At 34.7% G+C, this 55,205-nt stretch overlaps 8 protein-coding genes across 13 annotated transcripts; 6 read left to right on the plus strand and 2 right to left on the minus strand.

The window, feature by feature from the left end:
* The first annotated feature begins 4,020 nt into the window (after positions 1 to 4,020).
* On the plus strand, positions 4,021 to 10,243 carry LOC132189772 (probable nucleoredoxin 2). Of its 2 annotated transcripts, none has more exons than XM_059604558.1 (3): positions 4,021 to 4,509; positions 6,956 to 7,450; positions 9,407 to 10,243. In XM_059604558.1, exons 1-3 carry the CDS (start codon positions 4,318 to 4,320, stop codon positions 10,061 to 10,063), a joined length of 1,344 nt encoding a protein of 447 aa, XP_059460541.1. In that variant the 5' UTR covers positions 4,021 to 4,317; the 3' UTR covers positions 10,064 to 10,243. The 2 variants fall into 2 exon arrangements, with proteins under 2 accessions (XP_059460541.1, XP_059460542.1); XM_059604559.1 differs by having other exon boundaries at positions 4,025 to 4,509; positions 9,422 to 10,243.
* Positions 10,244 to 11,496: 1,253 nt separating this feature from the next.
* LOC132189774 (V-type proton ATPase subunit B 1-like) lies at positions 11,497 to 17,470 on the plus strand. The gene is made up of 14 exons (XM_059604562.1): positions 11,497 to 11,561; positions 11,850 to 11,905; positions 12,001 to 12,098; positions 12,895 to 12,955; positions 13,895 to 14,006; positions 14,092 to 14,300; positions 14,570 to 14,698; positions 14,782 to 14,919; positions 15,280 to 15,430; positions 15,534 to 15,616; positions 16,289 to 16,336; positions 16,467 to 16,520; positions 16,617 to 16,700; positions 17,010 to 17,470. Exons 1-14 carry the CDS (start codon positions 11,504 to 11,506, stop codon positions 17,187 to 17,189), a joined length of 1,461 nt encoding a protein of 486 aa, XP_059460545.1. The 5' UTR covers positions 11,497 to 11,503; the 3' UTR covers positions 17,190 to 17,470.
* Positions 17,471 to 20,123: 2,653 nt separating this feature from the next.
* Positions 20,124 to 25,054, plus strand: LOC132189771 (calcium-dependent protein kinase 29). Its single transcript, XM_059604557.1, has 8 exons — positions 20,124 to 21,062; positions 22,235 to 22,378; positions 22,623 to 22,775; positions 23,169 to 23,284; positions 24,014 to 24,181; positions 24,345 to 24,472; positions 24,569 to 24,668; positions 24,786 to 25,054. The coding sequence occupies exons 1-8, from the start codon at positions 20,369 to 20,371 to the stop codon at positions 24,843 to 24,845; spliced, it is 1,563 nt and encodes a 520-aa protein (XP_059460540.1). The 5' UTR covers positions 20,124 to 20,368; the 3' UTR covers positions 24,846 to 25,054.
* Positions 25,055 to 25,537: 483 nt separating this feature from the next.
* LOC132189773 (RNA pseudouridine synthase 2, chloroplastic-like) lies at positions 25,538 to 32,188 on the plus strand. Of its 3 annotated transcripts, XR_009441061.1 has the most exons (9): positions 25,538 to 25,941; positions 26,762 to 26,905; positions 27,513 to 27,773; positions 27,883 to 28,085; positions 28,773 to 28,851; positions 29,960 to 30,135; positions 30,214 to 30,316; positions 30,613 to 30,892; positions 32,111 to 32,188. XR_009441061.1 is itself a non-coding variant. In XM_059604560.1 (8 exons), exons 1-8 carry the CDS (start codon positions 25,594 to 25,596, stop codon positions 30,628 to 30,630), a joined length of 1,332 nt encoding a protein of 443 aa, XP_059460543.1. In that variant the 5' UTR covers positions 25,538 to 25,593; the 3' UTR covers positions 30,631 to 30,946. The 3 variants fall into 3 exon arrangements, 2 of the variants coding, with proteins under 2 accessions (XP_059460543.1, XP_059460544.1); XM_059604560.1 differs by lacking the exon at positions 32,111 to 32,188 and having other exon boundaries at positions 30,613 to 30,946; XM_059604561.1 differs by lacking the exons at positions 30,613 to 30,892; positions 32,111 to 32,188 and having other exon boundaries at positions 29,960 to 30,300.
* LOC132189775 (probable prolyl 4-hydroxylase 3) lies at positions 31,581 to 35,406 on the minus strand. 3 transcript variants are annotated; one of them, XM_059604563.1, is made up of 8 exons: positions 34,809 to 35,401; positions 34,631 to 34,715; positions 34,197 to 34,294; positions 33,919 to 34,016; positions 32,803 to 32,932; positions 32,497 to 32,684; positions 32,211 to 32,300; positions 31,581 to 31,882 (listed from the first exon to the last, which is right to left on the minus strand). In XM_059604563.1, exons 1-7 carry the CDS (start codon positions 35,114 to 35,116, stop codon positions 32,227 to 32,229), a joined length of 981 nt encoding a protein of 326 aa, XP_059460546.1. In that variant the 5' UTR covers positions 35,117 to 35,401; the 3' UTR covers positions 31,581 to 31,882; positions 32,211 to 32,226. The 3 variants fall into 3 exon arrangements, 2 of the variants coding, with proteins under 2 accessions (XP_059460546.1, XP_059460547.1); XR_009441062.1 differs by lacking the exon at positions 31,581 to 31,882 and having other exon boundaries at positions 33,923 to 34,016; positions 34,809 to 35,406; XM_059604564.1 differs by lacking the exon at positions 31,581 to 31,882 and having other exon boundaries at positions 32,211 to 32,296; positions 34,809 to 35,406.
* A 976-nt stretch (positions 35,407 to 36,382) lies between these two features.
* Positions 36,383 to 37,053, minus strand: LOC132189778 (uncharacterized). The gene has a single exon (XM_059604566.1). It carries the CDS (start codon positions 37,016 to 37,018, stop codon positions 36,548 to 36,550), a length of 471 nt encoding a protein of 156 aa, XP_059460549.1. The 5' UTR covers positions 37,019 to 37,053; the 3' UTR covers positions 36,383 to 36,547.
* Positions 37,054 to 40,545: 3,492 nt separating this feature from the next.
* Positions 40,546 to 42,418, plus strand: LOC132189770 (pentatricopeptide repeat-containing protein At1g20300, mitochondrial). The gene has a single exon (XM_059604556.1). The coding sequence runs from the start codon at positions 40,660 to 40,662 to the stop codon at positions 42,256 to 42,258; it is 1,599 nt and encodes a 532-aa protein (XP_059460539.1). The 5' UTR covers positions 40,546 to 40,659; the 3' UTR covers positions 42,259 to 42,418.
* A 6,491-nt stretch (positions 42,419 to 48,909) lies between these two features.
* Positions 48,910 to 49,944, plus strand: LOC132189777 (uncharacterized protein At1g76070). Its single transcript, XM_059604565.1, has one exon. The coding sequence runs from the start codon at positions 48,951 to 48,953 to the stop codon at positions 49,752 to 49,754; it is 804 nt and encodes a 267-aa protein (XP_059460548.1). The 5' UTR covers positions 48,910 to 48,950; the 3' UTR covers positions 49,755 to 49,944.
* Positions 49,945 to 55,205: the final 5,261 nt, after the last annotated feature.

Genomic DNA, 55,205 nt, shown 5'->3' on the forward strand with positions numbered 1-55,205 from the left:
TTTTTTTTTTTTTTTTTTTTTATTGTTTAGCATCAATTGAATATTACTCCTAACTTATTAATAAAGAAAAGTTTGGTTGCTTTTTCTTATACATCATTAAATTGATGAGAATGCCTACGGTTTGAGAAAAGCGTGGTTGACAAAAAGAGAGATAAACTTTAAACAAATGGCTTACGACTTTTATGAGAAGATTTCTAAAAGAATAATTAAATCTTAAATAATAGTTAAATTTGATTATTTATGGGTATTTTTTTTGTCACGAGTATAATAGTCGATATAACTTTTTTTCATCTAGTCTAAATAAATAGGTTAATTAGCATATTTACTATTTATACTATAAACTTTGTTTATTATTTGTACTCTTATGTATTATTTGTATTATTATTTGTATTATTTTTTATTTTTTCATGTTAAAGATACTACATAACATTATCGCGACACCAACAAGAGTTTCATGCTAGAAATCTAACCTAATTACCTTCCATTAGGTAAAAGAAAATCTAACCTTCATATTGCTTAATTTGGTTTTCTAAAGATCTATCATCTATATTATTTTTACTTTTATACCCTGTTATATGCTTCTTGATGATACAACACTAGAATGTCTTTATCTTCTATTTAATTCTAAATCTTTGTTAGTTGCAAAATAATAACTTCAAAAGATTGTTACTGAAAAAGTAATTCTATAAACCATACTTTTATAATTTATTTCATTATTCATACTAAAATAAAACCAACTTGATTAGAAATAAAAGAGAGAGGATCAGAGGAGGTTTTGGTTGAGCATTGACTATCCATAAATTTGAATGGCACATTGCAACACCAGGATAGGGCACTCCTTGTAAGCATGCAACCTACTTTTTTGTTTCTTTGAAGTGGAATTCCAAGCTTTCGTTTTAAAAAATCAAATCATACAACTCTCAATGATTATAGTATCATGAAGCAACGTATGACAATCTCATATAAATTTTCTCCGCAAATTGCTAGAGTTTTTTTTCACCAATAGATGGGCCTCCATGCATGCAACCTATTTAGCTCCACAAGAAAAAAAAAAAAATAAATAATAATAATAATAATATAGCTTGATATTGACACTAAAATTAATAGGTTAAATGGGAGTTTAATTTGTTACCGTTAATAGAAAATTCCATCATTTTAATGTATTAATATCTGCGGTGGATATGGGCAAAAAAAAAAAAAAAAAATCTACTATGGATGAAACCTTATGCTTCATTATTGAATTAAAAAAAAAACATTAGATTACAAGATTATTAGTAGATAACAGGATAGTTTAGAATTTTTTTTTCTTTTTTCAAATTGTTAACCACCCTCAATAAAAATAAAAATAAAAATTAATGTACTTTTCTTTTGAGTTTTGTCAGAATTTTTTTTTTTTTTTAATATACAAACTCACACTAATTTAAATATATTTTAAAGAGAGTTTAGAACAGAGGGAAATTTGGTCTATGTTATAATTATGTTGTATTATAATCTAGCTAGTTTATTAAACTGATCTAAATATATATATAAGAATTGCAAATATCCGGCCTTAATTCATGTGTTGTTGGTTTTTATAATAAACTTGGGTTAGGTAACGCAAAAATAAAAAATAAAAAAGTTGAAAAATTCATTTTACATAGAAACAAAACGCAACCTAAATACATACTGATTACTGAGATATTAGATAGGTTTTCTGTTTTCACGAAAACGACTTGGGAAAACAAACATAATTGCAACGGCCAGATGATGTGTAACACGTGTTAAAAGCCATAGACACCGATGGTATGACACATACAGATTGACATCACCATGCCCCACACTCAACTCTCAAATGGTTGTTGATATAATAAGTTTCATCATCATTAAATTTTAGCTAGTCTGCCTGTCCCTCATGAATTATTTTGATTTCTAACAATATAATGATGATGCTAATTGAGTAAATCATGAGTTATAAGATAATACAAATACATGGTAAATTACTTATTTGTTGAATGTTTGATGTAGAAAATTGTTTTTATGTTTTGACAGACATAAATTTGTAATATTATGATGGGACATAAAAATAAGGAGAAAATACATTTTACTCTCGTGAGTTATCTACCAACCTGCACTTTTAACCTAATGTTTAAAAAGTGACATTTTACATTCTTCCAAACTTTCAAATTGTTATAATTCGACGATTCTGATTTTTTTTCCCCCCCAAAATCCCTCAATCCTAAGTTAAAAAAATTTTTAAAAAAATAAAGTTGGGAGCCACCCCAGACCGGCCATCTCTTAATTTAATTTAATTTTTTAATTTTTAATTTTTAACTTGGGATGGGGGCATCTGGAAAAAAAAAAAAAAATCAGAATGGTCGAATTGCAACACTTTGAAAGTTTGGGAGGTAAAGTGTCACCTTTTAAACATTGGGGTTAAAAGTACATATGAGTAGATAGTTCATAAGGTAAAGTGTATTTTTCCCAAAAAAATAAAAATAAAAAATGATTTTTTACTGTTTTGTGTTTTCAGTTGCTGATTAATGTTAATGTTTTGAATACAAAAAACAAACTAACGAAAGAAGGGAACTTTAACAGATGAAGTCTTGTACTTTGAGTTATTTGTTAATATGTTTGGGTTGAGAACAAAGAAAAAAAATATATATATATAGAAAACAAAACTTTAACACGTTAAAATATTTATTTTCAGAAGAATAAAAAATATTACTCCGTCTATGTATTTAAACAATATTACTCAATGACATGCATGAAAATGTATAGGAAGCAAAACAAAAACCATTGGCTATATTTATTATGCACATACAACCTCCTCCTCATATTGGATATTTGCATCAATCATCATTGGGGATATTTTTTAGAAACTCTGCAATTTTACAACTTGGACCGCTTGAAAGATCTCCTGTAATCCTAACTTTAAAACACAGGAAGAAAACCAAAAACCATTGGCTATATTTATTATGCACAAACTCCTCCTTATATTGGATATTTGCATCAATCATCATTGGAGATATTTTTTAGAAACTCTACAATTTTACAACTTGGACCGCTTGAAAGATCTCCTATAATCTTAACTTTAAAACATATCAGCTTGTAAAATGAGCTGCTTTTTATTATATTTTTAGAAACATTCCCATCAAATGTCATTTTCTCCCATTCGTTCCCTTGTTCTCCCGATTGAATAGGAAAAGAAAAAAGGACAATCAAAATTGAAGCCGGTGGTCACAATGGAGTTTTTTTTTTAGCCCTTTATGGAGGTAGTAATGCTACTATTCATCTCATTTATTTTACTTATGTTCTATTGGTTGACATGATATGTTTTAAATGATTTATTTTATCAGTTACTTAAAAAAAAAAATTATTAAATTATTATTTTATGTAACAGCTTAAGTTTATGGGGCGAGTAATGATTTAACATAGTGTCAGAGCAAATGTCACAAATTCGAATTCTTTATTTCTTATAGCATTTTGCTTATTGGGCCCTTATTTATTAAAGAATAATTTTTTCCTTTTTTTTTTTATATGTCCCTACAAGAGAAGGAGAAGAGATTCGAATTAATGACCTCCGCTTTATGAGGCATAATTCTTAACTGATTGAATTACTCTTTTAAGACTATTAAAGAATAATTTGAGCTCATACATGATAAGAGTATTAAAATATTAATTAAATAATTAAATCAATAAATTATCATATTTTAAACTTTTGAGGTAAATAATAAATTATTGTTGTATTAGACTTAAAGTCGTTGAAAAAAGTATAATTAATCTTAATGATGCAGTTAGATTTTTTTTCTTTTTGTTTTTTGTTTTTGAGATATGCGCCTCGTACCCAAACGCCTCACATTTTCCGGGAAAAAGGAATGATAGAAAACAAAAGAGAGGGAGCCAAGGACAGGTGTCCTCTACTTGTTAGCCTTTCCCTACATCAATTCAAAGTCTTTTATGACAACACGGAGCCTTGCCATTTAATCCCAGACATAGCAATTTTGGTGGGTTCATTTCCCACGTCCAACTAAACATGGCACACTGCATCACCTACCATCCACGTGGTGGCTTTTTGGCTTATTGGGGGCTGACCTAGGAAAATGGGTCAACCGTGTTTGATCTGCAGGGGAAAATTAGCGGTGGCGATTAGCGCAGCATTATCTCCCCCACATACACTAACAAACAGCTAATAATTATTACCTTGTCTTAGAGGGAGGGTGAATGCTACGTGTTGTGGGCGTTGATGTATCAAGAGGGAGTGCATATTAGGATTTAATGATGTGGAAAGACTAGGGGAGGGCGGTTCCTGCGAATATAAGGATTGAGTAGGAAGAAAGAATGATAGAGGCCGGTACTGTTTTCGTTTTGAAAGAGAGGGAGAGGAGAGAGAAAGAGAGTGATGAAGAGATGAAGGATGATTTTCAAGCCCTAGTACTCAACGGTGACTCTCAGCAGCTCTCTAGCTCCAGATTCTCATCTCTTTTGGCGTCAAAAGATCGCGACTATCTCCTTTCTCCAACCGGAGCTCAGGTTCTCTCTCTCTCTCTCTCTCCATAGTTTTACCCGGCCGGGATGTTTTATATGGGCTCAAAGTATAGATTCTTGTTTATTCTACAAATTCTGTGTAACATAATGGGTGATCAGATGAAGCATATGCTCACTTTTGGCCTACCTAGCTCACTAATTAATCTTTCATTGATCACCCAAAAAGATTAAATGGAGAGAGAGAGAGAGAGAATCAAATCTTTGATAACTTTTATATATGCTTTGCTTTCTTTTTTTCAGTTTTAGGATCTTTTAGGCTGAAAGTTACTTCATAAATAATCCTATTCAAGTTGTTGTTTGCTTAATTCTTTTTTATTTTTTATTTTTAAATTTGAGTTCAAGTTAAAGAAACAATATATAGTGAATAGACTTGTTTTAAAATTGTTGGTAGTGTTCTATATTTCCATAAGGAACTTCCAGAACCTCTGAATCTTTCAGAAATTTATTTATTTGTTTATTTTTCTCAGATGTTACTGGCCGGTTGTCTTTTTTCGCATTTTTTGTGTTTGTAAATCCTGATAATGTTTCGAGAGATTTTTAGACGGTTTGTCGGTCGGGTAGAGAGAGAGAGAGAGAAACAGGCATTTATCTGGGTAGCTAGATTATGTAGTGGGTGTTTCATACATATAGGTGAGTAAAACTTGAAAGAGCCGTACATATTAAATCGTGTGTACCCTACCCTCGTCTAGTTAATCTATGGTGTCTTCCTGATTTTTTTTTTTCTGGGTTTAAAAATGTCGATAACTAGGTGAGATCTGCGAGTGGTACATTAATCGTCGATGTTTTTGTTCCATTTTTTCGGATCTAAATCTTATATTTTCTAAACCGTGATATGATATGTGTAATGCACCGATTTGGAGAAATAGCCAGTCATATTTGTGTTATAATTAGTTAAGCTGTAACTTTAGTTTCTTAAAATTGCTTAAAGTATAATATGAAATCTTTTATAATCCACCTATTATACTACTCGTAATTATTCTTCTTTTTAGTATAGAACTGGAATGTTACATGAACTCAGAATTTCACAAAGGTCTAGTGTATACTTTTTCGATTCAGCAGCTTTATGGATATTTTATGTACTATGGTTAATTACTTGTATTATCATAGAATGAAACAAAGCTGCCAAACTTGCAACAAACTTTACTATGTCATCTATAAATGTAGGCACATTTTGCCTTTGTTTGACTGGATCAAAGTTCTCTACTTGTTATTTCTTTGTCTTCCATTTATTAGATCTATAATATCTTTATGATGTAATATATGGTGAATTTGAAAATAAATATAAATAAAGATGAATAAGAGATCAATGAAAAATGAAAAACAAAAAAAAAAAAAAATTCTATTTATTTTTCTGGTGACTGCAGTCTGCAGTCTCAATGTTTGTGCAAAACAAAGTTACTGAAAAGGTATTAATTGAGTTGTACGTTATTTCTACATAAGAATCATAAGGGATCTTCTAGATTACGAGCATTATTTGGTTACAAAAACTTGTGGGATACTGATTGTGCAGGAATCAAAATCTTTTACCAAACAGTAAAAAACTCACTTTCATGTTTCTTTGTATTTTTGTTTTATGTGTTTTGCTTTCTTTTTAAAGATAATCATATTAACAAGTAATTCAAAATACATATGCAATGTTTGTTAATGTGTCTTAGAATGTTTTTTTATTTTTTTTTAATTAAATTTTTTTTGATGTGATGAAAAAGTGAAAACAATTTTTATACTTTTATTAATATTTTTATTTTTGTATATTAATATTTTATATTTTTGTTAATATTTTTGTATATATATGTTACATTATTATTATTATTATTTATTTTTTTTGAAGATGTTACATTATCTTTTGAGCATGTGAAAATGCATAATTTTGTTATAGTTTTATTGAAAAATTATGTATTTATGACATATTAATTTTAAAAAAAATTCGTGCTTTTAAGTGGGAAGACAACAAATCTATAGACCGAAATATGAGAAATTTTCTTCTTTCTGTCCAAAAAGAAAAATGATAAGAGTTTCCAAAAGAGATGTATATTGTCACGAGGTAAGTATGCCAAATTTGGTGTCCTAATCAATGATGGCTCCCCACGATGTTGTTGAGCCGTGGACAGCCAAACAGAAAGCACGTGTCACCTATTTATCCACTCTAGCCTCACACTAACGCTACTAGTACAGTACGCGTGGCCCTTTGAAACCTATACACGTGTTATTTGGTAGGGGATCGTTTTCAAAAATTTTGGTCTTCTAGACATGCCTTTACCTTTATTGAGTAGTGGATTCTGTGCTGTCTATTGTAGAACTATTCATTCCAATACTTTTTTCCTGGTGGGTAATGGGTATCATTATTATATAATATAAATGTTAATTTTAAAATATTAATTAAATAATTAAATATTTAACGTCCCTTCAAGTGATACTGATTTTGTATGTGCAGGTGAAAATATGTGATCTTGATGGGAAGATCATAGGCCTCTATTTCGGGGCCAATTGGTATCCGCCATGCCAGAACTTCACTCAAGCTCTGATTGGTATCTACGAGCAACTTAAGAGCTGTGGGTGTAATTTCGAAATTGTGTACGTGTCCTCCGATGAAGACGCGGATGCTTTTAACAACTACCACGCATGCATGCGATGGCTGGCGATTCCATTTTCCGATTTGGAGACGAAGAAAGCACTGAACCGGAAATTCGACGTGGAGGGTATACCTTGCTTGGTTATTCTCCAACCAAACGATAACAAAGACGATGAAACATTGCGTGACGGGGTGGAACTCATTCATCGCTACGGGGTCCGAGCCTTCCCGTTTACGAAAGAGAGGTTGCAGAGATTGCATGAAGAGGAGAGGGAGAAGCATGAGAAGCAGACACTAACCAGTTTACTAACAAACCACGATAAAGACTATCTTTTGGGTCATCCCAGGCCTAAACAGGTCAGTCACTACTACATCACCTAACTCTAATTACACACTCGATTCTCATTTTTGGCCGCTCAATCTCGGCGCTGCCTGCTCAGATAATTAAAGAACAAACATAGATTATTAGTATGCTATATAACTAGCAACCAATTTATAATGTCTCTAGCTTCTTTTAATTTGTGCAATATCTCCTTAAGGGGTTATAATATCTCATTTTACGTTAAAAAAAAAAAAAAATTCCTGATAAAAAAATTTAGAAAAAATGACAACAAAATTTTTTAAAAAGAAATTGGGGAAAATGTTTTTTTTTTCCTCTTCCTTGTTTTCTATTTCTTTGGACATTGCAATTTGAATGGTAATTATTTGAAAGAACATTGTACGAATTAAAAGTTCAAAGAGACATTACAAATTACTTGGTAACTAGATTGAGAATACTTTTACCTCATCTTCGTGACGACAACTTATTCCAAGTATGTGATTTGAATGACATGGTATGTGTGAACACATGTCAAATGAGAAATGGTACTCGGCATTTTCAAGTGTAAGTCTCTCTCCCAAGCATTCACTTTGTTCTTAGTTGATTATGTGAATGTGGCACGTAAACAAGAATGTTTGTGAGATGAACACTTAAAAATGTGGAATAATATTTCTCAAATGAAATATTATGTTAATCTTATAAAGAATACATACGAGAATCACATACCTTAAAAGGCAGTATTAGTTTAATAGGTTGAATTAGAAAAAGCTAGAATGAAAAATTTGTGAGCTTATAAGCTCTTAATACGAGAAAATTAGCCCTAGAAAGTTTAGTTAATTAACATAGAAATAATTACCACACTTATGGCTACACTTACATTAAAATCTAAATTATTAGATTTAAGTAGATCTGATTATGAGTTTTACACGACCCAATCTATAATCTGTATAAATATAATATGCTATCACTGCATTCAATTACAAAAGAGGCTGTTAACGTCATGATACATTGCTTCTGCCAAGAAAGGATCGTATCTAACACGTGAGGCTGTCGTCGTTCCAGAGATGCCACCCAACATGTGTCGGCTTCATATACCTCGACATCTGTCCTCATGTTCCCCTCTTTGGCTGTTTCCTTGCCTTATCCATCCACGTTGCCCACTCAAAATGATGACACGCACCGATTCCTTTTGATATATCTCAAATGAAGGTAAGAGGATCTCCTCACAAGTCGACCATCTAACGATCATAAATATATGATGGGTTAGGGATAGCGAAAGGAACACTAATGCAATTAGAAGCAACATCTTCTGATTAAAGTCAAGAGAACATAACCTTTGTAAAAACTGAAATGTCAATTGATTCAAATGTGCCTGTATTTAATGTTGCCTTATATCACAAAGGTTTTCAGATCTAGAAAAGAAAATCAGAAATTAAACAAGAAAGATTGATAGTGCATGCATGGTAGGTAAAATGTAAATTTGGAAGATAAATATTGTTAGGAAAATGATTTTGGTTGATGCCCTTTGTGGTTGATTCGGACTGGAGTCCAATTTGGTGGTTATGTCAAGACTCCCAAACCTGTTGGCAGTTGGGATCCATTTAGACAGGAGTCTAACATAATGGTTCTATGTTGTCTCATGCTCGGAAAGAACTCGTCCTCGAATTGTGATCTGTTGATGCATTCGCCAGCTAATGGTACTCGAAGATATCAGCAAGATTGAACGTCGGGACTCGGGAAAATTGCCATATCATAAGTGCTTCTTATTCTTTAGCTTATTTTTAGTCGCCGTTGGCGTCCGCCCTTTTAGCAGGTAAACCATCACCAAATCTCCTTGTTGAAAGGATTTTGCTCGCCGCATTTATACATGTTTGCATTACTAGAGTCACCAATATGGCATGTTGGAGATGCTTCTATATATATATATATATGCTTGCATTATTAAAGATTCAAATATATATATGAGCATGTCAGCAGCTCATGGATGTTGCTAGATCTCTCTCGTGCAGGTACCCGTTGCTTCATTGATAGGTAAAACAGTTGGACTCTATTTCTCAGCTCAATGGTGCCATCCATGTGCTACATTTGCTCCCAAGTTAATGTCCATCTACCAAAAGATCAACCAAATGCTGGTAGAAAAAGGAGACGAGGGCTTCGAAGTAGTGTTCGTGTCAAGCGATCGTGACCAAGATTCATTTGACTCCTACTTTGATACAATGCCTTGGCTGGCTCTGCCCTTTGGGGACCCAACTGTGAAGGACCTTGCCAAGCATTTTGACGTGAATGCAATTCCTTGTTTGGTGATTTTAGGCCCCGATGGTAAAACTGTCACCAGACAAGGCAGAAACCTGATAAACTTGTACAAAGAAAATGCCTACCCTTTCACCGACGCCAAAGTGGAGATGCTAGAGAAACAGATGGACGAAGAGGCTAAGAGCCTTCCAAGACAAGTGTGCCATTCAAGGCATCGCCACGAGCTCACTTTGGTCTCCGAAGGAAATGGAGGAGGGCCTTTTATATGCTGCGATTGTGACGAGCAAGGGTCTGGTTGGGCTTACCAGTGCCTGGAATGTGGGTACGAGGTGCACCCCAAGTGTGTCGCTGTCGGAGCTGCTGCTGCTGCAGATCGTGCCTCTTCGGACAACAGTTGATTGGCATGGCTGCTGGTTGTGTTAATGCTAATTACTTCTATGCTATGTTACGTGTGTTTGGGCCTTTGAAATTTGGAATATGTGCTTCTGTTTGCTGATTTAGATTTCGGATTGGGTTTTCTTTTGATCATCATCTGTATCTAATATGAGTTCCAACATCAACATGGGTCCTTTATTGGATGTTTTTGTCTATTAACTTACTGTAAAATTATTTAACTACCGGAAGAAATGTGCTTGAAGCAGCAGGTAAAAGTTCTTCCAAATTAATTACCCAATATCTAGGATTACCATATTTTCTTTGGTGGCAGTTTGTAACTATTATAAAACACACGTTGTTGATTTAAAACTAGGATCACAATCCTCTCGGATTTTGCTTCGTTGTATTTGACAATTGAATTAATAGTGTTATGACATTCAAATTTTTTTTAAGAAATGTGGTACAAGAGAATTCGGTAAATTCAAATTTTGAGAAATTTAATATAACATTATTTTGTAAAAGTTTTTTTTTTTGTCAAAATATTTTGTAAGCTTAACGTTTCTTACTAATGTGCCAGGAATTGATTGAGATACAGTGGGCCCTATTCTCCAGCTTAGCCCAGCCTGGGTGAAATGCTGTTCATTTACCTCCAAGTCCAAACCAAACAGGCCAAGTTTGGGCTACTCGACCCAGCATGACTTCTACCCACGATTCCACAAAGCCGAATTTATACTAACGTGTTCCAATTCCAAAAATGCACAATGTTCTTACGAAATCTGTTTCTAATGACCATATTACCCAAAAAAAAAAAAAAAAATTGCTGGCATTTTGTAACATCAATTATTTATTACATTTATCAACATAATATTTATCGTATTATTGTATATTTTTAAAATTATAAATATTGATAAGATAAATTTTATTTGTTTAATTTTAAAGCAATGATTTCGATTCGAGAAAATTTATATAATAAAATCCTCTCTCTCAAAAAAAAAAAAAAAAAACCCTTAATCTAACCTGGTTTAATTATTTTTTTTAAGAGAAAAAAAAGACAGCAGCTTGACGTAGATGAAGGAAATCGCTGGATGTATGGGCCAATTAGCAGGAAAAAAAAAGTACGGCTGTATGGGCCTTGACTTGAATCTTCATCAACGCATTTATCAGCTCTGGCGCGTGAATTCATAAATTATTATTTTTTTTTTATCGTTTTGTGAATAAATATTGAACCCCGAATCATACAACGTGTTTTCTTGATTGGCCGGCCTAATCAATTCAATTCGATCAACTTCTTGAAATTTTTTTTGTAAGCTCATTTTTCTTGCAAATTCTTGAACTCCGTTTCACTAACTTTCTGTTTGGCTACTGAGAAAACTGTGAAAAAGAAAAGGATCACATTTTCATTTTTTAAATCTTAGTTTGTAATAATGTTTAGTTTTCCTTCGATTATCAGAGACTCTGAAACGATGGGAGTGGCGCAGAATAGCTATGAGTTGGAGCAGGGGACTCTGGAGATCGGCATGGGTGAGTGCTTCCTGTGGTTTGAACTTGCAAAACTTCCAAAATCTAATCGACCTGTAAATGCGAGCATTTTGCTTGATTTGCTTATAGTGTTTACACTATTTGTAAAACACACCAAATGTGATAGTATTCTCGATTGTACATACATACATAAATACATACCTAATTGCATGAATGAGTGAAGGAATTTGTTATGATCATAAGACTGAAGTTTATTTTACATCATTTTGTAGTTTATTTAGTCATTGTGAATTTTGTTTTTGAAACTTACATAGAGGTTTCAATTTGAAGAGTACAGGACCGTCTCTGGTGTTGCGGGGCCACTGGTTATTCTTGACAAAGTCAAGGTGAATTTATTTGTTATTTTTATTGTTGATTTTTTTTTTCTTTGGCTATTCTCTGACACCCTTTCACTGAATCAAAACTTTCAAAATGTTTTCAGGGTCCAAAATATCAGGAGATTGTCAATATTCGTCTGGGAGAGGGAACAACCAGGCGTGGTCAAGTTTTAGAAGTTGATGGAGAGAAAGCTGTTGTGCAGGTTTACTGCTCAAACTGTGTGTGTGTAAATTTTTTTAAGACAAATGCGAATACTTTTGGTCTTCTTATGGTTCAATAGAGGTATCAATTGTGTAGTTCAATCGCGGAAAGTCATGGCACAGGGTATGAAGTTGCTGTGTGATGAAGCACTTATGAGAGGGGAATTTCACAACCTTAGATAAAAGAGTGTTATAAGCTTTAAATAAGTCTCTTTCTTGCACTTAATTTAGCTTGAGATTTATTTTTGGGTGAGATTAGCCTCTCAAGAACTCTGCATTCGGAAGCAATTGCATGTGCTTTCTGTTGCCGAATAATTTAATTTCCAGGCCACTGAGCCTGTTCAAATGCCCTTCTGATAAGGATGTTCCTGGCTTTAAAGTATTATTACGGGATGTTATATAATCGTGGTATCACTTTTGAATGGTGATATGGTGGTTTGCAAATTATGGATTACCTTTATCATCACAACTTAAGCATGTTATCTTATGTAATGCAAGCCTAGGTGTAGTTTTTTAATCCTTCAGCAGGCTCAAAATAGCACTGGTTTTCTCTAAGGAAATAGTTTTATCTCTGTCTACAGGGCCTTTACTCGATGCTTAAAACTCGTAGTCATCTTTGCTAAAATTTGTTCTGTATACGTATTGTATTGCTTTTTTTTTTTTTTTTTTTAATCTATTTTTTATTTTACTGAACAGTGACAAACAATTCTTAAGTTATAGACGGTTAAAATTTTATCAATATTTCCTAATTTTATGTTGTCAATCTGGTGTAATTTTTTTTTTCTTTCTTGTTTCCGGGTTTTTGAAGGAACATCTGGAATTGACAACAAATACACAACTGTGCAATTCACAGGAGAGGTAGAGAATCCCTTTTCTTTTAGTACTTTGGATATAGCGTTGACCTGCTTATTTCATTGGACTGGTTTGCAGTAGAAGATTGGTGAATCTTGTCGATAGTCACTTCTTAAGAATGTTGTCAATGTAAGAATAGTTGAACCCATGAATCTCCAAATGATTCATGAACTGATTATATAACGGGTTCATTGTCACAGGAAAGAACTTCTGCTCCTTCAGATTTAATTAGTTTATGGTGTTTTTAGCTTTTCCTGCTGGAAACAATAAATCAGCCTATTTGATCAAATTAAAAATGATAGATAAGATATTTATTTTCGTTTAAATCAGGTAATCTAGCTCTTTTAACTTAATGGTGGATAATGAGAGTTTCCAGGTGTTTTCTACATGTTCAATCCCTTACCAAATTGCTAGGATTTTTAGAATGGGAAAGAAGCGACATATGGATGTGAAGGGAAAAGAAAAAAAAAAACTCTCCTTTCCCCTAATTGTTTGAGTCCTTAAATATAATTGCAAAACACTTTTATTTAGGATATCCACATACTACCATGGGGTTTTCTCAACCTGAGATCACCCTTAGCTGTAGAGGTGATGAAAATAATACTGGCATTATCCCTTGTACAAGTAAAGGACCATGGCTCTTTTATTGTGAAATAACCTGTGAGGTTTTAATGATTTTTGTGTACATAAACACAAACAATTGGATCCATGGTATCATTTTTGCCCTTTGTGTCTATATGTATGTATCTTTATCAGTATGTAATTCATTGTTCAAAATATGGACAAAGCTAGGTTTGCTTGCATATTTGATGTCAACTTCTTTCCCTGTTAATGACCTCTAATTATTCCAGTCTTTTCTCTTTTAAATTGGATTATAAAAAAAAAAAGAAAAGCTTCTAACAATTTTATCCAACCATGGACTGCCTTAAAATGCTAATCATGCAGGTTTTGAAAACACCCGTGTCATTAGATATGCTTGGGCGCATATTTAATGGTTCGGGTAAGCCCATTGATAATGGACCTCCAATTTTGCCTGAGGCATATCTGGATATTTCAGGTGAGTCGTGATATGAGGTAGTGGTTTTGGAATCATCAATTGAATATCATTAACATATAGAATAAATGTTGATCGTCTTTCTCAGGAAGCTCTATCAACCCTAGTGAGAGAACCTATCCTGAAGAGATGATACAAACGGGAATTTCTACAATTGATGTGATGAACTCCATTGCTCGTGGACAGAAGATTCCTCTTTTTTCTGCTACCGGTCTTCCTCATAATGAAATAGCTGCTCAGATATGTCGTCAGGCTGGTCTTGTAAAGCGGTTGGAAAAGTCTGGAAATCTCATGGAGGTGTATATTTCCTAAACATATGATTGCTTTATATATATATACACATAACTTGTAATGTACAATTAAGTTTTTTTTTTTTTTTTTTTTTTTTTTTTAACCTCTTTTTACTCAACAATCCCAAAGTAAGTACCATGTTTTTATAGATTTCCTTTCAAGCTTTGTACTCTTTAGTTGTCTGCTCATTTCTCTCATATTTTCTTCCATATTTACTACATCTTGTTTAATTTGTGATTATACGATTGTCCTTTTAACCGTTACTTCATTTATAGGACAAAGAAGAGGACAATTTCGCCATTGTTTTTGCAGCTATGGGTGTAAACATGGAGACGGCCCAATTCTTTAAGCGTGATTTTGAGGAAAATGGGTCAATGGAAACAGTGACTCTTTTCCTAAACCTGGTAAACTTCAATGGAAAGAGTTACATTTTTTTTTTTAACTCAGACCTTTTTATACGATGACAGGGTGTTTGCACTGTGTGCAGGCTAATGACCCCACTATAGAACGGATAATCACCCCTCGGATTGCCCTCACAACTGCAGAGTATCTGGCTTACGAATGCGGAAAGCATGTTCTAGTTATATTGACAGATATGAGCTCTTATGCAGATGCTTTACGTGAGGTAATAAAGTTATATATTTTTGAGTTGGTAGGGGCAATAACATGCATTCCTTTATAATATTTTACCTATAAAATCCTAGTGTGATAGGTTTTTATATTTGCGATGCTCAGTGTTCTGAGATCATCGGAAAGTTGATATTGACTCTTCAGGACAATGGTCCTTGGACCAAATGGCATCTCTTCTCCCTTGTTGGAGGGTCAGGTCAATGGTTCAATCTTGTGTGGGCGCCTGTGTGTTACCATTAGAACAAAAAAAAAAAAAAAGATATTGATTCAATTTCCAGACAAGTTCTCTATCAGGTTACGATACACCTGTAAATACTTGACTGCTGTGAGTTGACAAATGTCATGTGATTTGCAGGTATCTGCTGCTCGAGAGGAAGTGCCTGGAAGGCGAGGATACCCTGGGTATATGTATACTGATCTGGCAACTATTTATGAGCGTGCTGGACGTATTGAAGGACGAAAGGGATCCATCACTCAAATTCCTATATTAACTATGCCAAATGATGGTAATGGTTTCATCTAAATGTCCATCCCACTTTCCTAGCATATCATTTCTTCTTGTTATTGTGATCAGACGTTACCTGTATTTCGTTTTGTTGTATCAACCAGATATCACACACCCTACTCCAGATCTCACCGGTTATATTACTGAGGGGCAGATATACATTGACAGGCAACTCCACAATCGACAGGTTGGTTGGAAAATTATAAATTCTGTGCAGCAATGTTCAATATCTTTTCTCTTTCACAAGTAATAAGTAAATCATCTACCATTTGGAATGAACTGTGCCCATACCTTTGTAAAATGTGTTGCTGTCCTTCGATATGTATTGCTCTTCCCTCTTTAACTTTTATATAACGATACTACCTGCCATATTATCTGGAAGATTACCTGTGATATTATCTAAAAAGACTGTCATCTATAACTTCTAATTTTCAGAACATCCCCAAATATCTGAAACTAAGTTTGTCACTTTTGATTATGTCACATATAAATGGTACACGGACCTGACACAAAATATATATTGTTGTTGTTGAGGGCATGATGCACTTTCTATACATCTTTTTAGTGATCATATGGGCTCACCTATAAATTATGGATTTGGTGTTGGACTTTCTACTAGTTTGAGTTTCAGTAGCTGTCTCTGGCGATATGCGGCTGGAGTGTTTCCAGCAAATAAATAGTTGAGCAAGTTGATAATGTGTTAATCTCTATCATGTTCAGTTTTTCAATATATAGTGGGTTTAATGAACAAAGAAAATCCTAAAAAAAAATGTGAATCCTTAGAAATGCTGGCTGAATAATTATGAGGGTATATTCAATCAATTATTGATTTTTTTTTTTTTTTTAATGTTTTGGACAGATATATCCACCTATTAATGTACTTCCATCGCTATCTCGACTAATGAAGGTATTACTGTTATAGTAGGGCTCTCCACCTGCACCTTGACAATGCCTACTCATGGATGCATAAATTTGGGGATTTATGTTGTACTTTTGTGTGGTTAGTACTCTTTTTTTTTTTTTTTCAAACTTTGCAGAGCGCTATTGGTGAGGGAATGACCCTTTGTGACCATGCCGATGTCTCCAATCAGGTTTAATTAGGAAATTTTGAAGTGGTGTAGTTTTATTTAAACTTTGCACTAGTGCCTCTCAACCAATTCTGTTCTTTTTTTTTTTTTTTTTTTCAGCTTTATGCAAATTATGCTATAGGAAAGGATGTCCAAGCAATGAAAGCTGTAGTTGGAGAAGAAGCACTTTCTTCTGAGGATCTGGTCTCTCTCTCGCTCTCTTTCTCTCTCTCTCTCGTGTATGGTTAATACATGCATGTGTATGATATCTTGATATGCTCCTCTAGCAATAGTATCTAAATTCAGCTTGTCCTAATCTCTCGTGTGTGTGGTTAATACATGCATGTGTATGATGTCTTGATATGCTCCTCTAGCAATAGTATATTAGTATCTAAATTCATCTTGTCCTAATCTTATGCACTTGTTTTTGAATCTTAATACTCGCCCAAAAAAAAAAAAATTGAAGCTCAATTTTAGCACAGATTTATCTTATTTCTTCCAATGAAATTTCAGCTTTATCTGGAGTTCTTAGACAAATTTGAGAGAAAATTTGTAGCTCAAGGGGCCTATGACACCCGCAACATATTCCAGTCACTTGATCTGGCGTGGACCCTGCTACGTATCTTCCCTCGGGAGCTTCTCCACCGTATACCTGCAAAAACACTGGATCAATACTACAGTCGTGAATCGTGATGCAACAAACTGATCCGTGAAGCATGCCCTTTGCTTGTCTTGCTCGCTCTGGGGTTGCACTACAACTGGGCTAATGTTGCTCTGTCAATTCATCTCAATCTTGTCTGGGCCACATGACTCACCAAAACGCGTATGTGACTGAGTGGTCAGTTTCTCTTCTCCCATATAATGCGGTGCGTTGCATGTGCTGTGTCTTGTGACGAGAAAATTATTTGATTTGAGAACTCATAGACTTTTGTATCAACTTCTATTCTTGTTCACTCGTTATTGTTAATGCCAAGTTCTACCATTAAACAAGATGTGGTTTCAAGATAGAAGAGATGGCTTTTGGTACTAGGAAAATGTTAAAAGTTCTGTCATATCTAGTTAACCATAAATTTTAGTTAAAGAATCCTTATTTTCTGTTTTAACTACTCATTTTTTTCAAAACATTTATCTCACTTTTTATTTTAACTATTCACTTTCACTACTCCATTGATATATTCTTTCTCTATTCTTGTTTTATTATTTATATATTTCCAACCATCATTATTTCTTTTCATTTAAATATTCTTTCTCAATTTGTTATTACTTTTTAGAGAGTGTTTTTTGTTTGAAAAAAAAATGTCTTGATATAAAAAAAGTGAAAATATTTTTTGTTCTTGTTTTGAAAAAAAAAAAAAAAATCATCAAATTCATTCGTTTGGCTAGCCAGATAATACAGGAATATGAGGCGGTGTAAATTATGTGTCTCATTTTCGCAAAGGACAAAAGCCATGCCTTATATAACCCACTTATCGATATAGGTGGATGAAAATGTGGTGAGAAGGTGGCAAGCTATGAACCATTCACTGTAGTTGAAAGTGTTTGTCAAACACCTTGGCACTATTCTCCACCACACTATTCACTTCATTTTTTTTAAAATAAAACATTCTCACTTTTATATCTAATCATTCACTTTTTATATCACATCATTTACTTTTTATTACTATTCTAATAAAATAATCACTACAAAACAAAATTTTTTACTTTCCAATACCACTTTTTCATTTTTCCATACCAATCATTATTATTATTATTATTATTATTATTTTATTCATGAACAGTATCCTGGAAAATGAACAGTGCTGGGGTGTTTAACAAACACCCCCCAATTATAAGAATGAACAGGTCAAGTTTTAAGCCACTGAGAATTTTCTTAGAGTTTTTGAACCTGGAAATCTTCTCGACAGATACCTTGATAACACCTTGGCACCACTATTAATTGGGACCTCCACAAAGGTTGAAAGCATCAACCGGATCAAATACATACTAATTTATGAAGGGAAGATTTAATTTTAGTTTTCAATAAGCAACTGAGAATTTTCTTAGAGATTCTGAACCTGGGAATCTTCTTGACAGATACCTTGATAACACCTTGGCACCACTACTACTTGGGACCTCCACAAAGGTTGAAAGCATCAACCGGATCAAATACATACTAATTTATGAAGGGAAGATTTAATTTTAGTTTTCAATAAGCTACTGAGAATATTTTTAGAGATTCTGAACTTGGGAATCTTCTTGACAGATACCTTGATAACACCTTGGCACCACTACTACTTGGGACCTCCATAAAGGTTGAAAACATCAACCAAATCAAATACATACTAATTTATGAAGGGAAGATTTTATTTTTTATTTTTTAAGGAAACTACATTTATTTTTTTCTTAGATTTTTTTTTTTTAAGGAAAACCTTAATGGAGGAAAACACTCTTCCGGGTGATGAATGCTATTTTTCTTTTCTTTCTAACTTCCAACTCTAAGTAGTGATTATTTATGGCTTTACTAAAAATGGTTAGTACAACAAGGGAAATGGATCATCTCCATTTCACTTGAAATTGAGAGGATTTATTTAGTGCAATTAGGAGGGTATATTTGTACAAAACATTTTGCCCAAAAAACAAATGAAAAAATATGCTCTTCTAAATGCACTAAATAGATCCGGAGGATCCTTTTCCACAATTCTAAACCTATGGACATTTAATTAACCACTAGGATGCAACCGTTGAGCAATAATCATTCGTCACATATCTGCACCCTTGTCTTCTTCTTTTATTTTATTTATTTATTTATTTATTTTTTTACTTTTTGGTTTTGAAATTTAATTTCATTCATAATGATAAAAGTATAGCTTGTTACTCTAACAAAACAATATCACATATACAATTAAGAATTTCTTCCATCCAAATCTCATTTATAACTTATTTAATTACTGCTTTTGCTAAACTATGCTCAGAAGAATTTATATCTCTCTAATGTTGCTAATTTGCTAGCTCTACATCAGATTAAGCACCCCTCTTATATCTTCTGTTAGTTGCCCATATCTACTCCAATTTTGTCACATGAATTTCACAATATTTACAGCTTAGAGCACATCACTTTTCATAATAATATCAAGTTTAGTTGAAAATCCTTTTTCTTTTTTTAACCTCATAGACATATCCAAAAATTATAAAATCACTTTCAAGATAATATTATTCCTCATTTTACACTAAATGCAAAGAATTCTCATACATTAAAACCATTTCATTTATTGTGTCTTATCAATTTATTTGCGGCCAAAATGGTGCAGTTTCATTCTCTTGACCGGCAATAACCTTGAATCTACCGAATAAACCAAATCATGATTTGAGGGTAGTCGCATACTCGCATCTCTCCTGAACATATGGTACATACGGCTAGCATTAGTGTCCATGATGGGGGCATGATAAGATGGTGTAATGCTTTCTCTTGGGTCCAATAAAGATCATGTAAACTCACTTTGGGCTTTGTAATAGATATATATTGTGGGCTTGCAAGAAATTCAATCTAGTGGCCAATAGGATCAAACTAAACCGTCACCCAAAACGCGTAATTTATTAAAAGCTTGCTTCTTGCTTAACACGAAACCGAACCAAATAGGCAATCAATTGAAAGTTCTCTCTCTACCAAAACGTACCAGAGCAAAAAGCGAAGAAGAATGATGCCCAGGACCGTCCAAGGGGCAAAAGCAAAGCACATATAGAAAGAAAGGAAGAATATGTAGCACCAAGCAAACAAACAAGTCCTGGAATTTTAAATATGCTCTTCCAACTAATACAAAGCCACCAGCCAAAAATCCTCAAAAGCACCACCTGAAGCTTTCTCTCTCTCTCTCTCTCTCTCTCTCTCTCTCTCAATGGGACTCTGCTTCACCAAATCCTGTGGACTCTGCTTCACCAAATCCCGTGAAGTCCCAATCTCCTCCTCCTCCGCCTCTGAGTCACCTACTGGTCAGTCCCGCCAAGTCTCGAAGACAACCCAAGAATGGTATGGCCCAAGCCCAAGCAAAGCAGCCTCATCTAAAGCTCCTCCGCCAGGGACAGGGGACATTCTCGGCAAACCGTACGTTGATATAAACTCTATATACGTTCTTGAAAAAGAACTGGGGAGGGGGCAGTTTGGGATTACCTATCTGTGTAAGGAAAAGGCAACGAACCTGAAATACGCGTGCAAGTCCATAGCCAGGCGGAAGCTTGTGAATCAGAAGGACATAGAGGACGTTAGGAGGGAGATTCTGATACTGCAGCACCTGACAGGGCAACCCAACATTGTTGAATTCAAGGGCGCTTATGAGGACAGGCAGAATCTGCATTTGGTGATGGAGTTGTGCTCCGGCGGCGAGCTATTCGACCGCATCATCGCCAAGGGGGGCTACTCGGAGCGCGAGGCTGCGTCGATTGGTAGGCAGATTGTGAATGTGGTTCACGCGTGCCATTTCATGGGGGTGATGCATAGGGACTTGAAGCCTGAGAATTTCTTGATGGTGAGCAAGGCTGACGACTCTCCAATCAAAGCCACGGATTTTGGACTCTCTGTCTTCATTGAGGAAGGTTGGTTCCAATCTGGGTACCCTTCAATTGCTGCATTTTTACTTGTTCCTGTCATTTTCTGTGTCTAATTCTGCAATTAGAGTGTTATGGTTTGCTAATTTTAGTGTTGCATTTTTTACTATTTTCAAACTTCTAGAATTCTAGTTTTTGTGATCTTTGCTTCTTTTTTTTTTTTTTTTTTTTACTTTTCCAAGTTTGGAATCCCGTTAGCTTTGAACAAATATGTTTCTTCCCATGGTTTATCTGTTAATTTGTTGGACTATTCCCATATGCTTTTTGTATTTTAAGCGAGAGAATTAGATCAGAAATTGCAGTAATAGAAATCTGAAAGCTTTGTTGTGTAAACGATTTCTGTGGATGCCATGATGGGTCAGGTTGACGAAGTCAAGGATGAAAGCGACTGGTCAACCAAGTAAACGGTTTTCAATAATTAAAACGCAAACAAAAAAAGGAAGCAAAGAAAACAAAAACGCGTCCTGTGCTTCATCACATCGTGACTAGACATCATCAAAATTCCACTGGAGTACGTAGTGTAAACCATGGTGGGAAAACTTCTAGCAGATATATATGAAATGTTGCTGCTTCCTATGTAATATGTAGCCCTAAAATACCTTCTGGATTTTATTTTTAAAAAAATTTCTAATCATACAGATAACACACAGTAATTGATCTGATGAGATATTCCACAAGCCCTCATTCTGATTAGTTGAACCATGAACATTCCTAGGCACTAGTTCACTACAAAGATTTTCTTGATATTGATATCATAGTCCATAGAAGACTAGAAGTTAAGTCAAGCTTCAAATTTTGTGAAGTCAAGGTTCGAATTCATAACTTTTACTCTTATACCATGTTACGGTATCCCAAAAGTTGAACCGAATAGGAAATGATAAATTTAATCACTTAATTAAAATTCTAACCTATTGAATTTTATGGTAAGAAAGATTACCATGATTTTAGGTAAGTGCACCTCATGAATGGGTAACCGATTCTTACCTTAACCTTACCTTTGTTAAAGTTTCTTACAAGAAAATGAGTGAACCGGGAAAAATGCTATTTGTGCTTTGCAAGTTTGTTATCTTGGGATTTATTAAGTTTATTTATGTGATGTTCGGCTATAATGTTCTTCAATCACTAATACCAATCAAATGAATTTATATGAGATTCTGCAGGGAAAGTGTACAAGGATATTGTTGGAAGTGCATACTATGTGGCACCAGAGGTGTTGCGGCGGAGCTATGGGAAGGAGATGGACGTCTGGAGTGCTGGAGTCATTTTGTACATCCTTCTAAGTGGGGTCCCTCCTTTTTGGGCTGGTAGGTAAAGTGCTTACAATTCAGTTGGCATTGCCAGTTTGCCTCCAAAGAAATTTGAGGCGGAAAATCATGCTGAACTTTACAGTATTATTTTGTAATTTCAGAGTCTTGTGCTATTCTTTTGATTTGTTTACTAAGAGATACATGTTAACTTGTCTTGAAACCAATATCTTGCTGTCAGAACATATTTTGTTTAAATTTTCCTTTGATAACTCATGGTGAAATCTATAAATTTTATTTTTAGAGACCGAGAAAGCAATATTTGAGGCAATTTTAGCTGGCAAACTTGACTTGAGCAGCTCACCATGGCCATCAATATCTCAAAGTGCAAAGGATCTCGTCAGCAAAATGTTAACGATTGAACCTAAGAAACGGATTACTGCTGCTGAGGCTCTTGGTGAGTATATAATTGTTTATTAACATTTCAATAGGCTTACTGATTTTGAATGAGTTCCGTCCATTGAAGCTTTCCCTCTTGGATAAGACCCACGTCAAATAAACTTCTTACAATTCCAGCCAGACCTAGCCAAAAAAGTAAAAAGGAAATCTAACAATAAACGTGACATTCAGCTGGGGAAAAAAACATTTCAGGCACCGACTTTTACTATCACACAATTCTATTGCTTATCTTGTGTTTGGAGATGCTTTGGTACAGTGAAAACAAATTTAATTAAGATTCATGCTCACTGTAAAACACTTATTTATTTATTTAATGGAACGTGTGGAACACTATTTCCACAGAAATAACTAGCTGATAATTAATGTCACTTGCATGATGCATATAAACCAGAACATCCATGGTTGAAGGAAGATGGTGAAGCATCTGACAGACCTATTGATAGTGCCGTTCTAATTAGGATGAAGCAATTCAGAGCAATGAACAAGCTGAAAAAACTCGCTCTAAAGGTATGATTTGATGCCGCCTCTCTTCTTTTTTTAAGTTAATGCAGAACTTGAGAATGATGTTCAGAATGATCACAAGCATCTAGTCTTTATACATTTAGATGCCCCTAGGAGACAAAATTAATTCCATTTCATTAACATAGCATTAGGGGGTAGAAATGTGGCCTTTAAGATGGAATCATTAAAAAAAAAATGATCTCATTGCAAAGAACTGGAGTACTCATTATCAGATTATGTAAATAATGTAATCTCTTGAATTCAGAAAATGACATCGTACACATACCAAATGTTTTGGAAAACAGAATTGTCTCCTTTCCACTGCCATGTGAAACATGGGATGTTTTCATTCCCATGGGACTTTCATCTGCTTCCTTATAAGAGTTAATTTACTTGATTAGAGTGTGGTTTTAAAGATTTATTAGAATTTACAACTTCGAAGCACAATTAATATTCATAAAAAATAAAACAAATTCATCAAATATTTTTAAATGAGGTCTCATTCTTTATGCATATAGAACAAAATAAACAACAAAATTGTCGACTCCAGTTTCCTAAAAAAAATTATCTCGGTTAAGCCATGGTTATTGTATATGTGCTTTCCTTATGCGTTCTAGTTGTACTTAGAACATCTGTGTAGATTGAGGAACACAGTGATTGGTTGTCCTTACTTTTCTTTTGGCTTTTTTCTTATACGCTATTTTCCTAGTAACTGAAATTTGGATTTCTGGAAAGGTTATCGCAGAGAACCTTTCAGAGGAAGAAATCAAGGGCTTGAAACAGATGTTCAACAACATGGACACCGATAAAAGCGGCACGATCACATTGGAAGAACTCAAAACTGGATTGTCCAGGCTAGGATCTAAGCTTAGTGAAATAGAAATTAAGCAGCTGATGGATGCTGTAAGTGCTGTAAACCTATCCCATTATCCTGTGATCAGTTTACTTACAGAAACAAATAAACTATATATATATATATATAGCTCATTTATTCTTCAAGAAATAAACCATGTTAGTCGTTACATAATTTCCCTTTGGCTCATGTAATTTTTTTTGTTTCTGTCAGGCTGATGTTGACAAGAGCGGGACTATTGATTACTATGAATTCATTACTGCTACTATGCATCGGCACAAACTTGACAAGGAAGAAAATTTGTTTAAGGCGTTTCAGTACTTTGACAAGGATAAAAGCGGGTCAGTATGCTGGTTTTTTGAATTATCAATTATGGATTTGAAGTGCTATAATGCCTTATAAACACTGCTTAAATATTCTTTTTTAATTTTCACCAGATTTATTACTAGAGATGAACTAAGACTAGCTATGGCTCAATATGGAATGGGGGATGAAGCTACTATAGACGAAGTGATTGAAGATGTCGATACCGATAAAGTAATTATCTCCTCTTGAATCCTAATCATTTTTATTTATTTATTTTTTTTCTTCTAAACTGAGTTGGAGAAAATCTCTATATGGGTCATTCTAATTATTATGGGGTTCAATATGTAGGACGGGAAAATCAATTACGACGAGTTTGTAGCCATGATGAGAAAGGGAACAACATCATAATCAACAGAGATGAGCTAATTTTGCTTATATCATGTACAAAAATAAAACCCCCAAAGCTCTATGGGGCATGCCTTCTGCTAGAGGATCAATCTCCAAAGCCTCCCCATGTTATATCAATACATGTTCCTCTTCCAATGTCAATAAACTCTTTACAATACTCTTGTTATAAATACTCTCTTGTAATGTATAGTGTACTTATATTGTGTCTTTGCTCTTTTTAATAATACTTGTGATTATTTGTTAAAAGCGCTGTTGATATAAATAAAACACCAATAACGATTACTTCAAAATGGAATAATGCATCTATAATATTCCAAAATATGTACGCCCTAGCTTCCCTATGTATCAACAGAACATCAGCTTGTATTTTTTTTTTTTACCATTAAAATGGGTCTTTGTTTGTAAACAGGCTCATGAAACTTTCTCAAACTTAATATTGATTGAAAAGATAATTAGTTTTAATGTAATAAATTATCTTTCGATTTTTTCACAGACACAAGCAGGAGACATAAATGATTGAATTGTATTTATAGTCATCTGATTAATTAAGATACGTAAAATTTTATTTAGTGAAAGGTAAAAATTGAGGCGGTTTTGGGAAATTTACCTGACTTACTGCACATCCCTTTATTGAAAGACAAGACGTCGTCGTTCTCATTTTCTTTCCTTTCCTTCCTGACAGCCCACTTCCCAGTTCCTTGGTTAGTTAACCAAATAGAGATTTCTCCTAAATCTTCCAAAGGAGACCATGTTCTCCCTCCAATTTTCTCTCTCGTCTTCCTCGGCAAAATCATTTATACTTCAAACGTCACCTTCTTTCTTTCGGAGCCATAGAGCTCCCTCTAGGGCTTTAAGAACCTTCCTCACAGCCAGTGCCAGTTCTGGTTCCACAAACTCCGATGAAAGCCAGGAGGCCCTTGCCGGCCGCAGAGCCAACTACGGCGGAGTTCGATTGGAAGAGACAGTGTGCATCAATTCAGGCAAGATGAGACTCGATTCTTGGATCTCTTCTCACATTAGCGGCATCAGTAGGGCTCGCGTCCAGTCTAGTATTCGCTCCGGCCTCGTCGCTGTCAATGGCCGCGTTGTGGATAAGGTAACTTCAATTTCAGCTCTATATTAGCCTCATAATATTGTCGTTATATATTCATCCATTTCATTTCAAATTCGTCGTCTCCATGGTTAGTTTGGATTGCGTTTTCGTTTACAAGAAACCAGAGCTTTGCTTTGTTCAACTACCGGAAGAGATTTAGAAATTCGATGTTAAATTGGTTCCGATAGGAGGTTGAGATATTCTGGAATGACCTATTTTGAGAGATATTTTTTCCCTCCATGAAGAATTCCGCCATTGTAAAAAGAGTTTCGAAGAATTTTATTTACAAAAGAACAAAAGCTGCCTCTAGTAGAATTGATGCTACATTCGATGTTTGTAGTGCAAGATCTGGGAAATAAATTAGAAAGAGAATTTAACCTTTTCATGGTTTAGTTTCTCTTTACTTGTTGACGTGGGTCATTGAAGTTTACATTAGATATGTTTAGGCCATTTGTTGATGTATCGCCTTCCTAGTTAAACCTTCACTGATTTAACTGGTGGCACGTTGAAGTAATTTAAATTTTCAGCACAACCATCTCAAACTAAGCAGATCATAGATGGTATGGTCCCATTAATTAATTCTAGATTTCCTTGAGAAGATTTGTTTGTTATCGGAATGGTTTTGTTATGCAATGATTGATTTGAAGTTTTCGACCTGCCATTCCATGTAGGTAATTTTTTTTTTTAGTTATAATCTAAGACGTGTGGCTAGTAAATTCTCATGAGGACATGTTTTGAGGGATTTTGTCCTCTGTTCTCTGTATTTCAAAGATTTTTACTCCCGTGTATATTGGAATTCTAAATTCAGTTTTAATGTGAGCAGGTTTCGCACAATGTTAAAGCTGGGGATAAGGTAGATTGCACCATTTCAGAGTTGCAACCCTTGAGGGCAGAGCCGGAAAACATACCTTTGAATATAGTTTATGAAGATGAGCATGTACTAGTCGTTAATAAGCCTGCACACATGGTAAACACCTCATATGTGCCTATTTAAGTCCGTCAAACTTATTTTTCTATTGATTGTCCATTGCAATCATGTACATGTTGTATTGAGTTATTGTGCATATGAGGTGCAAATGGTGAAATTAAGGATTTATTGTGGGCCAATGCAGATTACAGTTATACAATATGTAATAAGTTTGATTGATATCTTATCCATCAGAGAGTGCAACACCCTTGTCCCACATTGGAAAGATAAATAATCCACATAGAGTGAGTGCATTATAAAGGCACTTGTGGGTGTTAAGTCTTCTACTGCTTCCTTACTTAGTGAGATTGAACTTTATAAGTAATTATAGGAAGCTGCAAATTTACTAGTCCTATTACAGTGATAGCGTAGACGTGACTTGCATTTTTTGTGGGTCGATGCAACTGAACCTTTAGAATGAAACGTGTTAGCAACAAATGTTGGCCCTCGACTCAAACACTTGTGAAGTTTTAGTAGTTTAGTTTTCAACCAAATGGAGAATTTTATATACACACACACATAAGGAGCATTCAAGAATCAGGCTTGAGAAGTTGTTGTCAGCGACAATTTCATCTTGACACTAAATGACATTCTTGTTCTGATTTAGGTTGTTCATCCAGCACCTGGGAATGCTACTGGCACACTTGTAAATGGCATTTTGCATCATTGCAGTCTTCCAGTTGTTGCATTTTCGAATGAGGAAGTTCTTTCAGATGTTGAGGATATTTCTGATGATGACCTCAGTAGCTCATTTACAGACCGATGTCCTAACGAGTGGTTATCTTCCAGCCAAATTGGGGCAGCTATTCGCCCAGGGATTGTGCACAGATTGGACAAAGGCACTAGTGGATTACTTGTTGTTGCAAAGGTAACCCCCTGTCCCTTGATAATTGGTCCTAAGCACGAGAAACTAGAAAACTGCCATTCTGTTTATAATAGTCGGATTTGTCCTGTGGACAATTATACTCTGATGGCAGAATGAACACTCTCATGCCCATTTATCTGAACAATTCAAGCTACATACCATCCAAAGAGTATACATTAGTCTTACTTCTGGAGTGCCATCTCCAACTACTGGGCGTGTTGAGGTCCCAATTGGACGTGATTTAAATAATCGGATTCGCATGGCTGCTGTATCGGGATCAAGTAAATGTAGACAGGCCCGCCATGCTGCTAGTAGGTGATTGATGGTCCTCCACTTCCATTATCATGTTGCTTAAGTTATGCTTCACAATGTTGGTAAATGCAACTATTCAGGAGAGAGAGAGAGAATATGATATGGCAGTAGGGATTTAATTCCTGAGCATTTAGACTACCTTGCTATCAGAAATGAACCCTTAAGGCCTAAAGTAGTGAAATATAGGAATTTGGACAACTTAAAAAGTACTCACTAAATTAACATATGAGGCTTGGTCTTAGGATCAGTGGATTTGGTTTTCACTATGCTGAAACCCTGATTTGTTTGCCATATATTTGATGTGAAGAAAGCTCTTTCAATCAAAGTAAATTATCTTATATCCCAACATGTGCATTTTAGATGTTGCTTTCATTTCACATCAACAGTTAATGGAATAGAAAAAACAAAAGGAACCCTGGACCTTGAAATGTAATTGTGATTCATTTGTATATGGAGAATTCAAAAGGTCATTGAACAGTGAAGAAAAGAAACATCAATTAAGATTTTAAATACAAGCATGCCGTAAAAGTAAACATGAGTTGTAAGTTTGATGAAACAATAAAAGTAGTGTGATAAAAATAAAGCAATGTCTTTCATTCAGTTGGTTTTGCTTGTTTTCAAATTATACGCTGTTCAAATTTTTATCAGGTTATGCTGCATGTGTACTAAATTTGGTTGACACTATATCAGATACAAAGTAATTGAAATACTTGCTGGTGGTGGTTCTGCATTGGTTGAGTGGAGATTAGAAACTGGACGCACTCATCAGGTACTGCGTAGTGTATAATTTTTTTTAAAAAAGTCCTGGAGATGTTATACTTTAAACAACATTTTAAATGTATAATCCAATGCTGATGAATAAATGCATTCATGGAATGTTGGTGGCCGTGTTCACAAAGCCTTCATATTGAATGTATGCTTGTCAAATGCCCACCAGAATCTGTTGTAAAAATAAGGAAGAGATTGCTGCCATCATGATGTTTTTCCTTGCGCTGGCAAGGAGCTTAAAACATCTCAAATCATATGATCTGATTTTCAGCCAGAAAAGATATGTTTTTGCCTTAACAGAAAGTAATGAAATTTAGTAGTGAAATGGTAAAGATAGTATGGTCCTTTTCATAGTTGAGAATAGGATTTGTTGTGTTAGGTTGGGTTGAATTAACTTGAAGCAGAAAAGTAGCACCGATTTTTCTGCCCTGCAGGCTTATCATTTCAGACTATACTTCTCTAAATCCCATGTGTCTTATCTATCTATCTAAAAGCTTTGACATGAAGCTTATTGGGACACTAGTATTATTTGAACTAAAACTTGCCCTTGTTGAGGGTAATAGTCGCTTATCAACTTTGAATCAACTTTGTATTTCTGAACCCAAGTCAACAACTCCAAAGATTTATTTACTGCCATTAGGGGAGGATAAGTTATTTGTGTCTCGTGTCTCATGCCATATATACTTTCCAACTCTCCCTCCTTTGGTCTCTGGTTCCAAATTAAAGCCCATTACTTTGATCATTATTATAAGGCCATTCATACTTTTGGAAGCATGTCTCAGTGTGATGACACATTTTTTATATACCATGTTATTGTCTGATTGAGTCTGTTTGATTGCTTATTTTATTTATTTATTGAAAATAGATGCGCTTGGCCCCTGCTGGACCATCAGAATGATGGATCCTTTCAGTATAATCTATACAAAAGTGATTGACGGGGTTCCACATATTTATGCTATCATTGGCATCATGCCTCTTCTTTTATTTCTTAAATGACTAAATTGAGACATGTAATCCAATTACATAAAAACACTAATTGGTGGTGAAAATACCTCTGAGCTTCTATAATCTATACTCACAACCACTTTTGATTGCTTTATTTGATGTAGATCCGTGCGCATGCAAAGTACTTGGGGATTCCTCTTTTAGGTGATGAGGTGTATGGAGGGACCAAGAGCATGGCCTTGTCGCTGCTTCGGCCTAGAACCCCACCTAGCTATCATGGACAACTTTTGCAACTGGTTTCTGGATTGGAGAGGCCTTGCCTCCATGCTTTGGCTCTTGGGTCAGAGGATAAAAATTAGTTTGAAATATCTACTTTACAAATGGTGTTACAGATAGTTATTTTTGCCTTCTTTTGTAGGTTTAAGCATCCACATACAACAGAAAACATGTATTTTTCATGCCCTCCACCTGCTGATTTTGCTGAGATCCTGAGCCAGATTCGTGAAATTGGTACAGTGAAGGTACTTACCCATTAATATGTCCGATCAGGCCTAACCTGTAGCATTTCCCAAAGAAAAATGTTTGGCCTACAATTTTTTTTACAGCTTGATGACGTGGTTCTAATTATATGCTAACACGTGTTTGCAAGTTGTAAAAGAGTTATAAGTATATTATTACTCTTTCCAAAATGACATTTCTAGATTTGGTAAATATCATTTGCTTTCAAACTTTGTTTTACGCTGTCCAATGCTGCCCATTGGAGAAATAAACAATTTGTGAAACCAGCCTTTCTAACTATCAAGCATTTGTTCTGCAGCCTTCATTTAAGGTATGATTATATCATCCAGACCAACAACTATAAGAAGAAGAATGCTCTGTTGTGAATTGAAGCTTTTGGCCAAATGTTGTACTAAAGATTTCTCTCCTTTGAGAGGCGGGCTTCACCCTGAAAATTATTGAAATGTTTGCAACATCATTACGATTGGGCCAAGTATGAGCATGATCGTGACCGGCCCGACATTGGGCACATGCTAGCTCAGCTTCAGCGAAATATAATGTAAATTAGAGTCAACGTGGCCAGCCCCTCCCTCAGAGAGGTTTACTTTTTTCAGTGGTTATTTTATTAATTTCTATTGCCTTTTTTGACCTTCGGCTGTGGAAATTGTTCAAATCTCAGACTTCCTAAACAATATTAGGTAGAATTAGGAGAAATTAAATCTAGCTCTCAATCTACTACCCCATTGCCCATTTGCAGTATCTCTCCAACTTTTCAATTAGGTTAATGTGGTACTGAGGATTACAATGTCCTTTTTTTTTCCTCTAAAAATATTAAAATGCCCATAAAACTTAAGAATTCAGTTCTTTGTTTTAGGCACCGCCATGGCCCATGGGTAACCTAACCAAACCCACAGCATTGCCGTAGGTTAGTTTTATTTTTATTTTTGCCTTTTCGGGACATATTGCAACCTGTTTGAAAATCAAATTATAATTATAATTTGGGTGGTGGATTGAAGGGCAAGTGCAGTTTCCCTTAGAATTAATAAAGAGGCATGCAAATTAAAATACTTTTAAATTTAAAGCCTAGGTTGGGCTTGGGAAAAAGGCCTATTTTTCCGGCCCACATTTGTATATCCAGGCTGCATAGCTACATCTTTTTTTTTCTTTTTTTTGGATTGCTACATCTTATTTAAGTATATATCACCGTCGGAACTGGCTCAAAGTAGAAAAAGGACAGCACGTGCTTATTAACAGCTCTTAAGCGAAAAGGAGAACGCAATTGAAAAATAAAAAAATAAAAAATCTATAAGCACATGTAATTTAGTGATTATTTTTTAAGTTTACAGTTGGCTATCAACACATCATTTGCAACCCATCTTCCCATCCCTGATGATCTACAACTAAAATTATTTAACTTTCTGCAACAAAGGAAGCCTACTTTATTCTTCAAAATGTGGGGCGGGCAAACAAGTATGCTCGTTAGAAAGAATGGGAGTGCATCGAATGAAGAGGCTTGATCAAGGCAGCTGAGTTGTAAAGGGATACATAGCAGCTTTGGGAACACACCACAATGTGTTAGGCACCTGTCTCTGGAAGACAAAAAGAAGCCGGTAATATTTCATTTGAGTGAACAATTTTTCTTTTTCTTTTTTGCAAGTACGACAGACAACACAGACAACAGTCAAACTGAAAGTGGGGGGAGGCAGATCTTTTCTACTACAATGAGAATGCAATCAGAATGGTTTCGGACTGCGGCTTAATGTGCCGCTTGGTGATCATAAAAATTTACACTTCTATTGACTTTTCAAACTTCTCAGGAAGAGGAGACTGTGATGGTGTCAATTATATCCAAGAGTTGGAGAGATCCTCCATTGAAACACAGAAGTGATAGCAGGTAGTTTGAGAATAATGAAGTACCTTTACAACCAATGGCTTAAACCTTGTACTCCTCAACATGCATCCACTTCGTAGCTGACCACTTGTTCCCTCTAATCACAGGGCAACTACCTAGCACAAACCATAACATGAATAATGAATTCAAGTCATTGATTATATGTCAAATAACTAATCCTGACAGTAATAAACACGAGGAGTAAGATAACTACAGCAAAGAGAATAAAGCCTCCCATTCTTCTGAACTGCAGAATCATTGTTGAAGTGCGGTTTAAGTTATTGACGATAAATAAATTGAAGAATTGCTAACCGTGCAAACTTGAAGGATCTAGTGAAGCATCAGGCCTCATGCTCCAAAATAGCAATGCATCACCCCTTTTTGGTTTCACCGATAAACCTTCTTTAGCACATTCAGATAACTCATCCCACCATGGCACAGAGCTAAAGTTCTTGTTTGCTGCAGGAAACACCGTCTCACCTCCTTCTTCAACATCTGACCTACACCCAAAGCAGAAATGACAAGAAGGATAAAGGGGAAATTGAAGCAGATAAGACACATCAAGCACAAATTTGAGAGAAGTGCTCCAGAACATGGGAAGAGGGAGTATAGTCTTACAGATACATAAGAACAGTAGCAATCCGCTGGCCCCCATTCTTGGTGTTGAACTCATCGAGGAAGTAATCAAAGTGAGGTTCGTATTTCTGCCCCACTTCATAGTGGAGAATTTGAAGACCCTCTCCATGGTCTGTACATCGTATAGTTACCATGAGAAATGTTCTAGACTCTTCTCAAACATATTCAGGCTTAACTATAGCTTCCCCTCATCTATGAAGAAGAAAAGAGAACACGAGGCCAACAATCTTCCAAAACTTAACGATAACAGAACATGTGATAGAGATATACCAATACTAAAACATGTTTGATTTTCATATGTGCCCCATTGGCTATTAAATTATCTGCACCAGTGCACCTATCTATGGTGTCCTACAATGCCATTCGTAAGTGATGCGATGACACCTCTCCAACAATCACTTTGGTTACAAAAAATTTTCCCCACAATATATTTGACTCATAAGGTAGCTCCAAAACTTATATCAACCTGGAACTCTAGATTTTAGAAATCCCAATGAAAAATTAAATATAGTCATATAATGAGCATAAGTATTCATGCATATGCCCACTCTTCCAAATGTCACCCAACAAACTTCATGATGATATTGCATTCTGTTTGGATCTTGGGTTTGTAAAAGATTGGAATTAGCACTTTGGGAGTCTTATTGTAAAGGTTAGAGACAACATTTTCTGGCACTGACTTAACCTAAAAGCTTAAGCCAATGGATTTGGGTACACCAATTTTATTTAAGCTACCACTCTACAACCCTACGTGGGAATCTACCACTTAACCAAATCACTTTCATTTGAATATTCCAAACAGTCACTGCTTACACAAATAGCATGATAACAAGTTTAGGAATCGTTGATGAACACAGATAGCTAACAGTAGGTCAAAACAGTCATCATAATGAGACATAAAATTGTTACAAGATAGAAGAATGCCATTGTAGCTAAGTACTAAAAAACAATGTAACGCCTAATTAGCACACAAATGCATCTAATTTGATCATTGGAGAACATATTAAAAGATCAAAAAGAAAAATCTGAGTAAAAATAAATTAGTCAACAGAAAAACAAAGCTATATGTTTACATAGGTATGATTTTAAACTTCATACCTACAGGTATGAAAGTGAAGTCTGCTATCCTTTTCTCTACATCCCTGACAAGTTTATCCCGTCCTCTCCTCAGAAACATTCCAGAACTCGTACGGACCCTGAAAAAAAAAAAGGTATGTCTACTGTCTTATATACTATATCTAGAGTATAGCTAGTTTTTTTGAAAACGATTACTGATAACATCAACAAATCATATAATGCGGATTAACCTTTCATTTTCCTTGGAATATTTAATCTGAACCAAAAGTGGAGATAGATGGGGTTTAAAAAATACAAACCTGCTATCTTTGCTCTGACCAGTTGTGCTATCAACAACAGTTGACTTTTTCAGATGAGGTTTGGCAAGACTTATCAAGTTCTCACATTCTTCCTTGGACTGATCAAAATGATAACCAAAACATTTAATTATATGTATCAAATCTCTCTACGTTCTATTACATCAAATAAGTAATTCTTAAGACATGCCAACATTCTTTATATCATTTGGGTCTCCAATTTCCATATTCTTTTAGAAACTCAACCCTTCACAGAGAATCTCAAAAACGAAACATGTAAAATGGACCTTCACATTCACAATAATATTTTATTATATAAGCAATAGACGGGCTGAATTTCTACTTCCATATCCAAAGCAGAACCCAAACAAGATAAAAGTACACACACACAAAACAAATACAAATAAATGAAATATATATATATATATAAGACTAACCAAAAAATTGTGGTAAATAAATGCCCTGGGCTCCCAAGCAAGAATTTCAGTCCACTGCTTCCCTCTCTCCCCAAGCCCTTCACGTCTGCGAAAACACACGCACACAAGACAGTCAATCACCGTTGATGCCAAACATACCGAACTCTTCACGATCGTAGATTAGGAGCAAAACGCATACCTCTCAAAGCTCCTGCGCCTAAAGGAACTGAGATCGTTCGGCGGAGAATCGTCGGTGCTGATGGGAAGCGAGAAGATTCCGAGAGCCAATAGCATTAGCAGAAATACAGAGAGCACGAAAAGCGTGGACAGCAAGAGCGTTAATGTCGACAATTTCCTGCTGTGCAAGCGAGCGTACCTTCCCTTCGCCATTGTTGGACCCCAAACCCTAATTCTCGAACAGTGACGATAAATTTCCCCAATTTTGGACCCCTCCGTGATTTTCTGAGATGCGGAATTACGAGCATCGAACTGACTCGGATTGCCCATTTAAGAGCGAAGGTTTATATATACAGGTTTTTCAAAAATGTACAGGTCAGTTACTGGAATAACCTAATGACTCAATTAACCCTGGAATTCTTCTAAATGACGATGAAATTTCGGACTGGCGGTGAGTCAATTGATGGGTGGTTTGGACATTGTAGCGCTCATGGTTTCTTGCTGTTGACTGCCCATGGTTTGGTAATACACTGAAACAGACGATTCCGGAGTCCATGTAATAAGAAGTTAGAAGGAAAAAAAGGGGGAAAGAAAAGGAAAGAAAAAGGAAGCCTCATCCCACACCTACCACGTACTTTTTCAAAACAATCAAAATGGACCGTGGATTGAAGAAGGAAAGCTTGACAATTTTAAAGTCCACCTTCGGACCTAAACCCAAATTTCCAAATATGTCATTATCTCAACACTAAATAATAAACATATGTCCACGATTAATAAAGCTAATTAAATTAATTATTTAGTAGATGACGTAATAAATAATACTTAGATTGTTATATCAGCTTATAAGAAATAGGATGGATGTGAGGTCGATCATCATACGGCATTAGAGACCCAATGTGAATGGGTTAACATTTTGTTAAGTTGGTATTTGTTACTTTTTTTTATGTAATTTTTCTCTAGGTATACTAAAATTCTATGAGTATTATGTTAGGAAAATGGACTAAACGAATTGATTTATTTGATATCGGTTTAAAAAATATGAAACATTGATAAAATTGAAAATCTAATAAACTATATTTGAAAACGATCAAAAACAAAATGAGCCAGTTTGATATTTTTCGTTAGGATTTTGACAAACTTAGAACAATTTTTTTTTTCAAAGATTATTTTGAATCATTGGTTATTTTTAAAAATAATAAATTTAATTATTTAATTAATATTTTATCAATTACCGAAATATACAAATAAAAGGATACAACTTTTTTAAAAACTTTGTCGGAAGTAAAGGAGTTTATAAAAGAGTTGTTATGGAAAGTTATAAAAGAGATGTGGCATTGCTCTTACGGCAATGTTCGCCAGTCGACAACATCTGCAATCAAACTCTGGATCTTTCCAAATATCCTCCTTATACCAATGGAGAAAGCAAAACTCAGGAGGAAGAAGACGAAGATCCAGTAATCTACTATACACTGAAAAGTCAATATGCCCAAAGGATGCATTTGGTTTTGCATTTTCCAAAAATTCTACTTTTATTACAGAATTGTTTTTTGTGGATATGAACCTACAAAACCTGAATCCGATTCGAAATCCAAAATCATATGTAATTAAAGCCTTTCCCAATTCAAGAACAATAGATCATAGAATTCATATGGACAACTTACATGTAAACAATTCGATTCAATTCTTCATCCCTCCAACAACGAAATCAAAAACAAACCAAAAATTTCAATTACAGATGAAGATCAGAATCAGAATCAGCAATCATCGTCGATCCCCACCGCCACGATCCCTCTCAATCTGCTGCCTCTGCTTCTCCACGAGCTTATCGAGAGCTGACTGCACAGCATCACGCCCGCCGATGAGCAATCGGGTCACGATTTCCGGGTCGGTCTCCAACCGGGCCTCCTCGAACTCCTTCCGGGCGTTCTCTCTCAGGACGTCTCGCCAGAGGACGCCCCGCGAATCGGGCCACGCAAAGAACCGGGTCGCCCGGAGGATGTCCCGGTAGAGACTAAGCGCCTCGCGCCGAGTGTTGGTGAGTCGGCGCCGATTCTCCAACTCGGCCTCGTTGTCGTCAAGGGGCTTCTCTTTCTTCACCAAGTGACGGTCCAAGAGCTCTTCCACGGTGTCAGGGCCGTTGTGCAGGAGACGCTGGAAGAAAACGCCGTCGTGTCGGATCAAAAGCTTCAGAGGCATCGATACGCTTAGCCATTTTTGTATCTTCATTGCCATCTCTCTTCTTGGTCAGTTTTGATGTTGGGACTTGGGCGAATGAATAGAACTGTGGAACATAGAGAATAAGGTCGGCCTGTTGGGCTTTATGACCTTTTTGGGTTAGGTGGACGAAGCCCAATATCTATCAGAGACATTGATTAATACAAGAAATGACAGGTTAAAAGGATTGAATGGGGCCAATCGAACTACTAAAAAGAAGAGGTTCAACAAAATAAAAATGCTAAGAATATTAAATGTTTTATGAAAAAATTGATACCAAGATGATGTTGAGTTTATTCATTGTAAATGATCAAAACAATTAATAAATGTATCAATGAATAAGTTCCATATCATCTTAGTATCCATCTCTTGCTAAAAAATTCGATACCTATAACATTTCTCAATAAAAAAATGAGGTTTATTTCTGGTAAAACTTTATGTCATTCGAGTCTAAATAAATAGGTATTATTAACTAGTACATACATTTTTTACGGAGAAAGTTTTCTTTCAATTCTTATCACCCGGTCTATTAAACATATGTTCTTTGAGCATATGATTCATATATTATTTTCAATATGATATGAGAGTTTCTTTGGTTGCAATGGCTGTTACGGGATATGGATGCCTTTTCTTTCCTCTGCTACTCATGTATACTACGATCATACGTTTTTCCTGAATGGACTAAACATATTAAGATTCATTGTCATTTGTACGTCATCATCTTCTTCGGGACTTACTACAAGTTATTCGGTTGCGTTTCATGATCAACTCATGGACCTTTCACAAAGTCATATCCTTTAGGGTGATTTCGCGATCTTATCTTTAAACTCAAATTGGTCTTTCGCATTCTGCCTTAAGTTTGAAAGAAGCTGTTAGATTATATGTAATGTCACTACAAACTGAATGTTCTTTGGCAATAATTTAATGCCTGGAAGTATGATTAAATGCCATGAAGTATATATTTCTTGGTACTTAGTAAATAATGGTGAAGTGTCTACAAAATTGGCACATGAGAATGCCATAAAGTCCTGTCAATTAAGACCACCAAGAAGCCTGGCATATAATAATGTATGTCTCACATGAATTAAGTATGAATGTATCTATATTATTGACATGTACACATAAGCTTTTTTTTTATATAATATTCTGTGTGGACGCATAAGAAATACTACAAATTATTGGCAAAGAGGTTGAAAGCCACAAGAATAATTTTATTACAAGATGTGATGTTCAAAATGATATGCTTATCACAATAACGGGACAGAAATTATTGCAAACGAAGGACCTAAAGAGGAGAAAAGAAGCGACTTGATATGGCCTTCTGTTCAACCCACCCGCAAAAGCAAAACAAATGCACTGCCTTTTCTGCAATTTTAACTCTTTATTTCTGTCCTAATAATTAATAAGGCACAATTTCTTAACATTGTTTTTGTGAAAATTGGGATTTGGATGTGGGAATCCAATTCCAAACCTTGAGAGTCGATTTACACGAAAGATTCTTCAAGAGAAATCTATTCGTCTGTATAGGACTTTACGCATGTCATGGCATTCTCCTCTTTGGAATAATCAAGTAAAAAAAAAAAAAAAAATTACACCCATCAAATAATACAAACATTAGGGAAAATAAATAGGTGTAAAATAATCAATGGCGGATCATAACTTTTGATACGAGGGGCGAAATTACAAAAAGAATTTATTGGAAAAATAAATAATTATTATTGTTCCTTCCTTTCATGCAATTCACATTGAAGAAAAAATAATGTTCTAAAACTAATATTGTATGTATCAAAACCTTGGCAATTAAGCCATATATATCTCTCAATTAACGCAGCTTGTCAATCCACCGTCTGATAGTTTTGATCACACTCTTGTCAAAAAACTCAAAGACTCCATCATATGGGATTTCAATATCCAATCCATTGGCTTCTTTCTGCAATCTCTTGGGTTGCCAGAATACCTCACTTCCGGCCTCAGTAACCAGCGGCTCCTTAAGCTTAATATACTGCCCATTCCGACGATTTTCGTTGAACGGTGGGGATGGTGTCTTCCATGGCTGCAGTGGCATTAAATCCGTCAATTGCTTTAGGCTTGATTCTCTGGTAGAGACCATATCGAACGGTGGATGTGTGCACAAAGAGAAGCAGATCTCTGTAGAATATATTGTTGAATTATATACAACTATTCAAAGGGTTTTCAATTAACCTTCCTGTACTTCAATTACTCTTCTATTTAGGAGCAGGAAATCTAATATGGAAACCCAATTCATATCGGAAAAGGCCACGTAATCATGATGCACATATACAATAGGATTTGAAAATTATATTTAAAAAATAATTATTGCGTGCGTTGTAATGTAGCTGGCTTCCTTAAAGCGATTTTTGGAAGAATGTAGCACATAGAGTATGGGATAGATTCCTGATTCGAAATGTTAAATATATTGGATAATATATTAGAAACAGAAGGAAGAGAGAAGAGAGAGAGCGGAAGTATATAGAATTACATTTATTCTATTATAATTGTGTTGATAATGAATACAAAGACCTCTATATATAGAGAGGCAAGTAACCTAATAGATTAAGAAAAGGCAAACCTAGTAGACTAAGGAAAGGTAAACTTAGTAGACTAATAATACTTAAGAAAGTAAATAACTCTAACATAATATTCTTAACAGGAAATATGGAGAGAGTCATGCACTGAGAATTTATTCAATTACATTTTTAAGTGGAATTTGAGTTGTCTTTAGGCTAAAAGGAGATTTGTGGGATCGGAATCTCTGGTTATTGTTCAAGTGTAAAATGATTCTTGATGAAATTTACCTGTGAATCTCACACTTAGAGTTGTAAGAAGACAAGTAAATCTTATCAAAATCCTCCCTCATAAGGGCTCGAATTCGTCTGTCAACAAATGACGGTCAGTCTAATTTTGGATTTGTGTATATACGTGTTGTATAAAATACGCTCCAATTAGCTGGTACAAAGCAGGTCATTATTCAGGCAATTGTGCTCAAGTATATCCAACAATCCACGGTTTATGATCAACCAAATGTTTTAGCCTGCAAAATCAGCTAGCTAAATGATTTAACCATATGTAATCCCTAGTCAAATATTATTGATATTTCTTTCTAATAGATTTTTTTTCTTAACCTTTGAGATTATGTTTGGTTTGTGATTTCGTAGGTTAAAAGTATATTTTAAAATAAATCTAAAAATGTCTTGTTTAGGAGTGCATTTTCAAACCATGAGTAATGAGTGCGTTTTAAAAAAGTACTATTTTAAAGGTTGAATTACAATTTTACCAAATGCTTTTTATTTTTCTATTATTATTTTTTTCTATTCAAATTTACCAAATGCTTAGTTACACTTTAAAAATCTTGTGAGCCCAACAAGGGCCCGATTAGGTTTATATGAACATAACGGCAGGTCTAGTTACGAAAATTTAACAAGCCCAATCAATATTATGATCCGCCCATAACCTTAAAAGGAAAAAAGAAATTTGCAATGGGACTAAACGACGTCGGTTTTTCAAACGAATATTACTCCTTTCTGACCTTCCTTCCCTCCCTTCCCTGTTCCCTCCCACTCATCTCTCTCGCAGCCTTCTGTTTGTAACCTGAGGAAGACTCAGAAACGAACTATCTAAACGAAGCTATTAGCTATCCAATGGCCCTTATCAAATCAAAGCTACGGTTACTCCACACTCTCTCAGAGCGCGTGCTCATAATCCAGAGTTATTCATTTTCTTCAGAAGCCCAACATCTTCAAGAGGATGATGACGATACAGGCAATAATTCCAAAACTGCTCCTACCGCTAAACTAACCTATGAAGAAACCCTAATCGCCGAAAAACTACACTCCATAATCAAAGACCACCACCGCAAAAACCCAAACCCTAACTACACCGCGCCAAATCCTAACTACACCATCCCCAGCCTCTCCCACGACTTCTCCCAGATCTCCACCGTACATTCCATCAGCCCCTCCATCGTGCGTCGCGTCATCGAGAGATGCGGTGGTGTCCGCCATGGCATACCCTTTCTCCAGGCCCTAGCGTTCTTCAACTGGGCAACGGCCCACGACGTCCCGGCCCAGCTCACCCCCGAGCACTACAACGAGATGGTCGATCTCGCCGGGAAGGTCCGCCAGTTCGACTTGGCCTGGCACGTGATCGATTCGATGAAGGCTCGGAACGTGGAAATCACCGTCGAGACCTTCTCGATTCTCGTCCGCCGGTACGTGCGGGCCGGTCTGGCCGCAGAGGCGGTGCACGCGTTTAATCGCATGGAAGACTATGGTTGTAAGCCCGATAAAATTGCGTTCTCGATTGTGATTGGTATTTTGTGCAGGAAAAGAAGGGCAAGTGAGGCTCAGTCATTCTTTGATAGCTTGAAGGATAGGTTTGAGCCCGATGTGGTTGTGTACACGAGCTTGGTTCACGGGTGGTTTCGGGCGGGTAATACTTCGGAGGCCGAGAGGGTGTTTAGGGAGATGAAGATAGCTGGGATTAAGCCCAATGTGTACACTTACAGTATCGTGATCGACGCGTTGTGTAGGGGCAGGCAAATCACGCGTGCCCACGACGTGTTTGCGGAAATGCTCGACTCGGGCTGTGACCCCAATTCGATCACTTTTAATAACCTAATGCGGGTTCATGTGAAAGCCGGGCGAACTGAGAAGGTCTTGCAGGTGTATAATCAGATGAAGAGGCTTGGATGCCCTGGTGACACGATCACACATAATTTTCTTATAGAGACTCATTGTCGGGATGACAATCTTGATGAGGCAATTAAGGTACTTAATTCGATGGTTAAGAAAGGGTGTAGTGCGAACGCGTCTACGTTTAATTTGATATTTAGGTGCATTTTGAAGATACGGGATGTGAATGGTGCTCACCGAATGTATGCTAAGATGAAGGAGCTGAACTGTAGGCCTAACACCGTCACCTACAATATATTGATGCGGATGTTTGCTGACTCGAAATCAACCGATATGGTTCTCAAGCTGAAGAAGGAGATGGATGAGGATGAGATGGAGCCTAATGTGAATACGTACCGGGTTTTGATCTCGATGTATTGTGGGATGGGGCATTGGAACAATGCCTACAAGTTTTTCAGGGAGATGATTGAAGAGAAATGCTTAAAACCTAGTTCTCATGATTATGAGATGGTTCTGCAGCAACTAAGAAAAGCAGGGCAGTTAAAGAAGCACGAGGAGTTAGTGGAGAAGATGGTGGAGAGGGGATTTGCTTCCCGCCCTTTGTAGAACTAGCTATTAATTTTTTGCACCTATGAGCCCCATTAGGTGGTCATTGAGCTCTCTCGATTTTTCTTCTTTTTGGTCGCAGATTATGATGTAATTGTTTTTGCAATGCTTGTAATCATGTTTTTGACATTGTATGTGGGACAATTTTGATTTCCTTGTACTTCTTGGTCACAAATTTTCGGATATAATTTAGAAAAAAAAATTTGCAAAAATTGGTCTCTGAAATTTTTACGTTGTGATAGATAATTCCTTTGGATTTCAAAAGTAATAAATAACTGCGGCATGTCTGTGCAAAAAATAGCTTTCTCAGTACAAATGTATCTTTCTCTTCTTTTTTTTCTTCTGGGGCAGGGAATACAACAACAAGACAGTAGGGGCAATGTTTTATTGATTCAAAATTGACTAATGTGGTTCTCGGCTGAGCCTAATGAGAACCTCTTGGAGATCAATGGTAGAAATGCTTAAAACCAATTCTGCCGCTTTATGAGAAGATTATCCAGCAGCTGAGCAAGGCAGGGGAATCAAAGAAGCATATGGGAATTGGTGATAATTGAAGATGGTTGATGGGATTTGTGAAGCATAAAATCTAAAGAAGTTTAAAAGAGGAAAGACATCCAAAAGAGACCAAATGCAGTTTAACACTAACAGCGACCTTGCATATCAAGCATCTCATCCAGACCTTTCAATCTCTCTAATCCTTCACTAATCAAGAAACGAATCTTTAGCTTGTCATTGCAGTTCCGGTTATTCTCCATCTCCTGTCTAATCGTCTGTCTCAATTCAGCTGTAAAATCCATTGCATATCACGCAGTAAACATGAGAAAACGAGATCAAAAAGAATATTTCATGAACTCAAGAACTAAGAAGTTGAATCAACTGAAAAAGTCTTGATAAACATATGATTTACGAGCAAGCAGACCAATTAATAAATTGGAGAATGTAATTCATGAAAATCTCAGTAGAAGTTCTTTTTTGTTTTTTCCTTTTAAATGGATATCAGTTAGAATTATGAGATGTTCAGTAATCCAGGGAAATGATTCTTTCATCAAAACAGAGTTCCTAATAACATTTTTTTAAAAAAATGACAATGAACCCTTCAAAGCAGGGCCCCTTGGAACCCATCCTGTCAGGTAAACCCCATATTATATACACTACCACGTCCAAAAGAACATAATTGAGGAGACTCGAGCAGCCGACCTCATGGTATTAAACCAAACGAGCGACCATTCGAGATAACAAGATGGTTTTTAAAGTGACTTGAACCACTAAACTATGAAGAACTGATCTGTTTGTTCTTAAAAAAAAAAAGAAAAGAAAAGGAAGAACTGATCTATTTGTTCCTAGCTAGACCACAGAAGTCTGCAACCCAAAATTTCAGCCTACCAAATCCACTATAAACTTCTTTGACAGAAAGTTTTTAAGAAGGGAACAGTTGCATAACACAATGAATTCAAACTAAACATATCCAGAAGTTGATAGAAATAGTTTTCATTGTGAACAGCTCTCGATCAATGAAACTAATTGATGCAAATCTTTCCAGGGTCTGGCTAGAGGAAAAGTCACAGCTGAAAGTCAAGCAAAGAGCAAGGCCAAGTAAAGTTTGTAGAACAGCATACGAGATTTGGCAAAGAGACTTGTCAGACTACATTAGCAACTAACTGAAATCTACACTCCTGAGTAATTTTCTCTAGAAATATTATTGTAATTATTTAAACAGATAAATTTTTCCAAGTGCAAAATTTCACCTTTAGCATGAGCAGGAGCTCTCCGAGCAGTCCTTAGCGCCTGCCTGTAAAGCTTCAGGACTCGAGCACGGAGAATAAAGCCCTGCAAATCAAAGGAGAGAACCATCACTGATTCTCTTCCTCAACACCATATTTTCATATCAAAGTATGTCCAAGGAGCACAATATGACCCTCATTGCAAAAGCAACTCATCAACAAACTATTCAAAGAAGGAAAACAAAAAATAAATTCTGCGCAAACCAAAAAATGCATATAAGATCAATGGGCAATGAACCGCTTTCATCAAAATACGACAAAATTTGAAGCATTTAGGTTGAAGACTATCCAAAACCTACAAATTTACGACTAACAATGACCAAATCTAGCTTAGTTGGCACAATCCCACCAACAATTTCATGGAAATGTGACGAATTAGATTCCAGAAGCTAAAGCGAGGGTTTTTCTTCGAATTTTTTCAAATTAATGGAGAATAAATACGTTTAATTCAAAACAAGAACTGAAATTGGCATACCTTGGGGCAGAGAGAATGGCGTCTACCAAAAGATGAAGCTAGGGTTTCACCCAGACCTGCAGAACCAGATTACCTCGTTGGGAATTTAGCGGGAGCTGTTTATTTGGTTTACCGTAAAGTTGTGTTTGGCATGGATTGGATGGAATAAGATCCTCCCCTTTTATTATTTTAGCTGTAGAGGTTTAATTTTCTTCTTCCTCAAATTTCTTTAATTTACTAAAATTGATGAGTTATTTTATAGTTAATATTTGGGTAAAGTCCACTTAACCTCCTCAAATTACCATCTCAATGACAATCTACTCTACAAACTATTAATTGTGACAATTTACTCCCACAAACTACCAAAACAATGACAATATCCCTCCAATGATAACAAAATGACGAAATTATCCCTATAAGGATCCGATTCAATTGTCATTGAAATGATAGTTTGAGAGGATTAAATGGACTTTACCCTTAATATTTTATTTTATAAATTTAACCATGTATAAAATGCCGCGTTGTGAATATGTTAAAACATCATTTAAAAACAATATAACATAATATTATTAGATCGGTAAAATAAAATCTTAACGGTAAATTTATTTATTTCTATTTCGCTTAAATTGATAGGATCTTTAAACAAAAAAAAAATTATAGGATCTTTGCCAATGCCATATGTGCATGGCCAACTCTGAATTTATGGTAGCACAAGTACTTCATTTTTATTTAGCTTTCATATAGTGAAATAATTAAAAGAAATGCAAGATTGTGCAGGATTATAAGAGAACATCAATTAGTTTTTTTTTTTTTTTTTTCTCACTAAAATGAATCTCCACCATTTATTTTTGCATTTTGTTTTCTTAGCACATATTGTATTTGTAACAAGTAGTAAAGCAGTGTGATGGATTTTATATATACCTATATATGTATATATAATGGATAATCCACAATTATATGCCGAAATGCTTTAATACCGTATTTTTCATTCCAATATACACAAATAAATCGGTTCTTGCAAGAAAATTGATAATGTCAAATACAGCACACTTTTACTTGAGAGGCAAAGAAACAAAAACACGTCAAGGTAAGCAGTATGAGCACTTGCCACTTCGGCAGTAACTAGTAAGCTCCATGCGCTCATTTATATATATATTTGCAATAAAATAAAATAATAATAATAAAAACCCTCTACCAAATTTGAAAGAATCTTTAGGATTTTTTAATGAAAAAAAAAAAGTGTGAATTTGTCAATGTTTTCATACTGTTATTAAAAAACGAAATTGAGAGACTTTTATTATATTGTTAATAGTTATCTACCAACTTGTAAAAAATGTTAAAAAATAATATTCTTCAACTCATTTTAATTTCCTGAAATTATTTATGTTGAAAATTGTCTCTACAAAATTTGATATCAACTTGTTAGAACTTGTGGCTCATATTAATACCAGTAGAAGGCCAAGTAGATAGGAGTGGAGTGAATGTCGCGATAGCAACGTTCACGGAGCGGGAGTATTTTGGAGATTTCCTTAATACATCCGTACAAGTAGGATTTATGATTTTTCATATATATATATGTATGATGTAACCCTAAGTCATTAACAGTAAAAATACAGTCACCTTTATGTGGACGTAGGCAAATTGTCAAACCACGTTAAATCTGTGTTTCGACTCTTTTTTTTTTTCAATTCTATATTATTCATCAATTATTGTGTAGGGTAATAACACAACTCGTGGCCACTTTCATCATTTTTTGTTTTTGAATGATATATATATATTACATACCCTGAAGTTGCTTCTTAAAGGCCGCTGATATATTGGTCAAGTAGCACTTCCTACCGTCATCCAAAATAAAGGTCAAGGTTTTGATTGAGTCCTTGCGAGTTGCGAATGATATTTATTAGGGTACCCAACCTATGTGTTGGATTGAAGAAAATTTTGTTCCCTATTAAAAGAAAAGAAGAAAAAAAAACTGGTTTCACTTTCTTCTTCGGTTGAAGGTTGGAGACTCGTGCCCCCACATTATAAATTCGGAAGTTTCCCATGTTCTTCATAAATGTTCATTTCCCATATCAAATATTAATATCAATCAAATGAGATTCATGCATATACACAAGCTCCCACAACGCATGTGTTAATTTTAAAAAGGATCAAATCGCTTTGACCGAATTCGTGAAACAAGTTTTGAGTGTTTTGGCTTTTTGTTTGATTTTTAATTTTTTTGGTATGAAAAGAGAAGGAAAAAAAATTCAAACAAAACTCACCTTGGTATCCTTCTCTAATAGTCTAATGTGTGAAGAAAATGCATTATGTATTTTCAAATGGCATTTGAAAATATACGTCCAATTTAAGAAAACGATAAAGTTCATTAGTCCCAAATGCCAATCTAAATACATTTGGAGGCAGAAAAATGCTAGAAATTACATTTTATTTTATTTTTATCTTATTTCAATAATGTTGCATTGCCAATTTGCTCTTGAAACATATTTTATTAATAATAAAAAATAAAATCAATAGCTATTTTTAAAAAGTTTATTAAACTCTATATTTTTATTAATAACTTTGTAACCAATACATTAATCAAATACCAAATTCCTTTTATTGTCTTACGTGAATCGTGAAGGTTCCTCTCTCTCTCTCTCTCTCTCTCTCTCTCTCTGTGTGGCTGCGGGCATTAAAAGCCCAATTAATCTTAATCTTGTGTGCTTAAACGTTTTTGGGTAGAATTTTCATGCTGACTTCAATCACATTGTACGCTGCATGATTTGTTTGACTTTATCGAAAAATGTAGCAATCCAAAATTTATTATAATCGTCATTAGGTAAGACAAATACAGCCGTACCCGATTATTGATTAATATTATCACAAATTCAAAATATTGACCATTCCTAATTTGTCACGTTTTGAACATTTACCGACGGTGATTGGACTAATCTCGTACAACTACTAATTTTCCAAATACAACGCACGAGATGAGATGATTATCGGTGTATGAAATCACAAGAGAAATGGTTTACATGATTGATTCTCTTGTGGGACATAATTTTTTTTTTTTTTTTAATTCAATTTATAAAACTGTAATATATTATTTAATATATAAAAAAATACTTATTTTTTAATATTTAAAAAACATATAACAATTTTTATAAGCTAAATTAAGAAGAAGAAGAAAAAAATCACCCCCACTCAATTGGTAAATTTTTGTTTGTCCTTATCTTATATGGAGCAATCGAGTCAAAGATCGAAACAAGCAACTTAAGTCTAGACATCAGATGCCTTTCACACATCATATTTTTGTCATCTTGCACCCGCTGGCTACATATAATAGATATTTTTTCTTCGCACATTAATTTGTGTGTAGAAAAACATGGTCGTAGTGTGAAATTGGCACACAAGCCTCCAAAATTAGAAGAAACTTGTACTCGAAGTCCAGGTTCAAAAACCATTCTTATCAAATGATGGAACGTTAGGCTCATAAATAAATTTTATAGAAAAAATTTTATAAACTGATGTGACACAATATAATTGAATATAAGATAAGTTTAAATGAGTTTTATGTTATTTTCTAAACGTTATACACCGATTGAGTTTTTTTTTTTAAGTTGGGAATAAGATTTGTTTTTTTTTTTTATTTTTGGGTAATTTAGTTTAGTAAATGAGTAATGCCATGAATCGAAATTTTTATCGGATTTGACTAAAATATAAATGAGAAATATATTAAGATAAGAAGCCTAAACATAAACATGAATGAAAAATATATCAAGATTAAAATTAAATTAATATATAAAAATATAAAAATTAGTATCCGGAATAAGTTAATTTTAACGGTTGGAACGAGTTTGGATTGAAGGCTGAAGCCCTAGTTGACATTTTACGAGTCTTGGTTGGTTTTTGACCACATGAACTGAAAAGTAATTTCCCACGCTTTAAATTTCATGAAACTACGTCCGAAAGCCGTTTGCCAAATTATATATATCAGCAAAAGATACGAATGAGGTATGTAATGATTAGGTCAATCTTAAAAAGTCATAAACTGAAGATAGAACCAAAGGGTAGCATGTCATGTTAAATTTATAGCCGTTAATTAATTACTCCCTCACCAAACAAAAATAAAATAAAATAATTTAATAGCGAAGCCGATATTTTTCGATGTGTAGTACGTGGATTAAAACGCTGACTGTGTATGTTTTTTGTGTGCAAGAAGCGTAAACATAAGAAGCGTAAACATGCATCCACCGCAAGCTGTATTATTAAATTAAGGTGGAAAACAGAAGGGTTGCTCAGTCCCACCATCTTCTTTGACCGTCTCTTTCTCTCTCTTTTGACAAGGTCAAACCTCAACCATCAGTACTGACCCACCCTTATTAAAGCAGCACTTTGTTTTCTCGCAAATATATAGAATTGTTCGTTGAGGAGGAAGAAACTGAACTTTATCTTCTTTTGCTCTTTTTTGTACAATGGAGAAACAAGCCAAACCCAAGAACAAGATCTTGAAGTTTCTACCAAGAGCCGCCTCTGCGGTGGCGGTATCCTTCCAAAACCCTTCCTTCAGCCCAAGCAGGGACAGGAGATCGGAGATTCACCTAAACAAGCTCAGAAATCATGCCGGGAGAGGATTCTCCGGTCCCATGATCATATCAATGATTCCTGATGAAGCTCGACGGAAGACCAAGAACGGGGGGTTTGATTCTCAAGAACCCACCTCGCCCAAAGTCTCATGCATGGGCCAAATAAAGCACAAGAAAGAGATGATCAAGAAAGCTAAGCGCACTGCACCGGCGCCGTTGCCGCCGAAAAAAGTGACGACGAAGACGAAGGGTTCTTCTCCTCCCCGCGAGCTAAAGAAGCATGCGTCGGCGATTAGGAGAATCTTTGGCGCCGGTGCAAAACCGGGAAGGAAATCTGATGCTTCTGTTGATTATAATAATAAGCCTGTGGTTCCTGATAGAGCGCCTTGTTTGAGTCAGATGAACCGGTTCGCGAGCGGACGTGATCACTCGTTGGCTGATTTTGATTGGATGGCTGAGATTGCACCGATACACCGGGATCACAGGAACTATTATTCGGATGAAGAGAGAGGAGAGAGTGATGATGAAGAAGAAGAGGATTTCATAATTCCTTTCTCCGCTCCCATGATGGTAGGTGGAGGAGAAGTGCCTTTGCAGCCAAGAAAAGAAATTAATCTGTGGAAGAGAAGAACCATGGCTCCACCTAGACCTCTCCAATTAGATACCATGGTCACAGCCAGTAAATCGACTTAGATTTCTCAGATTTTTACCCTTTTTTTCTTTTTCTTCTTCTTCTTCTTTTTCGTTGCTTTTACATCAATTTGTGGTGCAAATATGTGATGAAATTTGTACAAAACAGTAATGAAATTTGAAGGATACTGTAATTGGCATGATGGTCGCCATCTCCTATTCATGGATATATGTAGATGAATGTTAAAACACAGACCTTTTTTGTACTTCGGGATTTGCTTTACTTTGTTATTAAGAGTATGTTTAAAATTATGTTTGAAAAATAAAGTTTTTAAGTTAAAATGTATTTTTTTGAAAAAAAAATATATATTTTTAAGCTTTTGTCAAAAGTTTGTTTTAACTATTTTTAGGCTTTTAAAACTCTTAAAAGTGCTTTCAATTTTTTTTTTATCAAACGGTTTTTTTTTTCTTTTTCTTTACCCTTTATATATATATATATATATATATATATATATATAGTATTAAACGCATTTTTAAGCTTCTCAATAGGATTGGGCACGGGTCGGGGTGGGCCAAGTATTGCCCATTTCTAGCACCCGCCCCGCACCATACAGGTTTGAAAATTGTAACCCGTCACACAGTTACATTTGATTTTATCAGCCAGGTATCGAGTATGAAAGGCAGGTGAGAACAAGGTGGGTTTTGTGGGTTCAGGTATTTATATATGTTTGGTTTTGTTATACTGTGAATCGTGTTAATCCAAAAAAGAAAAAAAAAAAAAAAGTTAAAAACCTAAATCAAAGTTTGTCATCCTGTTGTGAGAGAGAGAGAGAGGTTGATTCGGTGGAAGCCTCAGCAGGAGAGGGAGAGAGAGAGAGAGAGAGAACAAAAGAGAGAGAATGAAAGAAACAAACCTTGTGATCGGAGCTCCGTCCACAGGGAGCGGCACAGAATGAGGCTGAAGGAGAGGAAGGCATGACTCGTGATAGAACTGAACAAGTCTGGGAGACGTGAGAGGGAGGCGTGAGAATCTGAGAGAATTGAGGAAGATGGAGGCGTGAGAGAATTGAGGGGGGGAAATATTTTGGGTTATTAGGTTTAGGTTAAAGTGGGGTGGGCCGCGTACCTGTTGCCCAAAATTTTCTCTACCAGAAACCCTCCCCGCCCCGTAAAGGTTGGAAGAAATCCAACCCGTTTCCGCATAAAAACAACTAAATCCGAGGGGATCGGGGCAAGTTTGCGGGTTGGATGAGTTTTTGCCCATCCCTACTTCTCAAACAGACCCTAAGCACTTGAGTATTGATTAATTAACAAGCCAACTTTAAGTGGCCAAAAATTATATAATCAAACATTTTGATTATCATCCAACAAACAAGTAATCATTTAAGTTGAGAATTCTTTTTTAAGTTTTTTGCCATGATGGGCGTCTACATTTCTTGCATAAATGAATCATGAATGTTATTATAACAACTTTTGGATTAATTTGCTACCTAGCTACCTATAAGTAATCAGTATAGCAATGCAAATATGGTTAAATTATTCAATTTTTTTTTTAATAATCTACCGACATATTTATCATATGTCATTATTGATACCATTAAATACAAAAACATTAAATTTTAGTCATAAAATGAGTTCTCTTTATCCTATTCCACCGATTTTAGGTGGATTTAGGAGGCATGTCTACTATTTAATAATTTAAGTTTCCTTTTATAAGCGGCCATGTAACTTAATATCCTATATATGTTTGTATCAATTACCTAGCTAGTGTTAATGTGTAATTTAAAGGAACACTGTGATTTCAAATCTATAGTGGCTGAAAGGAAAATAGGAAAACATTTAATCGAACTAATTAATTAATGAGCGATTGCATCGTTGTTAATATAGATATTCAGTTTCCATCAACCAGCTAATTGAAAGAGCGCCAATATTATTAAGGTTGTACAAAGTGATGATTTTGTCATTGCGTGTCTTCTTCACTTCTTTTCCATTATTCTTTTTGTGAGGGATTTTTTTCATGAGCTTTGCGATGTTCTATTCTATGATTCTATCTAGTATCTGGTCTAGATCTGTGTAAATTAATGAATCTTGGGTTGAAGGAAATCTTTTAATTCAATCTATTAAAAATAAAATTTATTCTTAAAATATGGGATTTTAAGAAGAAATAATTAATCATATTAAAATTGCATGTGTAAATTAAAAAAAAAAAAACAAAAAAAATCAATCCCAATTTAAAGAAATATCAAACGAAGTTGAGTTTAACCAAAAAGAGAAAAATTCCTACCTTTGGGCTTTGGAGCTATTCAAAAAGACGAAGTATATATATATATAAAAAAAAAAAAAACTTAGAGTGGAAGGGTCTCTTGGAGTTGGAGCGACAATGCCAAAGTTGGTACCTGGTCCATAAAGCCGTCGGAAGTAAAATAAAATAATGAAAACTACGACGGGGCCTTCGGATCATGGGCCTTGGACCCAAGTTCATATATCCTTAGGCGGCTATACTTATTATTATTATTATTATTATTATTTTTTGTCTCATAAAATGCACTTTATATTGATCTAAATTATAGGATCCTCATAATATTTTCAACGTTATTATCATATTTTGTATCCTCTATATTATTTTAAAAAAATATTATACAATAAGATATTACAAAATTTTCATTATTAAGTTATATTCTCGTAATTATGTAATAATCTCATTACTAAATAACTTGTAAGATACTCCTATAAAAGGATGTAGATGCAAACTTCAAAGCAATATTCACAGATTGATCTCCTCAATAAGACCACAAAGAGTGCAATAATCAGTTGGCCTTTCATATTTAAAACTAACCCATAATGATGCTTTTTCAGAACGAGGAATATGAAAGCCTGGTATCAGAGGTTGAGTAGTATTGAGATCAACATTAATCCGTAAATGCTGCCTACAAATAAGACCCAAAGTGGAACAATTTTTGACCTCCAGTAAAGAGCCAAGAGCCTTACCAATCATAATAGCATTACAAGTGGTCATATTTTGCTAGGAAGACCATAAACTTGCACCCAAAATGGACAAAAAGAGAGCACAATTTCATTAATGGCTAAAACAAGGGACCAAGGATAAAGTAGAAGAAGAGAACCTCTTATATTTCATGGCCCTTACTCGAGAATACGTTCCATGTGAATCATTTGTGGAATAGCAAAGAGAAATAGATTTGGAGTCATAACTTCCACAGCCTAAGGTGCAGCAAAACTCCAAGTTGAAGCTAGAGACTAGAGTAGACCTAACCAATTGAGAATGATTTGGCTTCAACGTGAGCAATGTACCCGGTATAGCAAGCGCTTCTTGATTCGGAGGAGCTTCTTCAATAACTTCAAGTTGTTCCGAATTATCCCATCCAAGGGCTGTTGTTTCCTCAATAAGCAATTGAAGCGCATCTTGTGAAATTGGATTGCCAGCCATAATAAGAAACCCAAGTAAACAGAGCCGGCAAAGTAGTAGAAGATAGGAACGAAACCTTTGAAAACAGGGCGAAAAAGAAAGACAAAGTCTTTTAGAAAAGTCTCACCAAAAGGAGAAAAAGAGAGAGCTCACAAGAGAGCGAGTTTTTATGGTTCATAATGCGTGCAACTATTGACACGTCATTTAGAGCCTATTAAGAGCAACATTAAAATGTTAATCAGTTTGTATTAAGAGCATTTACAATAAAAGATGAAAAAACTACTTTTATCTAAAATGTTAATCAAATTTGTAAAAACTCTTACATTGAATTAGCAAAAAAAAAATTGCAAAATAGATATTTGATTGGAAGAGCAAAAAAACAAAAAGAATAAATGTAGCAACACTTTTTAAGAAAACAATTTTATTTTTATTGTTTTTTTTTCTTTTTTTGTCAATTTATTTTTTATTGTTTCTCTTACCCTTTTTTTCCTTTTTTGAAAACTTTGCACAATAAGATTTCCAAAAACTTTTAAAATATAATTAGCTAAATTAAATAAAATAAGTTTTAAAAAGTCATGTTGCATAAAAATTTGTTAATAAAAAAATTAGTTGCTAATAATTTTTTTAAAAAAGTAGTAAATAAGGTTAGTTGATGAGATAAAATGGGTCACTCCACTAACAGCTTTTAAAAAATTAGGCTTTTGGGGCTTTTTTTTTTTAATCTTTTTTCTTCTTTTAAAATAAAAAATTTTAAAAAAATCAATGTAGATTTTTTTACCATCATTTTTTTTTTTGGCCCAATTGCTATAAAAGAGCCCATATTGAAAAATTAAAAATATTTGATCCCAAATTTACATTTACTTGTACTTTTTTTTTAAAAAAATTCCTTAAATATTAAATCATAATCGGTTAACTTAGAACAAAAAAAAAAAAAAAAAAATCAACACAACATATAAAAAAAGTTCAACACAACTGTCACAACATATATATATATATAAAGTTGAACACAACATATAAAAAAAATATAAAAAAAGTTCAAATAAAACATTAAATGATACTAATAAAACATTAAAACTTCATCAATCCTCTCATTTGGTATTATGGTAATGCTCAAACTCCTAAGTCCTAAATTCCTAATGATCTAATAGTCCTACACTCATACTTAAATTATATGGTCATATTATCTCACAAATCACAATTCATATTAATATAATAAAACTATCTTAGATCTAAGAATCTAAGATAATGTGATATATGTTTTCTAAGTGTAAAGTATCTAATAAATAATAATGCTTGAATCAAACACATTGTTTAATTCAATTGTGATTATCATTGTACGTGAATAATATGAATCATATGATTAACTTGTAGACTTATGACTTATGAGTTATGTCATATTATATATGTATTATTTGTTATTATATAATCATATGATTTAATGATCAATTCATCATGTGATATAATCATATCAATTATAGTGATAATATATAAATTACTAAAATTATAATGATAATACATTAATACTTAAATTGTGTTTATAAGTAACACATTGATCATTGTTTAATCCAATGTCAATTACTTAATTTGATATTATACGAATCATATCATCATTGTACATTAATAATATGATTCACTTGAAGTCTTGAATAAAATATTTGAATTGTCATTGAATCATATGATTAAGTATTGATCTTATACATTTATATTATTCAATATGCATAATTGCATATATGTGTAATGTATAATTATAATTTATAACATATATGGACTTAGAAGTTGATAACATACATTGGAATTAAGTCTCTAGATACTTAATTGTTCATTGTTGTATTAGTATGAACTTGCATACTTATGACTTATGAGTATATTTGTATAATTTGTTATTATATAATCAAATAATTTAATGATCAATTGATCATGTGATATAATCATATAAATTATAGTGATAATATATTAATACTCAAATTGTGATTTAATTATCTAAAACAAAAATTTGATTTAATTATTATTAATGATCGATTGATTATGTTATATGTATAAATATTATTATAATTATAATTATAAAAATATATTATATAAAAAAGCGGTTA

This window comes from Corylus avellana, chromosome ca8 (assembly GCF_901000735.1).
Source record: "Corylus avellana chromosome ca8, CavTom2PMs-1.0".
NCBI classification, from domain to species: Eukaryota; Viridiplantae; Streptophyta; class Magnoliopsida; order Fagales; family Betulaceae; genus Corylus; species Corylus avellana.

Coding starts and splice junctions, on each gene's coding strand:
- LOC132189772 (XM_059604558.1), top strand. CDS start 4,318: ATGATAGAGGCCGGTACTGTTTTCGTTTTGAAAGAGAGGGAGAGGAGA. Junction 4,510..6,955: donor TTTCTCCAACCGGAGCTCAG/GTTCTCTCTCTC, acceptor TTGTATGTGCAG/GTGAAAATATGTGATCTTGA. Junction 7,451..9,406: donor GTCATCCCAGGCCTAAACAG/GTCAGTCACTAC, acceptor GGATGTTGCTAG/ATCTCTCTCGTGCAGGTACC.
- LOC132189774 (XM_059604562.1), top strand. CDS start 11,504: ATGGGAGTGGCGCAGAATAGCTATGAGTTGGAGCAGGGGACTCTGGAG. Junction 15,431..15,533: donor ATTAACTATGCCAAATGATG/GTAATGGTTTCA, acceptor TGTATCAACCAG/ATATCACACACCCTACTCCA. Junction 16,521..16,616: donor ATGCCGATGTCTCCAATCAG/GTTTAATTAGGA, acceptor TTTTTTTTTCAG/CTTTATGCAAATTATGCTAT.
- LOC132189771 (XM_059604557.1), top strand. CDS start 20,369: ATGGGACTCTGCTTCACCAAATCCTGTGGACTCTGCTTCACCAAATCC. Junction 21,063..22,234: donor CTCTGTCTTCATTGAGGAAG/GTTGGTTCCAAT, acceptor GAGATTCTGCAG/GGAAAGTGTACAAGGATATT. Junction 24,182..24,344: donor TTAAGCAGCTGATGGATGCT/GTAAGTGCTGTA, acceptor TGTTTCTGTCAG/GCTGATGTTGACAAGAGCGG.
- LOC132189773 (XM_059604560.1), top strand. CDS start 25,594: ATGTTCTCCCTCCAATTTTCTCTCTCGTCTTCCTCGGCAAAATCATTT. Junction 25,942..26,761: donor ATGGCCGCGTTGTGGATAAG/GTAACTTCAATT, acceptor TAATGTGAGCAG/GTTTCGCACAATGTTAAAGC. Junction 28,086..28,772: donor GCCCGCCATGCTGCTAGTAG/GTGATTGATGGT, acceptor ACACTATATCAG/ATACAAAGTAATTGAAATAC.
- LOC132189775 (XM_059604563.1), bottom strand. CDS start 35,116: ATGGGCAATCCGAGTCAGTTCGATGCTCGTAATTCCGCATCTCAGAAA. Junction 34,295..34,630: donor TTATTTACCACAATTTTTTG/GTTAGTCTTATA, acceptor CATTTTGATCAG/TCCAAGGAAGAATGTGAGAA. Junction 32,301..32,496: donor AGATCCTTCAAGTTTGCACG/GTTAGCAATTCT, acceptor GGTTTGTGCTAG/GTAGTTGCCCTGTGATTAGA.
- LOC132189778 (XM_059604566.1), bottom strand. CDS start 37,018: ATGGCAATGAAGATACAAAAATGGCTAAGCGTATCGATGCCTCTGAAG.
- LOC132189770 (XM_059604556.1), top strand. CDS start 40,660: ATGGCCCTTATCAAATCAAAGCTACGGTTACTCCACACTCTCTCAGAG.
- LOC132189777 (XM_059604565.1), top strand. CDS start 48,951: ATGGAGAAACAAGCCAAACCCAAGAACAAGATCTTGAAGTTTCTACCA.